This window comes from Papio anubis, chromosome 16, assembly GCF_008728515.1.
Source record: "Papio anubis isolate 15944 chromosome 16, Panubis1.0, whole genome shotgun sequence".
Taxonomy (NCBI): domain Eukaryota; kingdom Metazoa; phylum Chordata; class Mammalia; order Primates; family Cercopithecidae; genus Papio; species Papio anubis.
Genome location: NC_044991.1, coordinates 77,118,697 through 77,189,085, shown reverse-complemented (window position 1 = coordinate 77,189,085; position 70,389 = coordinate 77,118,697). Strand labels below are relative to the sequence as shown.

Sequence of the window (70,389 nt, the reverse complement as noted above, 5' to 3'; positions counted from 1 at the left end):
CCCGCTCCGAGGCCCGCATGGCCTGACCCTGATGCAAGCTGACCTCTCCCTCTGTGACTGTCACCCAACCCTGGGGTGCCTGCTCATGCAGTAACCTCTGCAATCGGGGCTTGGTGGAGCTTTGACCTAGGGCTCTCTCTCTCTTCCTGGAGTCAGAGGCAGAATCCTACTCACCTCCCAAGTCTCCTCCTAAGGGCCCCCTCCTCCAGGCCACCTTCCTGACCCTCCTGCAGGGTTTGGTGAGTGAATAATAAGAAGTTCCTGGATGTGCTTAAGGCTACAGTGAGCTGTGATTGCACCACTGCACTTCCACCTGGGCGACAGCGTGAGACCGCCCCCCCAACCCCACCACCTCCAAATAAATAAATAGACAAGTGCACCTGAATTCATTCCAGGCCCTGAGAAAGACTTGCCAAGCCTTTGGTTGTAGCCACCGGTACACCTGGGGTTGAACTGTAGACCCCAGAGATATGTTCAAGTCAATTCCCAGGACTTGTGAATGTGATCTTATCTGGAAATAGGATCTTCGTGGATGCAATCAAGTAAAGATTAGATCATCCTGGATTAGGGTGGCCCCTACGTCCAATGACTGGTGTCTTAAGAGAAACAGAGACAGCCAACCAGGCGCAGTGGCTCACGCCTGTAATCCCAGCACTTTGGGAGGCTGAGGCGGGCAGATCACCTGAGGTCAGGAGTTCAAGACCAGCCTGGCCAACATGGTGAAACCCTCTCTCTACTAAAATCCAAAGATTAGCCAGGCGTGGTGGCACTCGCCTATAATCCCAGTTGCTCTGTAGGCTGAGGCAGGAGAATTGCTTGAACTAGGAGGCGGAGGTTGCAGTAAGCAGTCTGGGCGAGAGAGTAAGACTCCATCTCAAAAAAAAAAGGAGACACAGAGAAGAGGCAAGGAAGGAGTCTACCCTAGAGTAGGTGGAGGAAGCACAGCCCCGTGGATGCCTTGATGTCCTGCTTCTGGTCTCCAGGACCATGAAGGAATAAACTTCTGCTGTTCCCACAGAGTTCATGGGAATTTGGTGTGGAAACTAATATATAGGAAACTAATATATCACCCAACTGTGGGTTTCACAGAAGAAGGAAGTCTAGCCAAACAAACTCAAAAACAAAAATTCAAAATGGGCCAGGAGCAGTGGTTCATGCCTGTAATCCCAGCACTATGCAAGGCTGAGGTGGGCAGATCACTTGAGGCCAGGAGTTCGAGATCTGCCTGGCCAGCATGGTGAAACCAGTATTTTAAAAATACAAAAAAAGTAGCTGAGCTTGGTGACACACACCTGTAATCCCAGCTACCTGGGAGGCTGAGACATGAGAATCATTTGGACCCAAGAGGCAGAGATTGCAGTGAACTGAGATCGAGCCACTGCACTCCAGCCTGGGTGACAGAGTGAGACTCTGCCTCAAAAAAAAAAAAAAAAAAAAAGCTGGGTGAGGTGGCTCACGCCTGTAATCCCAGCACTTTGGGAGGCTGAGGCAGGTGGATCACCTGAGGTCAGGAGTTCGAGGTCAGCCTGGCCAGCATGGGGAAACCCTATCTCTACTAAAAAGACAAAAAAAAAAAAAAATTAGGTGTGATCGCAGGCACCTGTAATCCCAGCTACCCGGAAGGCTGAGGCAGGAGAATCGCTTGAACCCGGTACACGGAGGTTGCAGTGAGCTGAGATTGCACTACTGCACTCCAGCCTGGGCCACAGAGGGAGATTTCATCTCAAAAAAAAAAAAAAGAAAAAAAGAAAAAGAAAAAAGAATGGTGACCACACAGTGTTTCTGAGAGGCACACGTCAACTCATTCATCATTCCTTCAGCAATGTTTCACTGAGCGTGTGCCTCCCACATGTGAACAGGACTCCAGGGATCACTGCACAGTGAAAAAAGCAGACAAAATTTCCACCTGCATGGAGCTGACGTTCTGGTGAGGAAGACAGTCAGCAGAGAAACTCTGAACAGGGAAATGAGTGTTTGGTCACATGGAGAAAATAACAACAGGGAAAGGGGTTAGAATGAAATGGAGAGGGATGGGAGGTGAGTGGCCATGTGGCTCTCTGGGGCAGTGTTCCTGGCAGAGGGAGTGGCAGTGCAAAGACCCTGAGGGAGCAGTGAGCCTGGTGCACTGGAAGGAGTGAGGGGGGTGGTGAAAGGGATGAGGCAGAGGTGGTGGAGGCCCTTGTGGAACCAGGTAAGTGAGATGGAGCCGTGTATGCATGGGAATGTATTTGCTCATTTTGTTTTTTGGCTGGGTGCAGTGGCTCACACCTATAATCCCAGCACTTTGTGAGGCTGAGGCAGGTGGATCACCTGAGGTCAGGAGTTTAAGACCAGCCTGGCCAACATGGTGAAACCCTGTCTTTACTAAAAATGCAAAAATTAGCGGGGCATGATGGGGGGCATCTGTAATCCCAGCTACTAGGAGGCTGAGGCAGGAGAATCACTTGAACCCGGGAGGCAGAGGTTGCAATGAGCTGAGATCACGCCACTGCACTCCAGCCTGGGCAACAGAGCGAGACTCTGTCTCAAAAAAAATAAAAAATAAAATAAAAAAATAAATAAATAAATAAATAAAAGAAATACAGTTGCTCATCTTTTTAACTAACAAAGATGTAAACCAAGATCTCCATGGTGTCATGCGGGGACAGTAAAGGCATAAGGATAGAGAGTGTTGATCACATGCCACTTGAGCTTCACATGTCACCTTCTCACTCTTTTAAAGGAGGGAATACATTCCTGTAACATTCATGAAACTGGCAATTTGGGCCAGGAGTGGTGGCTCATGACTGTAATCCCAGCATTTTGGGAAGCTGAGGTGAGAGGATAGCTTGAGTCCAGAAGACCAGCCTGGGCAACATGACCAAACTACATCTCTGCAAGAAACACAAAAATTAGGCGGGTGCGATGGCATGTGCGTTTAGTCCCAGCTACTCAGGAGGCCGAACTGGGAGGATCTCTTGAGCCCAGGAGGTTAGACCTGTAGTGAGCCGAGACTGAGCCACTACACTCCAGCCTGGGTGACAGAGTGACACTCTGTCTCAAAAATAATAATCATAATAATAAAGAAGAAGAAAGAAAAGAAAAGAAAACAGAAAAAATAACACTTCGAAAGCAAAGAAGAACAAGGACAGTCCTGATCCCTGTCTACCAGGAGACACTCATCCCAGCTCAGAGGATATTCATAAGTAGCCACCAGGTCACTAATGCAGCCCAGATGTGCCCAGAGATGGCCTTGGCCCCAGACCTGCCTGCCTTGACACTTGCATGGAGACTGGCTTTATAGCCATTTTATTTCCTGGACTCGTTTTAAAGAAAATCCCCAGGGAGGATCTAATGGCCTGGCCAGATCCTGCTGCTCCCGGCCCCATTTCTCCCAACCCGACAGCTCTAAGCCGCTGCCTCGACAGAGGGGAAGTCCTGCAGGAGAAAGCCAGCCAGTAAAATAGAAGGAATGATGGGGTTAGAAAATCACCATTTGGTAACTACCATCGTAACATGTAATTGATTTAGGCAAAAAGAACCTGAAAGGGATGAAACTTGTGGATGGAAGTGTGAGGCATCATAGGATCACATGGTCCTTTCCGTATCTTGTGAGGAGCTACTTGGAGGCATCACATGGTCTCCAAGTATTTCCTCACAAGATACAGATTGAGTGCAAAGGGAAAAAGAGGAACTTCAGCAAGGAGGGACCTGGCGGGTACCACCTTAACCAAGCAGTCAAAGTTGATGTCAGTCTGGGATGAGCTGACCTCAGGTGCTTCATGACACCTTGCACCAAACAAGACACACGCTGCTGCTGTCGTTCTGCCCAAAGTGCATATCTCAAATGTAATTATGAGGAAACATCAGGAAAAAAACTGGAGGGCATTAAACAAAACAGCTGGCCTGTACTCTTCAAAAAACATCAATGTTGTGAAAGACAAAGAAAGGCTGAGGAGCTGCCTTGGGAAAAAAGAGATTAAAGAGTCAGGACAGGCAGGGCGCAGTGGCTCATGCCTGTAATCCCAGCACTTTGGGAGGCCAAGGCAGGCAGATCACCTGAGGTCAGGAGTTCAAGACCAGCCTGACTAACATGGAGAAACCCCATCTCTACTAAAAATACAAAATTAGCCAGGCATGGTGGTACATGCCTGTAATCCCAGCTACTCGGGAGGCTGGAGGGTGCGGTGAGTTAAGATCGTGCCATTGCACTCCAGCCTGGGCAACAAGAGCGAAACTCTGTCTTAAATAAATAAATAAATAAGAGTCAGGACAAGTAACTGGGCACGTCTGTAATCCCAGCACTTTGGGAGATTGAGGCGGGCGGATTGCTTGAACCCACAAGGGTTTGCGACCAGCCTGGGCAACAGAGTGAGACCTTGTCTCTATTAGAAAAAAAAAAAAAAATTAATACATAAAAGAGTCAGGACAAGTGAATGCAGTGTGTGATCCTTGCATTGCATCCTGGTCATTTCCCCTCCAACTACACCCCACAAAATTCTGTGAAAGACATCACTAGGACACATGCAGAAATGTGATCATGACTATGGATTACAGAGTAGCATTGCACCAATGTTAAATTTCCTAATTTTGATCATGAAACTATGGGAGAATGTCCTTATCCTTAGGAAACAGCTTAAATATTTAGCAGTGAAGGGGCATTGTGTCTATAACTTACTCTCTTTTTTTTTTTTTTTTTTGAGACGGAGTCTCGCTCTGTCGCCCAGGCTGGAATGCAGTGGCCGGATCTCAGCTCACTGCAAGCTCCGCCTCCCGGGTTCCCGCCATTCTCCTGCCTCAGCCTCCAGAGTAGCTGGGACTACAGGCGCCCGCCACCTCGCCCGGCTAGTTTTTTGTATATTTTTTAGTAGAGACGGGGTTTCACCGGGTTAGCCAGGATGGTCTCGATCTCCTGACCTTGTGATCCGCCCGTCTCGGCCTCCCAAAGTGCAGGGATTACAGGCTTGAGCCACCGCGCCCGGCCTAACTTACTCTCATATGGTTCAGGCCGGGCATGGTGGCTCACACCTGTAATCCCAGCACTTTGGGAGGCTGAGGTGGGTGGATCACTTGAGACCATAAGTTCGAGATCAGCCTGGCCAACATGGTGAAATCCTGTCTCTACTAAAAACACAAAAATTAGCCGGGCATGGTGGCGCATGCCTGTAATTCCAGTCACTCAGGAGTCTGAGGCACAAGAATCGCTTGAACCCAGGAGGCGGAGGTTGCAGTGAGCCGAGGTTGCGCCATTGCGCTCCAGCCGGGGCGACAGAGTGAGACTCCATCTGAAAAAAAAAAAATTCAAATGGTTCAGAACTAAATAATGTGTGTATGTCTAGGGAGAGAGGGAAGATATATACATGAGAAAATGTTAACATATTGAAGAATCTGAATGAATGATTCCAGTTTACTGTTTCTTGCAATTTCTGTCAGGTTGCAATTATTTCGAAGTAAAACGTCTTAAAAATCTTTAAAAGATGGCTCCTTTCCTCCCTCCCTCCAGTCTTTATCCACCCCAGTCCCACCTCCTGCAACCCCCTAGGGAACCACTTTTGTTAGTATATTGTCCTAACTTCCAGAGTCTCCGCATGCAAATACAAACAAGAATGAACCACGTGTTGATGATTTTCACCCCTCTTCTGCCCACAGAAGGGAGCACATCTGCCGATGATTTCATTTTCGTTTAGTGATTTGGGGTTTGCTCTGGATCAGAATATAGAGGCTCTTCCCATTCTTTTTTCAGCTTCATAGTATCTACCCCTACTAGATCCAACATCCCCTTGGTGGTGCGCTCCACCAAGCCTGGCTTTTTTGTTGTTGTTGTTGTTGTTGTTGAGACGGAGTCTTACTCTGTAGCCCTGGCTGGAGTGCAGTGGCACGATCTCAGCTTACTGCAATCTCTGCCTCCTGAGTTCAAGCGATTCTCATGCTCAGCCTCTCAAGTAGTTGGGATTACAGGTGTGATACCACACCCAGCTAATTTTTGCATTTTTAGTAGAGATGGGGTTTTGCCATGTTGACCAGGCTGGTCTCGAACTCCTGACCTCAAGTGATCTGCCCCACCTTGGCCTCCCAAAGTGCTGGGATTACAGGCGTAAGCCACCTCGCCTGGCCAATTTTAAAATTTTTTTGTAGAGACGATGTCTCACTGCATTGTCCAGGCTGGCTTTGGACTCCTGGGCTCCAGTGATCCTCACCTTTCAGCCTCCAAATAGCTGGGACTACACACATGTGAACCACCATGCCCAGCTTCCCCAGATAATACTACTAAATAACTCTCACCCACTAGGGCTCAGGTGTGCTGCGCCATGGGCTGGGTGGCCACAACTGCCACAAGTTTCTTAAATACAGGCTTCATCTCCAAGGCCACCAACACCCTGAGCCAGGCCACCATCCTCCCTCCCACTCCTCCCTCCCTGCCCTCTGGCCATTTTTTTTTTTTTTGAGACAAGGTCTCGTTCTGTGGCCCAGGCTGGAGTGCAGTGGCGCGATCTCAGCTCACTGCAACCTCAGCCTCCTGACCTCAAGCGATTCTCCTGCCTCAGCTTCCCAAGTAGCTGGGACTACAGGCATATGCCACCACACCCGGCTAATTTTTGTATTTTAGTAGAGACATGTTTTTGCCATGTTAGCCAGGCTGGTCTCGAACTCCTAGCCTCAGGTGAGGCCTGTCTCGGCCTCCCAAATTGCTGGGATTACAGGCATGAGCCAGGGTGTCTGATCCCCTCTGGCTTTCTCATGGTCTCCCTGCCTTTGTCTTTCTTCTCCTGGACCCCTGAGATCCATTCTTCGCAGCAGCCAGGGAGATCTTCGAAGGAAATGTACAGCAGGCCTCAGCACCAGCCTGCTTTAGAGCCCCAGTGGCTGCCCTCGGGGCTTAGACAAAATTCCCACCTGCTTAGCACCACAAGTTCTGCAGAGCTGGGCCCACTCTCCTCTCCCACCCTGTCTTCCCAGTCCCTCCGCCATCCTGGTCTTTCTCATGGGGGCAGCACATTCCAGCAGGCTTGCTATTCCCTCCCCCAGATCCTCCCCTGCCGGCATCTTTCTCCTTCTTCAGGTCCAGGCTGGAATTCAGTTCTTTCAGGGCTCTCACCGCCTTGGCCTGGGGAGCCCCACCCCGTTGTTCTCTAGTGCCTGGCACTCTTTCATTCTGTCCTGGCACCATCGCTGTAGAAAAGCGGCTTGTTTATTTAATCGCTTGTTTGTTTTCTCTCTCCCCAACCAGAACATACGTCCCATGAGCGCAGGGATGGCCTGTCTTGTTCACGGCTGTAACCCCAGGGCCTGGAACAGAGCCTGGCACACATGGTGCCCTTGAAACCCCTGAATGAATGAATGCCTCTGTACAGTCTCCGAGAGGAAGGCCCTACTGTCACCCCGTTTTATAGAGGCAGAAACTGGGGCCTTCAGAGGGAGAGAGCCTTGCTCCAAGTGCCCTGAGAGTGGGGGGCATGAGCCCAGCCTACCTAACTCCCAGGATGACCTGAGGGCTGGGCTTGATGACCTCAGGCAAGCCCACCTCTGTGCCTCATTTTCCAGAGGCCCAACCCCCAGGGATTATGTGAAGTCATGAAATCATTCACTCAGAGTCAGCACCTACTGTGGGTGGATGGAGACGACCTAGAGGGACCCGCAGGGACCCAGGACACAGTAGGCCTTCAGCTCATGGATGCCCAATCCCCATCCCCCCAACTCCCTAACTTCCCTTCAGGGAGGCAGGCCACAATTTGGCGATTGTTAGAGAACGTTTTTTTTTTTTCCTTTTGGGAGGAAAGCTGCAAGTCATTAAGGGCTGCTCCCGGCCTGCGGGTCACCATTTCCTGTTTAGAAGAAAGAATCATCTCTCCTTTGGAACATGAAGCTCCCCCCACCCCCAGCCTGACTCCGGGGCTCCGAAGCTCCGGGACGCCTCAGCTCCTCGCAGGAAACTGGCACCTCCAGCACCTTTTGTGTTCAAAAAGGACACTCATTTTCTCCTGGCCCCAGGAGGCCCCCAGTGGTGAGGTCACCACCGTTGGCCCGGCCGGCGGGGAGTGAATTACCCTAGCCCAGGACGCAAGCTGACCGTCCCGCAGTCCTCGGAGCAGGAAGCTGAGTGACCCCTACCCTTTGGCCTGGCTTCTCACCCTCCTGGCTCCAGCCAGCCAATTTCCTTGCATCAAAGGCCATTTGGTACCCAGCAGCAAGACGGAGGTGTGGGACTGACAAGGAGGCCCGAGGGGGCCGGGAGCCCTTGGAAACAGGAAGGACATCCTCTGTCTCCTTGGTCGCATTCCACTCGCATGTGGGGGAAGCGGCCCCAAAAGACCTGCAGTGCTGGGGCAGCTTTGCAGCCTGCCTAGTTGATAAGACCCAGGAAGCCAGCTTTGTACCCCATGCGCCAAATCGGTTTCAAAATTCAAGAATGAGAAAGTAAACAAGAGCCACAGTGTATAGTGAAGAGCTCGTATGGATGCTGCTGGCTCACCCAGACACCAGCAGACAGAACACCCAGGACTCCAAAGCCCCGTGAGGTTTCCAAGGACAAGATTTAAGGCTGTGTCAGAAATATCTAAGCTTCAGGAATTCCTGTCTCCTCCTCCCCTACCAAAGACCTTTTAAAATACCCACTCCTCTATTACACCAGACTCTTTTCAATATATAAATTAACTGCTTTATTGAATAGCAATAAACTGTACATATAACTATACAAAACGTTTCCTTGATACAAAATGTTTGAAATATAAATACCAGTGTACCTTTAAAAATGTAAACATCTTCCTCCCAGGCCCACCTGTCAGGCCCCCAAAATAGTTCTGGGAGACACATCGGTCAGACCAGAGCACCCCACTTGGGCCCCCGACAAGTGACAGCCATTACTCACAGTCCCTTTTGAGACACTGTTAAATTGCCCGGGAAACAGGTGCCACCCCACCAAACAGGAGGCTGAAATAGCTGCCCGGGCTTGGGGCATCTCAGACTCTAGTCTGCCACCGCCTCCGCAGGGCCCGGGGCTGCACCTGGGGGTGGATTATTGCATAGTTAGTCACACCTCGTGGAGGGTGGCCTGAGGGTTCCTTGTGGGGGTGTGTGTGTGAGGGGAGTGGGGTCCCCTGAGTGGGGTGGGAGCTTCCCAGTGAGTCTGTCGGCCTTTGTCCCGTAGCTCAAAGCAGCTGTATCCAAACAGCTCTGGATACAAAAACCCACGCAGAAAGGCCAGCTCAGGAATCCCCCGGGGGCTGGGGCTGCCAGCTGCCCTCTCTCCACAGAAAAGGCCACGGGAAGGCCTCCTCCAGAGCCCACTGAGGGACCCAGGCAGAGGAAACAGAACCAGAAAATGGTCTTCAAGGTCCTGTGGGGCTGATGCAGCCAGAAGTGGGGCACTCAGGAGGGAATTCCATGGCAGTGAGAAGGACGTGGGGTCGGTCCTTCCTGCTGGATTGGGGGAGGCTGTCGGGCAGGGGGCAGGTATGGAGAGGAAGAGGGAGCCTCAAGGGTCAGCGGGGACATCCTGAGCAGCCAGACTCTTGGTGCTTGTGGAGCAGGGACATTCGGGAGAAGGTCCGAGCACACGCCTGGCATTGGTACTTCTTGACATCCGAGTGGGTCTGGAGGTGGGCCCGCAGGTTGGAGCGGTCAGCGAAGGCGCGACTGCAGTGGGGACAGGAGAAGGGCTTCTCGCCTGGGGAGAGAATGCCAGAAAGGCCGAATGAGCCGTGGGACAACAGCTGGCAGTGATGGGAATCCCTCCCTGCATACCCTAAACCCCGAAAGAATCCCACGATCCCAGGAAAGTCAGGCCTCAAACACGCAGAGTCCAAAGGCTGGGACCTGACGGAGCTCTGCTGCTTCCCACTGTGCAACTCTGGGCAAGTTGTCTGGCTTCTCTGAGCCTCCATTTTTCCACCTGTAAAATCGGGCTATCCATCCCCCACTCATAGGGGTTGGTAAGTGACAGAAGGTAGGGCACAGTACTCATCCACATCCCGCAGAGATGTGCGAAGTGGTCAACGATGACCGAACATCTTTACTGATTCGTCCTACTCACTTATCAGGGCCAAAGCCAGAGTCAGCCTTAAGAGGCCTCCCTACCCCCACCTCCAAGCTGGTTAGGCCACTCCTGGGGCTGGGCCAGCAGCCTGCTTTCCTCACTACCCCACCTCCCGTGCTGTAATCCCAAATCTCCTTGTCTGTTCTCCAATCAGGCTGAGTCCCATAAGGGCAGGGGCCTTCTTTGAGTCCATTCTAAGCCCCAGCCCAGGGCCTGGGCCCCTTTCTAACACCGAAGAGGCTACAGAAACCTGTGCCTCTGACACACCATCTGCCTGGCCAAGGCTGTGTCGGAAAAAGTCTTGCATATGGAGCTGGGTACCCAGTAAGTCCTCAATAAGCCCTCAGAGAATAATTAAGTCTGCTTTAAAAATTAAAAAGGCCTCAGACGAGTCTGCCCCTCACTCATGCCTTGTAATAATCCCTGCTCCAACCAAAAGGCTACAGTTCCAAAAACACCAATAACGCTGTTTGTTTTTTTCTGGGGGATGCAGCATTTTCCACATAAAAGGTCATAACAATAACTCATTAAACAAAAATCTATTGAAGCCGGGTGTGGTGGCTCACGCCAGTAATCCCATCACTCTGGGAGGCCGAGTGAGGCAGGAGGACTGCTTGAAGCCAGGAGTTTGAGACAAGCCTAGGCAATAAAGCCAGACCCTGTCTATAATTTTTTTTTAAATCTATTGATCTCCTACTATGTGCTAGACACTACTCTATAATACTGAATAGTCTCTTTAAAAAATATGCAATTCTCCAATCCCCTCATGCCCAGTCTGACATGCCCGCGAGGCCAGGGCCTGTCTGTGAAATCCCAGCGCTGGATGGAATTTAAGAGCTGAGAGTGAATTCATTCCATCACCTCCTGGGTGCCTAGGGTGCTACACTGAGCTACCAGGGTAGGAGGGAGTCCAGAGAATGATTCCAATGGGACCCATGCATTCCATAGGGACTTATGGAGCGCCTGAGAGCTGGACTCACTTTCATGGGGCAGAAATGGAAACTCGCCACTCCAAAGGGTGGGGGACACAGAGGACTGGGGGAGGGGTGCCTGAGCACTACTCCACTCTGCCATTACTCAGCAGCCTCCCCACGCCAGGCCTGAAGGGTTTGCTGATTGCATTCTAAGTCTTCATGTGAATGAGAAGGGTAAGTTCACCCTTGTGAACTAAGGGCTGACTCTAGAGATCTGGAAAAGGGGCTGGAGTCCATTTGTAAGACTGGCATTACGATGGCACCCCCCTTCCCTTCCCAGGGCTGTTGGTGAAGTCCCGAGCACTACCTCCTGCACAGTAAGTACTCTAAGTGTGATGAGACACAAACCCGAACAAAAGGGGAAGGAGACATTCTAGGACATGATGGGCTGGGGGCGGGAGCTGCACGCATATGCAGGAGGCACAGACCCCCACTCCTCAGATCCCTCGCCCCCCAGACGCCTTCATGGTACTCCTGGCAAGTGTGAAATCGGCACCAGGCCGGCGGGGACAAAGGGCGCCGAGGGGGGCACTGTACATGCGATACCCCCGGATTAAAGGGGCCTGCCACGCAGTGCGCCAGCAGCTGCGACTAGAACAGGTGCTGGGCACCCCTGCCCCATGCACCTGCTCCACCCCTCCCAGCCCCCACCCACTGGGCCCACCATTAAGGCACACAATGGGAGTCAATGAGGACCGAAATGATACATTTCAAGGGGATTTCTGTGCCTCAGCCATGCCTTTACATTAAAATAATGTCCGGATGGGAGGCGAGAGAGGCAGGCAGGAGAGCAGCATCCTGAGGGGTTCAAATCTCCCAAAATAGAGCCCTGTGAGCTGGGCAGGCACGGGGAGGCCAGCAGTTGGACCTTTACATGTTAAAATCAGGGCTACTGGTGCAGGAAGGAAAAGAAATGGGTAGCCTTAGTCGAATAAGATGCCAATAAAGCCCGCGAAATGCCAGTCCTCCCAGATACCTCACTGACCCTCACTGCTCAGAGGTCAGGCGCCGGGCCAGGAATGGTAGAACCTGGCCAGCTTGAACCCTGTGGAATCTTCTCCCTCAACTGTCCCTCTCCAAAGAGCAGCTCCAGGCACAGTGGCTGTCACCGTTCAAGTTCTAAAAAGTTCTACCTTTTCTCCATGTCCAGAAAGTTTTCTACATATTTAGTAAATTTTTGAAAGACGTGATTGTGTTTTCTGCCCTAAAATTGCTGTTTCCTGGTCTGTGTGCTAGGATTGAGTGGGGGTGGGGAAGGCGACCTGAGAACTATTCGGGTATAATAAATTACTATAAAGTGATTAGCCACCTTTACAGCCACTCTCTAAAACATATGCCATCACAATTCTCCCGAGTCTCAGAGAGGTTAAGTTGCTTGCCTAAAGTCACACAGCAGGGAAGCAGAGCAAATGCCAAGGAACCATTTTTGTGACAGTTTAGCAGGTACCCGGCACTTTGCCAGGTGATTCCCATATGCATTCCTGCATTTAGCCTGTACAGAAACCCCACAAGCTGTTCTCATGCCCATCTGAAAGACAGAGAAAATGAGGCTCACAGAAGTGAAACATCAGCCTAAGCTTTGAGAAAGTTCTCAAAGGATTCAGAGCCAGGTGGGGGGTCTGACAACATCCTGTCTAGCTAGGGAGGGGGCGGACCGGGAGAGGGTGGGGCTGGGTGGGCCCCTTCACACCTGTGGCCCCCAGAGCAAGGTGTTGGTTGCACCTTTCCGATATCCAGCTCCAGCCCATTTGGCTGAGAAACAGGCTGCAGGGATTGGGAAGGTGTCTGCTTTGCCCATCTGCTTAGCTGATGAAGGAACGTTTCTGCCAAACATTTCCAGAGAGCAGGCCCCTGAACTTGAGCTAGAAGTTAGGAGACTCGGGGCCTCAGTGTCCACAACTTTGCGAATGAGAACAGCAAGTCCAGATTCACAAAAGCTGCCACAGAAAGCAACGGTGGGGGCGCCTGGAGGGGCACTTACCAGTGTGGGTCCGGACATGGCCTTGTAGCAGCCAGGGCCTGGAGAAAGCCTTCCCGCAGGTTCCGCAGACGCAGGGCAGCGTGTGGCTTCGGATGTGCATCTTGAGGGCACCCAGGCTGAGGTATTCCTTGTTGCAGTATTTGCAGTTGAAGGCCTTTCGAGACTGGAGATCCTTGGCCTCAGAGAGCTGGGCCAGCTGCTTGGGCACTTGGCCCAAGCCTGGGAAGGCAGCATAGGCCTCAGCCTCCAAGGAAGAGGCTGAAGTAGAGGAGAAGGACGAAGTAGCCGGTGAGGGTGGGCTGGGAGGCTGGGAGCCTTTCCCACTGTCCTCGTCCGACAGGGAGGTCAGCTCTGCCGCCCTGGGACTCTCCTGGGGCCGAAGGGAGGCCCAGGCAATTGGCTGGGCTTGGGGCGCCAGGACAGAGTCCCAGATGAGCATTGGCAGCGAGGCGGTGGGGTTGAGGATCTCTGGAGGTGGGATGGCTGCCAGCAGGTGGGCCTGGTCGTAGGGCTGCTGGAAGGTAAACTCTGAGAGAGAAAAAGCAGAGTCAGGCGTTAATTAAATCATTCACTCAATCAACAAACATGAACCCACCGCTGGCCAGGGGCTGGGTAGGGCTGATTCTCAACACATAATTAGATCAAAAAAATGATCCACAGGACAGACCAGGTTCCTGCCCTCCTGGCCCAGGTCACCCAATCTGAGTCTCTCACAGGTAGGACCCCCAGTTGAAGGGGGTCATTTCCAGATCTCCCTCTCCTAAGTCCCAAGTCCCCAGCCTGAGGCCAGAACCCCATCACTCCAGCCCTGGAGCCACCACCCTGCCCCAATCCCCCTCCTCACACACATCTCGTCTCCCCACCCCTCCCCTCAACCCTCTGGACTCCGGACTCTCCCCAGCAGCGTCCAGAGGGCCTTCCTGACACAGGCCTCCTCTCCCACTCTCGCGGAGCTCCTCCGCCTCTCGCCGGCTACACAGGCCACCCAAGCACAAAACCCCTGCTCTCTACACAGCACTCCCCCAACCACCCAGACCGATCCCTGGGACTGGGGACCCACCTGCCCGGTCTCCCGAGCCCGAGCCCGAGGCCGCAATGCTCCACAAAACACCCTGTGACTCGATCCTGGCTCAGACAGGCCGCCTCCCTCAGGTGGCCCCCACGCAGCCTTCGCCTGTCTCCCCCAAACCTCCTGGAGCCCAGCACCCCTCCAACACACCTGGATTAGAGTCCTGCAGCTCGCTGTAGTTAGGCTTCCGATTGGGGTCGGAGGGCTTCCTGACGAGGAAAGAGCGCGGCATGGTGGCCGAGGCACTGGGGTCGCCGAGTCGCGCAGGAGCAGCGCAGAGTTACCACTCACAAGGCCGGTCCGCGGCGCAATGAGTGCAGCCGCGCCGCCAACTCCCTTAAATACTCCAAGGGGGTGGGAGGGGAGGGGCCTCATCTGCCACGCCCCTTTGTCACCTCCGCGCCAATCGGAGGCCCGTCTCCGCCGAAGGCCACTCCCCGAGCAGGTGCGCCGGGGGCTGGCCGGGCTCGCGCCGCGTGGCGCTGGGAGCCCGGGCGGGGGCTCCTCCGAGGCGGAGTTCGCAGGCGCAGCGCCGGTCGTCTGTGGTGCTGGGACTGTCCGGGGCGGGACGTCGAGCGAAGCGAGGCCCCTGCGAGGTGGGACCCCGCCAGAACGCCCCGCGCCCACCTGCTCAGCGCCCCGTGGTCGGAGCGCTTCTGACGCCCCCTGGCGCTGCGCGCGGGCCGGGACACCTGACCTTCCGACGCCCGCCCCCGCCTCGGGCTTGGGAGGGGGCGGAAATTTCCTCCGCCCGGCTGGCGCCTGGAGAGCGTGGCATTGACGAGGGAAATGCACATTGCTGGGGAGGAAGCGAGGAAACGGACACCGCACGTGGCTCCTGGCGGCGTGAAATGCTACGGCCTTTTTGCAAAGCAGCCTGGCCCAGCTATCGAAGAGCGCCCGTTCCTTCCCTTAGCCAGTGTTTGCGGAGGGCCCAGCTGTACCTGGGGCAGGGCACAGCCCCGGACAGGACATTCAGGGCCTCTCCTGAAGGGTAGCTCCCGGTCCAGTGGGGGAGACAGACGAAGTAAACAGACAATTACAATGCAAAGGGAAGTGTGCTTTGGCGGGGGAGAGACGGGACGCAGCGACCGTTAAGAGGCGGGTCACCTGACAGGGGGTCGGGGTGACTTCCCAGAGGACGTGAAGAATTATCAAGGGAAAAGGCCCGAGGGAAGAAGTGGCAACTGCTTCAGAGTAACTCCTAGAGAGCAGCTCCCAGGGATGGCGTGGGGTGGGCAGGCCCGGAGGGGTCAGATGTGTTGTGCCCCAGGGCCTCGTAGGAGGTTGGACTTTGCCTCAAAGGCACTGGGGAGCCACCGAAGGATTTTCAGCTGACGAGGGACCTGGTTAGAGTTTCGTAGAAAAAGATCCTTGTAGGCCGGCAGGAGAAAGAAGGGATGGGCCGGGCGTGTCTCCTCACCCCTGTGAAGATCCTCGATCCTGTGTCTAAAGGCTCTAACACTGCTCTGTAGGGGCCCTGACTGAATGCATGTGGGGTGGGCCCAGGTGAGGGGCAGCTGCACCCCCACCCCAGCTTCCCTGGGAGGCATACCAGGCCCGGGGGTAGCGCTGAAATAAACCTCACAGGTCTCACCGTTCTTGTTTCCACCTGTGAAGGAAGACTAGAAAAACCTATAAGCACCCCACACCACCACCAGCAACATGAAGGGCAGAACTACTGTCTGTTTTGGTCACTTGGTGCCGGATGTAACAGCCGTGAACAAAATCGTCTTCCCCTGTTTCTAGCTGGAGAGTGGGGAGTAGGGTGGAGGACAGAGGCAGGAAGCAGTTATTAGGCGGAATACTCTCCCTCCCGTGTCAATTTAGCTCCAATCAGGATCCTCTGCTCGAAGCCAGAGTGAGGCCAGAGCACCCCCTCCTCTGCTCAAACCCTCCCATGCGCCTGTCTCAGAGTAAAAGCCAAAGTCCTTTCCTCGGCCAACTCGGCCCCGCTGCTCTGACCCCGGTTGACCTTGGCTTGAGCCTCTCTCCCTCCCCCATGAACAAGGATCCCTCCCCCACCCTTCCTTCTGTTCCTCCGACATCCCAGACCTTTCCCACCTTGGCACCTGCTGCTCCTCCTCTCCCCTACGTCTTTTGCTCCTAGATCTTCACGCTGGCTTCCTTTCATTCTTGTTTCAGCAGCAACTTTACCAACTGCTCAGCCTCATTTAGTAAAGAGAGAAATGGCAATTTCAAGCCACAGTGAGCTGCCATTTCACGCCCATCCGAAGGACAACAAGGAAAAATTTGGTCACAATCAAGAGTTGATGAGGAGGTGAGAGCTGGCGAGAGTGTCGGTGGGCAGAGTCACTTTGGGAAAGTTTGGCATCAGCTAGCAACAGGTGACTCCTCTCCCTGTCTGTCCTCAAGCCAACTGCATCCCAGGGGCTGCAGTTGACAAGTCTGTCCTCAAACCAACTGCATCCCAGGGGTTCTCAGCTCTGGCAGCACATTAGGTCCCCACAGGGAAGGATTAAAACACCTAAGCCTCGGCCCACCCCACCCCCACCCACATATTGATTTAATTAGTCTGGGTGGGGCCTCTGGCATCAGCATTTTAAAAAACTCCCTTGGGGATTATAATGAGCAACCAAGCAAGGTAAAGAACTGTTGTCCAGCCCAAACCCTGCCCCCCCAAAAAAGGATATTCATTGCACCCTCTTTCCTAATAGCAAAAAAAGCAAAAGCAAAAACAAAACTGGATACAGCACAAATGTTTATAAACAGTAGACTGGATTAATGAACCATGGTGCGATCCTGTAATAGAATACTATGCAGCAATAAAAATGAACTACAACTCCATGCAGCAACAGGGATAAATCTCAAAAAAACAATGTCCAGCAGAGGTCACAAACAAATGCATAGTTATTTGGATTTATATGAGGTTCTAAAGCAGGCAAATGAAACCCTATATTATTTAGGGATGTATGTGGGGGTTGTAGAATTCGAAAGAAAAGCAAGGAAGTTTTTTTTTTTGTTCTGTTTTTGAGACAGGGTCTTGCTCTGTCACCCATGCTGGAGTGCAGTGGCACGATCATGGCTCACTGCAGCATGAAACTCCTGGACTCAGCCTGCCAAAGTACTGGGATTACAGAGGTGAGCCACTATGCTGGCTGCAAGGAAATGTTTGATACAAAAATCTGAAGTGTGTCTGGTGAGGAGGGGAGGCAAGAACAGGCTGCGCATGAAGCTTCTAGAATTTTGGTAATGATCTGTTTCCTAGGCAGGGAGGGATCTTTATTGTTAGTCTTTCTACTGTACATAGACTTTATTTTACCATATCTTCATGACATCCAGTGTACTGAGACAATTTAAACACTTTTAAGTATGAATAATATATTTAACACAAAAAATATAAGTCACTTCCTCAGGGGAGCCTTCCCTGATCACCCTAGCCAAAGTAGGACCCACCCCTGCCCCAGCACCCACCTTCTGTTTTCTTTTTTTCCCCTTTTTCACTGAGACGCGCTACCATGCCTGGGTAATTTATTTTTTGTAGAGATGGGGTCCTGCTATGTTGCCCAGGCTGGTCTCAAACTCTGCGGCTCAATTGATCCTCCCACCTTAGCCTCCAAATTGATGGGATTATAGGAGTGAGCTACGGTGCCCAGCCCACAGTCATTGCCTTATTCTGTTTTCTTCAAAGCACATAGTAGGGGCTCAATCAAGTACTTGCAGGTAGCCACTGCCTGGGCCTCCCGCTTTCCACTTTCCTTCAGTGGTCGGGCACCTGCGTGGGGCATGGGGGTGGGAGGCAACGCAGAGGGGAGGGGCATTGCTCATATCGGATCGAATTGTCCCCGCCGCCCCTTCCAGGCCCACCCTCGTCCCACTCCCTCCTGCAGGCGGCGGAGACCACGAGGTAAGAGGAGGCTTCAGGCCAGGCCTCTCGGCCGCGGATCAGCTCCCTTTGCAGGGGAAGGCGAGGTGACACTTTTGATACTGTGGTGTCAGGTCCTCCCGGAAATGGGCGACATCTGCGGCCCAGGTGGCCTCGGACCCGGCAGGGCCAGGCCCTCCCCAGCTCCCTGCACAAGGGGTCCCGCCCCAGGCCCGGGACGCGGTCCTCTGGCGCCCTCTGCTGTCCAACGCGCTCCCCTGCAATCGTCGCGGGGTGCAGGGGGCACGCGCCTTTCACGGAGATGAAGGCTGATACGACTGCCGGGGGGCAATCTGGGAATACCTAGTGTGCCCACGAAAGGCTTCTGGAAGGAAGATATATTTGAATAGACGCTTCCATTTTCTGCAGGTGCCAATCTCCCACTAGAAGTAAAACCAATAGCTAAATAATGTGATTTACAATTACCCAACTAAAAGAAGAGTCTCCCTCCATTCCAGACCTCCTTTTCCCTCCCCAAAGCAACCTTTTTTTTAAAAAAACCAGTGTCTTGTATGACCTTCCAGGGATGGCCTATGTATATATTAATATGTGCAGGGGCAGTGCGTGGTGGCTCACACGTGTAATCCCAGCGCTTTGGGAGGGCAAGGTGGGAGGATCACTTGAGCCCAGAAGTTTGAGACAAGCCCGGGCAACGTAGCAAGACCCTGTCTCAAAAAAAAACAACAAAAACAAACAAACAAACAACCAGGCAGATTACGTGCCTGTCGTCCCAGCTACTCGGGAGGCTGAGGTGGGAGGATCACTTGAGCCCAGGAGGTAGAGGCGGCCATGAGCCAAGAAAGCACCACTGCACTCCAGCCTGGGCAACAAAGCGAGATCCAGTATTTTTAAAAATATATAGACGGGCGTGGTGGCGGGCACCTGTAGTCCTAGATACTCGGGAGGCTGAGGCAGGAGAATGGCGTGAACCTGGGAGGCGGAGCTTGCAACGAGCTGAGATCGCTGCACTCCAGCCTGGGAGACAGAGCGAGACTCGTCTCAACAACAACAACAACAACAACAAAAATAAAATAAATATATATGTACAACCCTTTATGTATTACAGATAGGAACCTCCACACTAACCTACACCTTGCTATAATATTTTTTTTCTTTTGAATCGTCATTACACGGGTAATGCTATAACAATATTCATTGTTTTGAAAATCATTCCATATCATTACACGCAGCTCCCTTAATTTTCTGCAGGGGTGCAGACTATTCATTGTATGGATTATACCACAATCACAATTTACCTAATGAGAAGACTCATGATGGGCATTTAGGTTAGATTGCAATGTATTGGCTACTACCAATAATGTGGCAATTTCAATGAATGCCCTCTACACACAGCGTTGCACTCCAGATCAAATGGTGTGTTATATAAAATGTTGATACATTTGTCTAAATGTCATCCAAAAAGATTAAACTAAATTATACTCCCACTAGCAGGGAGTTGAGGGCCCCTTTTCAAAAGTTGCCCAACACAGAGTATTGCCTTTTTGTTTTTCTTTTTTGAGACAGAGTCTCGCTGTGTTGCCCAGGCTGGAGTGCAGTGGCATGATAATAACTCACTGCAGCCTCCATCTCCTGGGCTAAAGTGATTCTCCTACCTCAGCCTCCTGAGCGGCTAGGACTACAGGCCTACAGGCATGAGCCACCACACCTGACCCTGTCTATTTTTTATTTTTTGAGACAGTCTCACTCTGTCACCCAGGCTGGAGTGCCATGGCACAATTCCTATTCACTGCAACCACCGCCTCCTAGGCTCAAGTGATCCTCCCACCTCAGCCTCCAGGGTAGCTGGGACTACAGGTGCGAGGCGTCACATCCGGCTAATTGTCTTTAGCATTTTTTTTTTCTTTTTTTTTTTTTTTGTAGAGCTGAGGTTTTGCCATGTTGTCTAGGCTGGTCTCAAACTCCTTGGCTTAAGTGATTCACCTGCCTCAGCCTCCCAAAGTACTGGGATTACAGTCATGAGCCACCTTGCTGGCCTTTAACTCTTTTATCTTTGCCTGTCTGATAAGGGAGAATGGGATCTCCTGTTGTCATTTGCATTTCACATGACTAGGGTGGAGCTTTTTTTTTTTTTTTTTTTTTTGCGACAGAGTTTCACTGTTGTTGCCCAGGCTGGAGTGCAATGGTGTGATCTCAGCTCACCACAACCACCACCTCCCAGGTTCAAGAGATCCTCCTGTCTCACCCTCCCGTGTAGCTGGATTACAGGCATGTGCCACCACACCCACCTAATTTTGTATTTTTAGTAGAGATGAGGTTTCTCCATGTTGGTCAGGCTGGTCTCGAACTCCCAACCAAGGTGATCCACCCACCTCAGCCTCCCAAAGTGCTGGGATTACAGGCATGAGCCACCATGCTCAGCCATGAGCCACTGTGCCCGGCAGGGTAGAGCATGTTTTACATACTGCAAAGCCATTTCTGTTTCTCTGTGTTCTGAACTATTGCTTCATGTCCTTTGGTCACCAAATTGATGAACTTGATTTCTTTCCTTTTTTTTTTTTTGAGACGGAGTCTGGCTCTGTTGCCCAGGCTGGAGTGCAGTGGCCGGATCTCAGCTCACTGCAAGCCCTGCCTCCCGGGTTCACGCCATTCTCCTGCCTCAGCCTCCCGAGTAGCTGGGAGTACAGGCGCCCGCCACCTCGCCCGGCTAATTTTTTTTGTATTTTAGTAGAGACGGGGTTTCACCGTGTTAGCCAGGATGGTCTCGATCTCCTGAACTCGTGATCCGCCCGTCTCGGCCTCCCAAAGTGCTGGGATTACAGGCTTGAGCCACCGCGCCCGGCCAGATTTCTTTCCTTTTTTTAAATCCTGCATGTCTTTCCAGTGAATGAACTTCTTAATTTCTCTTTTTTTTTTTTTTGAGGCGCAGTCTGGCTCTCTTGCCTAGGCTGGAGTGCAGTGGCCGGATCTCAGCTCACTGCAAGCTCTGCCTCCTGGGTTCACGCCATTCTCCTGCCTCAGCCTCCCGAGTACCTGGGACTACAGGCACCCGCCACCTTGCCCAGCTAGTTTTTTGTATTTTTTAGTAGAGACGGGGTTTCACTGTGTTAGCCAGGATGGTCTCGATCTCCTGACCTCGTGATCCGCCCGTCTCGGCCTCCCAAAGTGCTGAGATTACAGGCTTGAGCCACCGCGCCCAGCTGAACTTCTTAATTTCTAAGAGCTCTTTATTAGGCTGCTGGCCCCTGTTGATTAGATCATTATCAGTGAATGAATTGATCAGGAGTTGGAAAGTTAATCTTGACCAGGAGAAAGACATTGTCTACAGAAAGTTCAATGAACGAGTCAATACTCTACTGCCAACCTCATCCTGGATTTAACCTCTTCCGATGTCTCCCACTTGCCTAAAAACAAATAGTGATTCAGCCGTGGGCCTTACCCAATAAGCCCTCTGTGAAGTCACCATTTCAGAATACAAGTTGCTTCCAAGGGAAGTTTCTGGGTCAAGGTCTAAGTCTGTTGGGCATGACCCACAGGTGGAGGCTCCAAGATAAGCTATACAAGCCTTTTAAAGTTTGTATTTATTTTTTATAATTTTAAAAATTAGAGACGGGGGTCTCACTATGTTGCCCGGGCTAGTCTCAATCTCCAGGGCTGAAGCGAACCTCCCACCTAATCCTCCCAAAGTACTAGGATTACAGCTAGCCTTTTCATTCCTATTACTGAACACCTGCTGGGTGCCAGGCTCGATGCAGGAGGCTCACCTCAGGGATGTCCCTATAGCATCCCACAGTTGTATTCTAGGCTCCTGCACACAGGCTGAGACCATGTGGGGAATACATTACCCATCTGCCCCGAAAAGAAGGAAAAAGCTCTGGATGTAATGAAATCATATCAAGATATTAAGTGCTAAAAAGCAAGGTGCAAGCTGGGCTCGGTGGCTCACGCCTGTAATCCCAGCACTTTGGGAGGATGAGGCAAGTGGATCACCTGAGGTCAGGCATTCAAGACCAGCCTGGCCAACATGGCAAAACCCCGTCACTACTAAAAATAGAAAAAAATTACCCGGGCGCGGTGGTGTGCGCCTGTAATCCCAGCTACTTGGAAGGCTGAGGCAGAATGGCTCGAACCTGAGAGATGGAGGTTGCAGTAATCCGAGATTGCGCCACTGCACTCCAGCCTGGGCAACAACTTTGTCTCAAACAAACAAACAAACAAACAAAAAAACAAGGTGTGAAACACCATTATACAGGTATTTCTTAGAGACATATAAACCATCTCTGGAGAGAGGGTAATGTGCCTGTCTCTGAGGAGTAGCTGGTAGCTGTCAGCAGGGGTGTAAGGAAGATTCTTTACTAAATATCCTTTCCCATGTCTTGATTTTATTTTTTATCATTTACAAGTATTATCGGCATTATTATTATTATTATTATTTAGAGATGGGGTCTCGCTATATTGCCCAGGCTGATCTTGAACTCCTAGGTTCAAGCAATCCTCCCTCCTCAACTGATCCTCCCGCCTTGGCCTCCCAAAGTGCTGGGATTACAGGTGTGAGGCACTGGGCCCAGCCAGTTTTTCTTTGTAAGCATGAATTATTGTTGTTATTATTTCAAGACAGAATCTCTGTTGTCCAGGCTGGAGTTTGATGGCACAATCACTACTCACAGCACCCTTGACCTCCTGGACTCAAGTGATCCTCCCACCTCAGCCTCCCAAGTAGCTGGGACTATAGGTGCCCAGGACTTTTCCTTTTTGGGGCAGATGGGTAATGTATTCACTGGTCCCCACATGGCCTTGGCCTGTGTGCAGGAGCCTAGAATACAAATTTGGGATGCTATAGGGACACCCCTGAGGTGAGCCTCCTGCATCGACACGGTCCTACAGGATTGGCCCCCTGTGGCCATTTGAGCTCCCCACCCTAGCCCCCATACTCACTATCGCCCACAAAGTATTGGAATTCGGGTGTGAGCCATGAATCTGGACAATTGGATTAATTTTTAATAGGGTAGCAAAAAGTCGTCCATGATAGAGGAACTGTTGAGTGTAAAACTGGTCCATCAATGGAATTTTTTACAGCTGTTAAAATGTTGATGCCCGGCTGGGCCTGGTTGCTCATACCTGTAATCTCTGCACTTTGGGAGGCTGAGGTGGGTGGATCATGAGGTCAGGAGATCAAGACCATCCTGGCTAACACGGTGAAACCCCATCTCTACTAAAAAATACCAAAAAAAAAAAAAAAAAAAGAGCCGGGTGTGGTGGCAGGCACCTGTAGTCCCAACTACTCGGGAGGCTGAGGCAGGAGAATGGCGTCAACCCGGGATGTGGAGCTTGCAGTGAGCTGAGATCACACCACTGCACTCCAGCCTGGGCAACAGAGCAAGACTCCGTCTCAAAAAAAAAAAAAAAAAAGATGTTGATGCCTGGCCGGGCATGGTGGCTCACACCTGTAATCCCTACACTTTGGGAGGCCAAGGTGGATGGATCACCTGAGGTTGGGAGTTCAAGACCAGCCTGACCAACATGGAGAAACCCCATCTCTACTAAAAATACAAAATTAGCTGGGCGTGGTTGCGCATGCCTGTAATCCCAGTACTTTGGGAGGCCAAAGTGAATGGATCACTTGAGGTCAGGAGTTTGAGAGCAGCCTGGCCAATGTGGTGAAACCCTGTCTCCACTAAAAATACAAAAAATTAACTGGGCGTGGCAGCAGGCACCTGTAATCCCAGTTACTTGGGAGGCTGAGACAGGAGAATTGCTTGAACCCAGGAGGTAGAGGTTGCACTGAGCCAAGATTGTACCACTGCACTCCAGCCTGGGTGACAGAGCGAGACTCCATCTCAAAAAAAAAAAAAAAAGTTGATGCCCTTCTGTGGGTACATAAACCCTCCCCCATCCCAGATCTCTTGTAGGAAAAGCCAGAGCCTTCACCATGGCCCACAACAAGGTCCTACAAGATTGGCCCCCTGTGACCATTGGAGCTCCCCACCCTAGCCCCCATACTCACTACTGCCCACAAGGCTCCGGCTACAGGGGAACCACATCAGCCATGCTCCTGCTTTGGGGACCTTGCATCTGGTGTTCCCTGTCTTCTCCCAGCTCTTCTCACAGATAGCCACAGGGCTCACCCCCCATCGCAGCAAAGCCTCCCAGGCCACCATTTCATCCCCCTCTCCTCCCTTTCCCTCTGGCACTCCTTACCCTCTTGCTGCTTAGTTTTTCTCCACTTCGCTCACAATTTGGCATGGTGTATGTTTCACTTATTTTGTTGATTTCCCTTTAGACCAGAGGTTGCCAAACTACAGCCCTCAGGCCAAATCTGACCAAGGTTTGTTTCTTATATGGTCCTTGAGCTAAGAGTAGCTTCTACGGATGAACACTGCAACCGATTTAATGATAGATAACACTAACTTGGAACCTCAATTAAGGCAATATGTAAACCTTCAAAATTCCATGCTTGCGGGACCTCGTGGTTCATGCCTGTAATCCCAGCACTTTGGAAGGTGAGGCAGGCAGATTGTTTGAGCCCAGGAATTTGAGACTAGCCTGGGTAAAATGGCAAAGTCTCATCTCTACAAAAAATACGAAACTCAGCCGGGCATGGCGGCGTGCACCTGTAGTCCCAGCTACTTGGGAGGCTGAGGTGGGAGGATCACTTGAGCCCAGGAGGTCAAGGGTGCTATGAGCGGTGATTGTGCCATCGAACTCCAGCCTGGACAACAGAGATTCTGTCTTGAAATAATAATATTAATAATAATTCATGCTTACAAAAAAAAAACTGGCTGGGCCCAGTGCCTCACACCTGTAATCCCAGCACTTTGGGAGGCCAAGGCGGGAGGATCAGTTGAGTCCCGGAGTTCCAGACCAGCCTGGGCAATGTATCAAGACCCTATCTCGATTATTTATATTTTAAAAACAAACAGGTTGGGCATGGTGGCTCACACCTGTAATCCCAGCACTTTGGGAGGCCAAGAAGGGTGGATCGCTTGAGTTCAGAAGTTTGAGATCAACTTGGCCAACATGGCAAAACCCCGCCTTTACCAAAAAATAAATACAAAAATTAGCCAGGTGTAGTGGTGTGTACCTATAGTCCCAGCTGCTCAGGAGGCTGAGGTGGGAGGATTGCTTGAACCTGGGAAATCGAGGCTGCAGTGAGCCAATGTTGCACCACTGCAATCCAGCCTGGGTGACAATGGGAGACCCTGCCTCAAAAAAAAAAAAAAATTAAATAAAAAAAATGAAAAACAAAATTGTACTCAAATATTATCATAATTTAAATATTGTCCATAAAAATTTTGTGGAAATTTGTTTTATCTTGTTATATGAGTACTGACAACATCCTTGCTATTGAAGTCTGCAAAACCTAAACATTCACTCTGTGCTCTAGACAGCTCCGCACAGGCAGGAACTTCGTCTGTCCGCTGCTATGACCTGAGCGCCAGGAACAGGGTCTGCTTCAGTAATTATTAGCTGAATGAAATGAATGAACTCATACATATATATACACACACACACACACACGTGTGTGTATATATATATGTACACACACATATATGTATAATTTTTTTTTTTTTGGAGGCAGAGTCTTGCTCTGTTGCCCAGGCTGGAGTGCAGTGGGATGATCTCGGCTCACTGCAGCCTCTGCTTCCCAGGTTCAAGTGATTCTCCTGCCTCAGCCTCCCGAGTAGCTGGAATTACAGGCGCGAGCCACCACACCAGGGTAATTTTTGTATTTTTAGTAGAGATGGAGTTTCACCATGTTGGCCAGGCTGGTCTTGAACTCCAGTTCGAGAGTTATATATGCCCAGTCTGAACTCATATATTTTTAACTGAAAAAAATATCAGGTGTTGCCGGGCGCGGTGGCTCATGCCTGTAATCCCAGCACTTTTGGGAGGCTGAGGCGGGAGGATCACCTGAGGTCAGGAGTTGGAGACCAGCCTGACCAACATGGAGAAACCTTGTCTCTACTAAAAATACAAAATTAGCTGGGCGTGGTGGCAGGTGCCTGTAATCCCAGCTACTTGGGAGGCCGAGGTAGGAGAATCACTTGAACCCGGGAGGCGGAGGTTGCAGTGAACCAAGATCGCACCATTGCACTCCAGCCTGGGCAACAAGAGCAAAACTCCATCTAAACAAAAACAAAAACAAAAACAAAAACAAAACAGGTGTTTTTAAAAAAAAAAAATCAAGCGGGCTAGGTGCAGTGGCTCATGGCTATAATCCCAGCATTTTGAGAGGCCAAGGCAGGAGGATCAGTTGAGCCCAGGAGTTCAAGACCAGCCTGGGCAAGATGGCAAGACTGTGTCAACAACAACAAAATTAATAATTAGTTGGGCATGGTGGCACACACCTGTAGTCCCAGCTACTTGGGAGGCTGAGGTGGAAGGATCCTTTGAGCCCAGGAGTTGGAGACTGCAGTTAACTATGATCATGCCACTGCACTCCAGCCTGGGTGACAGAGAAGACTCCATCACTTTTTCTTTCTTTTAAATTAAAAATATGGAATGCTTTATGAATTTGTGTGTCATCCTTGCACAAGGGCCATGCTAATGTTCTCTGTATCATTCCAAATTTAGTGTATATGCTGCCAAAGCGAGCGCAGGACTTCATCTCTTTAAAAAAATGTATCAGGTGAACAGCATATGTAATAGGCTGCCTTTTGTGCAGAAGTAAATAAGATAATATCTGTCTCTGAGAGATCCAAGAAGCTGGCTGCTTCAGAGGACAGGAGCAGGGCGGGGAAGAAAGATGGCTTCTTTCTCTATAAGCATTTTTTAAATTTTTATTTATTGAGACGGAGTCTCACTCTGTTACCCAGCCTGGAGTGCAGTGCCATTATCTCGGCTCACTGCAAGCTCCGCCTCCCAGGTTCATGCCATTCTCCTGCCTCAGCCTCCTGAGTAGCTGGGACTATAGGTGCCCACCACCACGCCCAGCTAAATTTTTTATTTTTAGTAGAGATGGGGTTTCACGGTGTTAACCAGGATGGTCTTGATCTCCCGACCTCGTGATCCACCTGCCTCGGCCTCCCAAAGTGCTAGGATTATAGGCGTGAGCCACCTCGCCCGGCACTTTTTTTTTTTTTGAGATGGAGTCTGGCTCTGTTGTCCAGGCTGGAGTGCAGTGGCTCAAGTTCGGCTCACTGCAACTTCCATCTCCCAAGTTCAAGTGATTCTCCTGCCTGGTCTCCTGAGGAGCAGCTGGGACTACAGACACATGCCACTGTGCCCAGCTAATTTTTGTATTTTTATTAGAAACGGGTTTTTGCCATGTTGGCCAGGGTGGTCTTGAACTCCTGACCTCAGGTGATCCACCTGCCTTGGCCTCCCAAAGTGCTGGGATTACAGGCGTGCACCACTGTGCCCGGCCTCTAGAAGTCTTTGTTTGTTTGTTTTTGTTTTTAGATGAAGTCTCCCTCTGTCACCCAGGCTGGAGCGCAGTGGTATGATCTTAGCTCACTGTAACTTCTGCCTCCTGGGTTCAAGCGATTCTCCTGCCTCAGCATCCCCAAGTAGCTGGGACTACAAGTGTGCACCACCATGCCCAACTAATTTTTTTTTTTTTTAGTAGAGACGAGGTTTCACCATGTTGGCCAGGCTGCTCTTGAACTCTTGACCTCAGGTGATCCACCTGCCTCGGCCTCCCAAAGTGCTGGGATTACAGGTGTGAGCCCAGCCTAGAAGCCATTTTAAAGAATATGAATGTTTTATTTCAGAGATATGTGTCACTATTTCAAATAAACTTTTCATGAAAAAAATCCAGCCACAAAAAATGAGGCAGATACTGACAGCCTCTGAGACTCTTCTTCCTCTGTCCAGTGGAGTAATATGTCTGGTGACCAACCAGCCCAGTTTGCCTGGCACTGAGGGTGTTCTGGGGCAATCCCAGACAAAGTGGGAGGAGGTGGTCACCTTGGAAAAAGGAAAGTTGTGGGAGCCTTCAAAGGTGGATGTTAGGGGGCTGAGCTGGGCCCCGAGGCCAGGCCTCTGTGCACCTGCCTGGGTCTGATCACATGTCTGCCACAGCCCAGTTCCACACCTGGGAGATCGATGCCTCTGGAGCTCAAGGCCTGAGATAGGCCACTGGGATGTCCCTATAGTGCAAAGCCCACCTTCCCCAGTGAGTCTCTGGGCACTTGCAGGGTGGGCGGGTCAGGGTCTCATACATGCACACTTGCTCCCACACTTCTCATTCAGACTGTCTCAGACTTGGCCCCTTACCCATCAGACTGCACTGATAGAGCCCTGCTCTCTCCATCTTCCTGGCAGAATCTGCCTCCAGGAAAATCCCAGGGTCTCCGGGCTCCCGTGCCGGCACCTGCCTTGCATACCTGTAGAGCTTTGTGCATCTTTGATCCCCAGCAGGTGAGAGGTATTGGCAAGAAGAGGAAAGTGAGAGCAAACTCTTTTCTTTTTCTTTTTTATTTAGGGACTTGGCTGCCGCGCAGACCACAGTGACCTGGCTCTCGCGGCTGCCCGCAGTCTCCTTTTTCCCCAAGGATGCCTGGAACACCCTTCCCCAGATCCTCCCAGAGCTGGCCTCAGTTCAAATATTACCTTAGTGATGTTAATGCCATTTCCCTTTCCCATCTCTGTCACATTGGTCTTGAGTGGTAGGCAAGATTATCAGCTCCATTTTATAAATGAGGAAACTGAGGCTCAGAGAGATGCTGTACTAACATGCCCAAGGCGTAGTGAGCAAGCTGTGGCGGATACCTGGCTGAATGGGCTAGGATACTGTGATAAACCAGCTGTGCAGACAAGGTTCCTGCACCGCGTAGCTCACAGGCGAGGGGGAAGAGGGGTAACAGCTGGTTCAGTGTTCATGCAACTCTGAGGCACCTAAGGTGACTCAGAGGAGTGAGAGCCAGGCTGACTCCAGCTTGAGGTCACAGGCATGAGCAGGTGAGTGAAGGGGCTGGCGGAGGGTGGGGTAAGAGGACATTCCAGGTGACAGTGATAAAAAAGCCCAGGGGCAGATGAGTGTTCCAGGAAATGAAAGTGTTCAGGGAGGCCCCTTAGAGTTTCTGAGACTGCCAGTTTTTGTTGTTGTTGTTATTTTATTTTGTTTTATTTTTGGTGAAACGGAGTCTCATTGTCACCCAGGCTGGAGTGCAATGGCGTGATCTCGGCTCACTGCAACCTCCACTGCCCAGGTTCAAGCGATTCACCTGTCTCAGCCTCCCAAGTAGCTGGGATTACAGGCGCCTGCCACTGCGTCCGGTTAATTTTTGTATTTTTAGTAGAGATGGGGTTTCACCATCTTGGCCAGGCTGGTCTTGAACTCCTGAACTTGTGATTCTTCCGCCTTGGCCTCCCAAAGTGCTGGGATTACAGGTGTGAGCCACCACACCCAGCTGAGACTGCCAGTATTTTTTTAAATCAGAAATGCTTAAATGGAGTTTAGAAAATTATGGTCTGTTTGTCGTACTTTTATTGAAAACATTAACACTTTTAACACATATATACAAATCACTACAGAGCACGGAGCCTGGGGTGGAGCCTAGCCCTTCAACCTCTGCTTCTGTGACCCCGGGTCAGTCCCTTCCCTTCAACTGTAACCACACCCAGGACAGGAGCTGAAACTGACGGCCACCTCAGCAGCCCACACACACACCCCCCCTCACCAAGAGCAACCCCTCTCCTGACCTCACCTGGCTTTTCTCACTTATCTTAGAGATTAATAGTTTCCAGATAAAATACAGATGCCCAATTACATGTGAAGTTTAGATAAACAACAAATAGGTTTTTAGTGTATAAGGCTGCATGAGACACATGCTTCATTTTAAATTCAAATTTAACTGGGCCTTCTGTGGTTTTATTTGCTATTATCTGCCAACCCTACTTGGAGATGGGCTCCTATCAGCGTTTCCAGCACAATCTATAACCAGTCCCCTGTTGATGGGCAATTAGGTCGTTTCCCATTTTTTGCTTTCCAGGAACAATAGCCCCATGAAGATCCTTGCACAAAGGACTCTGACCTCATCTACGATTGTATCCACTGGGTGTGTTCCTAAAAGTCGCTTAGTCACTTTCCTGACTAGATTCCTGTGGCCATCGAGACCCCATGGATCAGAGGAATTCCTTCTCAGTCTCCATCGAAAGCAACTCCCTGTCACTCTCCCAATCTCACTCTCTATCAACCTTGCTCTTTCTCGTCTCTCTCCATCTCTCTCTTTTTTTTTTTTTTTTTTTTTTGAGACAGAGTCTCGCTCAGTTGGCCAGGCTAGAGTGTAGTGGCCGCGATTTCGGCTCCCTGCAACCTCTGCCTCCCAGGCTCAAGAGATTCTTGTGCCTCAGCCTTCTGAGCAGCTGGGACTACAGTCGTGTGCCACCAAGCCCAGTTAATTTTTGTATTTTTAGTGGAGACAGGGTTTCACCATGTTGGCCGGGCTGGTTTCAAACTCTAGAACTCAAGTGATCTGCCCATTTCAGCCTTCCAAAGTGCTGGGATTACAGGCGTGAGCCACCGCACCCAGCCTCTGTTTCTCTGCATCTGTCTCTTTCCGCCTCTCTCTGCTTCTATAGATCTCTGACTCTCAGTCTTTCTCTCGCAATCTCCCCAGACTGTCAGCCTCTGTCCCTTCTCAGAGACTTTCTCCTTTTGACCCAGCAGCTCTACAAACAAAATAATCTGACAAGTTGGGGAAGATGTATTTTTAAGGATGCTCACTCTAGTACTGTCTGTAGGAGTCAAGCTAGAAACAACCTAAACACCTATTGCTAAACAAAGTATGCTCCGTCCCTACCAGGCAGCATCATGCGGCCACTGGAAATAAAACCACATCAACATGGAAAGATGTTGACAGATATCAGCGTGAAAAACACAAGTTATAGATGGACAGTAAAGCATTCGCGCATTTTCGGTTTCAGTCAAAACTATAATGACCTGGGCCAGGCAAGGTGGCTCACGCCTGTAATCCTAGCACTTTGGGAGGCTGAAGCGGGTGGATTGCCTGAGCTCAGGAGTTCAAGACCAGCCAGGACAATATCGTAAAACCCTGTCTCTACTAAAATACAAAAAATCAGCCTGGCGTGGCAGCGTGTACCTGTAGTCCCAGCTACTTGGGAGGCTGAGACAGGAGAATCACTTGAACCTGGGAGGTGGAGATCGCAGTGAGCCGAGATTGCGCCATTGCACTCCAGCCTGGGCAACCGAGCAAGACACTCTCTCAATAAAAATAAAAATTAAAAAAAAAAAAAATATATATATAATAACGCAAAGACATGTAAGAGTTTCACTACTGATTGAAATAGTCATCCCGGTTGTCTCAGGGACTGGGGCCGGGGGGCCGTAGGAGGAGGAGTGGCTTCCACTTCCTTCTTTATATTTGTCTTCCCTGTAACTTTTTTTTTAAACAAGGGGCATTGTAATTTTTAACACTGTGCATTTGTGCATATTTGCTTTATTATACCCTACCTGTGTGCTCATGTGTGTGTATATGTATATTTTTTATATGCACATACACTATTATTTTCTAAACCATATCAGAGTGGATTAGAGATGTCATGCCCCTTTACCCCATACTCTTTACTGTATGTCTGCTAAGAACAAGGACATTCTATTATGTAACTGTGATATGATTATCAAAATCAGGAAATCTAACAGGGATCAATTACTTATTCCTTATTCCATAGGCCATATTCAGTTGGCCCAATAACATCCTTTATAGCAACCCTCACAACCTCAAGGATTCAATTCAGGATCATGCAGCATTGCAGTTAGTTGTCAGGCATCTTTAGTTTCTGATCTTGACATTTTGAAAGATTTGCGGACTCCCTCAATTGGATTTGCCTGATGCTTCCTTATGATGACACTCAGCCTCTATGTTTTCCTTCCTGGAACCGCAGAAGTGGTGCTGCCTCTTCAGTACATCCCATTGAGTCACCTATGGTCTGTTCCATTATCTGTGACAGTAACTTTCATCGCTTAGTTAAGATGGGATCCGCTAGGTTTCGACACTAGCAGTGATTCTACAAAGTCACTAATTTTCCCTTTCTAAATAATGTATGCAATCATCTGAGACCATGTAAATAGACTAGATGATTTTTTTTGTTTTTTTGGTTTTTTTAAGACAGCGTTATCACTCTGTTGCCCAGCCTGGAGTGCAGTGACGGGATCTCGGCTCACTGCAACCTCCACCTCCTGGACTTAAAAGATCCTCCCACGTCAGCCTCCTAGCTGGGATTACAGGTGTGCGTCACCACACCTGGCTATTTTTTTACATGTTTTTTGTAGAGAGGGGGTTTCACCATGTTGCCCAGGCTGATCTCAAACTCCTGAGCTTAGGCGATCTTCCTACTTAGGCATCCCAAAGTGCTGGGATTACAGGTGTAAGCCACTGCGCCCAGCCCTAGATGATTTTTATAATCAGAAAAGGTAATCATAACTTTAAATTCTTGCAACCTGTAAGGGCTGAGCTAATCCACCTGACTCTAATCACCAGGAGTCTCCACCCCACCCCTGTCACAATGTGTTTAATGTAGCACTATCCCGTCTTTTTTTTTTTTTTCTTTTTTTTGAGACGGAGTCTTGCTCTGTCACCCAGGCTGGAGTGCAGTGGCATGATCTCGGCTCACTGCACCCTCCACCTTCTGGGTTCAAGTGATTACTCCTGCCTCAGCCTCCCGAGTAGCTGGGACTACAGGAGCCTGCTACCACGCCTAGCTAATTTTTATATTTTCAGTAGAGACTGGGTTTCTCTTGACCTCGTGATCCAACTGCCTTGGCCTCTCAAAGTGCTGGGATTACAGGCATGATCCACCACGCCCTGCCTTTCTGGTCTTACATTACATAAGGACTTTTGAAACCAGCCTACAGATGGATTTCACCTGAGGCTTTTTTAAAGATACAGATTCCCAGGCCCCACCAATTAGAATCTCTAAGGCAGGGGCCCAAGAATAGATTTTTGTAGCAAGTGCCCCCCAGGTAATTCATCTCTTCAGGCCAAATTAGGGAATCACTTCACTTCATAGTAATGTTTAGTCATCAAACATTAACAGCTAGCCTGCTGGGGTGGGGTTGGGCCCTGGGAGGTCTCAGGAATGGATGAGACAAACAATAATGACATTGGTAGCTTGCACTGATTAAGCACTTACATTGTGCAATGTTCTGGATTATTTCACTAAATTCCCACAACTCTATGAGAAAGACACTTATTAGCCCCATTTACAGATAAGCACAAACGGATTAGAATAACTTGTTCAAGGTCAAGTTAGTGAGTGGTCACCTGACCCCTAGATTAGCTAGTGTGGACGCTGGGAATAGGAGACTCCACGCAGTCTGTGCTGGGGACTATACATCTAATCGCACCTCTGCACTGGAATATCAAGTCTCACTTCTTGTCCTGGGCAAATGACCTCAGCTTCTCTGGGCTCCATTCCCTCCTCTACAAAGGTAATGCTATTTAGTATCCCTCCACCAACGCTGGCTAAGCTAATTCCATGAGATCCACTTTCCTGGAGAAACTGAATGCTTGGTTTTGATCACCTTTCAGGGCCTAAAGTGGGAAGGATTAAATCAAAATTACTGTCAGGAACCAGGGATGAAAATAATTACCATCATTGTCACTATTCTTGTATTCATGGAGCCCAGCTGAGCCCTGCATGGGACATTCAGCAGAAGACACTGCAGAGAGCCAGGAAATAACAAGGGAGGAATAAAGGGACCACATTGAGGACCTGGGCAGGTACGACCCCACCTGGCAGTAGCCATCTTGCCTGCCCACCTGTCTTGCCTTCTCTGCCTTCCAAGTTCCGACTTCATGTGCTTCCGATTTGAGGCCCCGCCTCCCCCATGGTGACGGACAACGGGAGGCCAGAGCCAGGGGGTGACACTGCCCCCTTCAGGCTCTCCTTACCGCTGCACCAGACTCCTTCCAGGGTGGACAAGCTGCCACGGAAAGAAAGTAACCATTGGAAAAAGTCCCCCTTTTAGCTCTATTTCAATTCTAGAAACACTTATTGAGTCTACCCGGGGTCAGGCATGGAGACCAGTGGTGCGTAAGACAGACACAGCCATTACACTCAAGGGCTTAACTTCTTGTAATTGAACAAATAATTTAATGAGAAGGTGTCGGTCGTCTGGCACAGAGCAGATGTTCAGAACGTTTATTCTGCAAACGTATGTCGAGTAGGGTTGCTAGAGTTAACCAATAAAAATACAGAATGCTCAGTTAACTGAATTTCAGATAAATAGCAAATAATTTTTAGTATGAATATTCCTGGCATTTACTTCCTGGCCTGCTTGTGCAAATTATTCACACTCATATGCAATATTTGGAAAATATTTATACTAAAAAAAATTTGGCCAGGTGCGGTGGCTTGTGCCTATAATCCCAGCACTTTGGGAGGCCAAGGCAGAAAGATCCGTTGAGCCCAGGAGGGAGAGGTCGCAGCGAGCTTGATGGTGCCACTGCACTCCAGCTTGGGAAATGAAGCAAGACCCTATCTGGGGAAAAAAAAAAAAAAAGGCAAAGATGGGCCTGGGGCACCCAATATTTCAGAGGAAAGGGAATGTGTGTACTCCTTGAGGTGGGGAACATGACCCACTTGAGGTGCAGAAAGAAGACTTGTATGGGGACGGGCGCAGTGGCTCACCCCTGTAATCCCAGCACTTTGGGAGGCCGAGGCAGGCGGATCACCTGAGGTTGGGAGTTCGAGACCAGCCTGACCAGCCTGAGAAACTCCATCTCTACTAAAAATACAAAATTAGCTGGGCGTGGTGGCGCATGCCTGTAATCCCAGCTACTCGGGAGGTTGAGGGAGAATTGCTTGAACCTGGAAGGCAGAGGTTGAGGTGAGCCAAGGTTGCACCATTGCACTCCAGCACTCCAGCCTGGGCAACAAGAGCGAAACTCTGTTTAAAAAAAAAAAAAAAAAAAAAAAATTAATAAGGCCCATATGGTTGGAGTAAAAAGAGTGCAGAAGTAGATGTGAAAATATCAACCTAAGTAACAGAAAGAGGCTCTCTAAAAGAGGAAGAGTCCTCAGCCTCCTGAGTAGTTGGGACCACAGGGGTGCATCACCATGTCTGGCTAATTTTTTATAGAGGTGGAGTCTTTCTATATTGCTCAGGCTGGTTTAGAACTCCTGGACTCAAGCTATCCTCCTGCCTCCACCTCCCAAAGTGCTGGGATTACAGGTATGAGCCACTGCACCTGGCCATATACAGGATTTTAAGATAACAACCAGAATCATGACTGACAGAGTCACATAAGGAACATCAGACATTCATAAATTGAATATAATCTGTAGAATATTCACATTAATTGGCCGGGCACGGTGGCTCACGCCTGTAATCCCAGCACTTTAGAAGGCCAAGGTGGGTGGATCACATGGTCAGGAGTTCGAGACCAGCCTGGCCAACATAGTGAAACCCCATGTCTACTAAAAAATACAAAAAATAAGCAAGGTGTGGTGGCGGGTGCGTGTAGTCCCATCTACTTGGGAGGCTGAGGCAGGAGAATGGTGTGAACTCGGGAGGCTGAGGCAGGAGAATGGTGTGAACTCGGGAGGCTGAGGCAGGAGAATGGTGTGAACCCGGGAGGTGGAGCTTCCAGTGAGCCAAGATCATGCCACTGCACTCCAGCCTGGGCAACAGAGCAAGACTCTGTCTCATAAAAAAAAATTCACATTAATAAAATATCCATACACATTTAACTTTAGAAGAGATTAACATAACCAAAATTATGACAGATAACATTAGGAATCTATGGATTTATATAATTTTTGAAATATTTATACCAATAACATATCCATAAATGTAACTGAAAGATCTAGTAATAGAATCACTTATCACTTGACAATGCTTCCTGTACAACTTACCAGATAAATCTAATCGTTTAATATTTCTACAAGTTGAGAAATACATCATTAGAGGCCCTCCATGGGCCCAACTGCAAAATCCCAAAGTTCATTCCAGTTCAAAAAGACTTAATTGGCTGGGCGTGGTGACTCAGGCCTGTTAATCCCAGCACTTTGGGAGGCTGAGACGTGAGGACTACTTGAGGCCCGGAGTTCCGGACCAGCCTGGGTAACATAGCGAGATTCCCATCTCTACAACAACAAATAAATACAAATTTAAAAGAAAAAGAAAACTGCCAGGCATGGTGGCTCACGCCTGTAATCCCAGCACTTTGGGAGGCCGAGGCGGGCGGATCACCTGAGGTCAGGAGTTCGAGACCAGCCTGACTAACATGGTGAAACCCCGTCTCTACTAAAAATACAAAAATTAGCCCGTCATTGTAGCACACACCTGTAATCCCAGTTACTCAGGAGGCTAAGGCAGGAGAATTGCTTGAACCCGGGAGGCAGAGGTTGCAGTGAGCCGAGATCGCGCCACTGCACTCCAGCCTGGGCAACAGAGCAAGACTCCATCTCAACAACAACAACAACAACAACAAAAATTAGCCAGGCGTGGTGGCGTGCCTGTAATCCAGGCTACTCTGGAGGCTGAGACAGGGCGAATTGCTTGAACCCGGGAGGCGGAGGTTTCAGTGAGCCGAGATCGCGACACTGCACCCCAGCCTGGGTGAAAGAGCGAGACTCTGTCGAAGAAGAAAGAAGAAGAAAGGAGGAGGAGGAGGAGGTGGAGGAGGAGGAGGAGGAGGAGGAGAAGAAGAAGAAGAGGAAGAAAAAAAAAACCTGGGCCGGGGGCGGGGGCTCACACCTGTAATCCCAGCACTTTGGGAAGCCGAGTTGGGCGAATCACGAGGTCAGGAGATCAAGACCATCCAGGCTAACATGGTGAAACCCCATCTCCACTAAAAAATAGAAAAAAATAGCCGGGCATGGTGGTGGGGACCTGTAGTCCCAGCTACTCGGGTGGCTGAGGCAGGAGAATGGCGTGAACCCAGGAGGCGGAGCTTGCAGTGAGCCGAGATTGTGCCACTGCACTCCAGCCTGGGCTACAGAGTGAGACTCTGTCTCAACAAAAAAAAAAAAAAAAAAGAAAAAGAAAAAGAAAACCTGGTTAACATAGGGGATATCAGGTTTTTAGTTCTGTAGCAGTGTATTTTTAATATATCTTTAGAAGGACATATAAATAATTCCCTTCTAATTATAGCCAACTTAATCACACACAAAATGCTTTTCATAAATTCTCCCTTCATGAACATCATCATGACTTATTCGGACCACTGAAGATGTGCTTTGACTCTCTGCCCTGTCTTATACTTCCTCTTCGTTAAATACCAATCATTTCACTTTAGAACATAAATTTACCAAAGATTCTTTCCCATACAAAATTATTCTCTTTTCTTAACCTTCCTTATTAAAAATATATCTTCATATCCATAACTTTCTTCATATCTCTCTCAGTTATTGGTACTATTATCTTGTTTCTATTTCCTTCATAAGTCCATTTTTTCTTTTCTGTTTTTGAGATGGAGTCTCGCTCTGTCACCCAGGCTGGAATGCAGTAATGCAATCTCGGCTCACTGCAAGCTCTTCCTTCTGGGTTCAAGCGATTCTCCTGCCTCAGCTTCCCATGTAGCTAGGACTACAGGCATGAGCCATCACGCCCAGCTAATTTTTGTATTTTTAGTAAAGATGGGGTTTTGCCATGTTGGCCAGGCTGGTCTCAAACTCTTGACCTCAGGTCATCTGCCCACCTCAGCCTCCCAAAGTGCTGGGGTTACAGGCGAGAGCCACCGCGCCCAGCCAGTCCATATTTTTTAAAAACTTACATAACCTCCAAATTAAACAAAATTATCCTTTTATTTTCAATAAAGAACACATTTTTTGGTCAGGTGCAGTGGCCCACGCCTGTAATCCCAACACTTTGGGAGTCCAAGGCGGGCGGATCACGAGGTCAGGAGATCAAGACCATCCTGGCTAACACGATGAAACCCTGTCTCTACTAAAAATATAAAAAAAATTAGCCAGGCGTGGTGGCGGGGGCCTGTAGTCCCAGCTACTCGGGAGGCTGAGGCAGGAGAATAGGGTGAACCAGGGAGACAGAGCTTGCAGTGAGCAGAGATGGCGCCACTGCACTCCAGCTTGGCAACACAGCAAGACTCCATCAAAAAAAAAAAAAAAACCCCACAGTTTTGACCGGGCACAGTGGCTCACGACTGTAATCCCAGCACTTTGGGAGGCCAAGGAGGGTGGATCACTTGAGGCCAGGAGTTCAAGACCAGCTTGGGCAACATAGTGAGTCCCTATCTCTACAAAAAAAAAAAAATTAGGTGGGTTGGCTGGGCGCGGTGGCTCATGCCTGTAATCTCAGCACTCTGGGAGGCCGAGGCAGGTGGATCACGGGGTCAGGAGATCGAGACCATCCTGGCTAACACGGTGAATGAAACCCTGTCTCTACGAAAAATACAAAAAAAAAAAAATTAGCCGGGCATGGTGGCGGGCACCTGTGGTCCCAGCTACTCAGGAGGCTGAGGCAGGAGAATGGCGTGAACCCAGGAGGTGGAGCTTACAGTGAGCCGAGATCGCGCAATCGTACTCCAGCCTGGGCAACAGAGCTAGACTCCGTCTCAAAAAAAAAAAAAAATTAGGTGAGTGTGGTGGCACATGTCTATAGTCCCAGCTACTTGGGAGGCTGAGGCAGGAGGATCACTTGAGCCCAGGAGTTCAAGGCTGCAGTGAGCTATGATTGTGCCATTATACTCCAGTCTAGGGGACAGAGTAAGACCCTGTCTCTAAAATAAAACAAAACAAAACAAAAAAGCCTCTACCAAAAAGAGGGAGGCTCACCTGAGAGAAAACTCACCAGCGCAGAAAAGGTGAGCCATGGAAGCAGTGAGCTCAAAGGGCTCTAGTGTATACTGTACACCAATTCCAAGAATCACTGATTTTTTCCAGTACTAATCTTTTTCAGGTCCCATTTCTGACACCATATATGTCAACCTAAATTAACAGAGAGAGGCTCTCTAGAAGAAAAAGATATTTAGTCGGGAATAGAGCATTGCCATGGGTACATGTGCAAACTACTGTATATTCGGGGAGGTAAAGGAAGACAAAGGTTTTTGTTTTGTTTGTTTTTTGAAACAAGGTCCCCCTCTGTTGCCCAGGCTGGAGTGTAGTGACGCAATCATAGCTCAGGGAAGCCTTGGACTCCTGGACTCAAGCGATCTCGCCTCAACCTCCTGAGTAGCTGGGACTGCAGGTGCGTGCCACCACACATGGATAGACAAAGGTTGGTTCTTTTTGATGATCAAGTATCAACCAAGCTATGGAACAGACAAAGGTTTTTAAAGGACAAAATGAGGGTTATGCTTTTTAAAAATTTTATTTTTTATCTTTGAGACAGGGTCCCGTTGCGTCATCCAGGCTGGGGTGCAGTGGTACAATCTTGGCTTATTGCAGTATCAACCTCGTGGGCTCAAGCAATCCTCCTGCCTCAGCCTCCTGAATAGCTGGGACCAGAGGCAGGTGTCACCACACCCAGCTAATTTTTTTTAAGAGGTGGGTCTGGCTTTGGTCTCGAACTCCTGGGCTCCAGTGATCCTTCTATCTCTGCCTCCCAAAGTTCTGGGATTACAGGCATAAGCCACCGTGCCCAGCCTACATAGTTAATTTTTTTTTCAAAGACAAGATCTCACTATGTTGGCCAGACTGGTCTCTAACTCCTGGCCTCAAGCGATCCTCTTGCCTCGGGCCTCCCAAAATGTTGGGATTATAGGTGGGAGCCATTGCGCTGGGCAGGTAATTTTTTTTTAAATTTATCTTTGGCTACAAAGATCATTAACAAGGGTGTCGGCAGTGTGAGGTTGTACAGGCAGTTGCTGAGCGGATGTCCTTGTAGAAGTATTTTTTGTATAAAGTTGCATTCCGGGCTGGGTGCAGTGGGTCATGCCTGTAATCCAAGCACTTTAGGAGGCTGAGGTGGGAAGATCACCTGAGGTCAGGAATTCAAGACCAGCCTGGCCAACATAGTGAAACCCTGTGTCTACTAAAAATACAAAAATTAGCCGGGCACGGTGGTGCGCGCCTGTAATCTCAGCTACTAGAGAGGCTGAGGCAGAAGAATCGCTTGAACCTGGGAGGCAGAGGTTGCAGTGAGCCAAGATCATGCCATTATGCTCCAGCCTGGGCAACAAGAGTGAAACTCTGTCTCAAAAAAAAAAAAAAAAAAAAGTTGCATTGCGACGGCCTTTGTGCAAGGTTGTTTCGTGATGTTTGTGAATCTTTTGTGATAGTTTTTGTTATTAGGCATACAAGCATTCATTGCATAGCCTTCCCTGACTATGTGTCAGGGTTTTTTGGGGTTTTTTTGAGAGGCAGTTTCGCTCTTGGTGTCAGGGTTGTTTTGTTTAACACTAGTGACTACGTTTTGATTCTGAAACGTAGAATCACAAGAAGCCGAGGTTGGAGAGGGAGGCAGTTGGCAAAGGTCACAGGGTCTTGAGGACCCTGTGGGGTGTGGGGCTTTGAGGGTAACTGAAGCCACTGAAGGGTTTTAAAGGATATGGTCACATTTGGATTTTTGGAAGATCCTTCTGGCTGCTTGGTGGCAGGGGATTGGATGTTGGCTGGGCAGCAATGGAGAGAGGTCAAATGGAAAGTTGTGGCAATATTTCAGATGAGATCACAGTGGCTTTTAAGATGTAGGTGCCAGTGGGATGATAAGAAAACACAAATGTGTGTTTTGGTTTTTTTACCTCTGAACTTTTTATCGACCTCCTGTTCCCCAAAGGGTACCCTGCTTCCACTGGCTTAATGTCTCAGAACTTTGGTGTCATTGGTCTCAGACACCATTTTGCCATCCACTATCTGGTGGGTAGTGGTCTTTTGGATGGTTTGCATGGAGTTGCGGCTGTCCAGGGCATCACCAAGATTGAAGTCCTCGCTCTCTTCCAGCAGGCGGCAGTAGGTGGCGATCTCAGCCTCCAGCTTGACCTTATGTTCAGCAGGGCCTCCTACTCCTTGGCCTAGTGCTATCTCTCTGCCTGGGTCTATGCCAGCTCTGACTCCAGGTGCAGCAGTATCCCGCTGAGCTGTTCCATCTGCAGGGCATAGCAGGCCTCCACCTCCCTCAGGCTGTTCTCCAAGCTGGCCTTCAGATTTCTCATGGAGTCCAGATAGATCTCCAAGGAGTGTACATCTCAGTTCTGTGAGAGTCATCTCAGCAGCTCCAACCTTGGTGGACTGCGTGGTGACTACTGTGGTGCTCTCCTCAGTCTACTGAGACCAGTACTTGTCCAGCTCCTCTCGGTTCTTCTGAGTCAGCTCGTCATATTGGGCCCGGATGTCTGTCATGATCTTGCCGAGGTCCTGAGATTTGGGGCATCTACCTCCACGGTCAACCCAGAGCTGGCAATCTGGGCTTGTAGGCCTTTTACTTCCTCTTTGTGGTTCTTCATGAAGAGCAGCTCCTCCTTGAGAGCCTCGATCTCTGTCTCCAGCTGCAACCAAGTGACACTGATGTCATCAGTGACCTTGTGGAGCCCATGGATGTTGCTCTCCACAGACTGGCACATGGCCAGCTCTGTCTCCTACTTGATTCTAAAGTCATCAGCAGCAAGATGGGCACTGTCGACCTGCAGAACGATGCGAGCATTGTCCACGGTATTTGTGAAGATCTGAGCCCTCAGGTCCTCGATGGTTTTGAAGTAATGGCTCCAGTCTCTGACCTGGGTCCCTTCTTCTCCAGGTGCTCCCGGATTTTGCTCTCCAGCTTCTGGTTCTTGGTCTCCAGGCCTCTCATTCTGTCCAGGTAGGAGGCCAGAAGGTCGTTCAGGCTTTGCATGGTCTCCTTCTCATTCTGGATGCCTCCCATTCCTGCCAGATCCCTAGCCATCCCCACGGACAGGTCCCCGGACCCCATGCCACCCCGGAAGCTGGTGGAGCAGGATTTGGAGATCCAGGAACCAGAGCCTCTGGTGCCTGCATAGATGCTGACTGGGCTGCTGACCAGCAAGGTGCCATAGCTAGGCGTCTGGACAGAGCCCAGGGACCGGTAGGGTAGTTGGTGGAGAAGGTGGAGTGGTGAAGCTCATGCTGTCCGGGGGGGAGAGTGAGAGGACAGGACTCAGGCTTTGCTGACATTCTTTCTTTTTTATTATTTTTTTGAGACAGTGCCTCACTCTGTCACCTAGGCTGGAGTGGTGCAACTGCGGCTCACTGCAACCTCTGTGTCCAGGGTTCTGTGATTCTCCTGCCTCAGCCTACCGAGTAGCTGGGACTACAGGCACCCACTACCACGCCCAGCTAATTTTTGTATTTTTAGTAGAGACGGGGTTTCATCATGTTGGCCAGGCTGGTCTCAAACGCCTGACCTCAAGTGATCTGCCCGCCTAGGCTTCCCAAAGTGCTGGGATTACAGGTGTGAGCCCCCACACCTGGCCCAAATGTGTTATTTAAGAGCTAAAATTAACCTGAGACAACAGAGCGAGACTCCGTCTCAAAAAAATAAAAATAAATAAAATTAACTTGATTTGGTAATATGGGGCATGGAGGTGGACAAGGAGTTAAAGATGAGGTGTGGGTTAATTCTTGAGCAGTTACAAGGATGGTGGTTATGTCTGCTGGGAAAAAGAAGCCGAGCAGACAGCGTGGGGTGGTAGCAAGGTGGTGGATGAGTTCAGTTTGAGTCATGCAGAACTTAGAATGCGTTTATTTATTTATTTATTTAGAGACAGAGTTTCACTCTTGTTGTCCAGGCTGGACTGCAATGGCGCAATCTTGGCTCACCACAACCTCTCCCTCCCGGGTTCAAGTGATTCTCCTGCCTCAGCCTCCAGAGTAGCTGGGATTACAGGCATGTGCCACCACACCTGGCTAATTTTGTATTTTTAGTAGAGATGGGTTTTCTCCATGTTGGTCAGTCTGGTCTCGAACTCCTGCCTCGGCCTCCCAAAGAGCTGGGATTACAGGCGTGAGCCACCACACCCAGCCTAGGATGCCTTTAAATCACACAGCTGAGCAGGTCTACGAGGAAGCTGGCCAGAGAGCTGTCAGGCCTAGGATCATCGTTCTGGGCGCACCGACACAAGAATGGTAATGAAGACCAACGGCAGAGGGGTGAGTGGGTGAATCTGCCCAGGAAGGGAACACAGGGTGAGTGGGAGCAGAGCCTGAGGAATCCCACTAGCGAGGAGAAGGGAACCAGGAGGAGCAGGCTGCCGAGGAAACAGAATAGGAATATGGCAGAGAACTGAGAAGAGAAACCAGGAGGGCCTCCCAGCTGAAAAGTCAACAGAAGCAACTTCTGTGAAAAGAGGGAGGGATCAAGAGCGCCTTGAAGAGGGAGCTGGACAAGGACTAATGTCTCAGTTCAAATGTCATTTTCTCGACCTGTTTTGGCATGACATAGGATTTCATTTCCAGAGGATGTCAGACCTCAAAGAAACAGGCACAAATTGCAGTTCTCAGAGGTAACTGGAGTCCAGGACTCAACCGATACTTAGACAAAGGTGGCCTGCATGGATATGGAGGCGGAAGAGGCCTCCCAGGTATCTGGCTGGGGTAGTTACCACTGCAAGATGGAATAATACAAAAGAGGGCATGGGTGAAGATTGGAGATGCTGGCTGTATTAAATATGAGGTTTCAGGGCCAGGTGCAGTGGCTCACACCTGTAATACCAGCACTTTCAGAGGCCGAGGCAGTCGGATCACATGAGGTCAGGAGACAAGCCTGACCAACATGATGAAACACCATCTCTACTAAAAATACAAAATTAGCTGGGTATGGTGGTGGGCGCCTGTAATCCCAGCTACTCGGGAGACTGAGGCACGAAAATCACTTGAACCTGGGAGGCAGAGGTTGCAGTGAGCCAAGACTGCACCACTGCACTCCAGCCTGGGCAAAAAGAGTGGAACCCCAACTCAAAAAAGCAAAACAAAACAGGTTCCAGGCCAGGCTCGGCGGCTGACACCTGTAATCCCAGCACTTTGGGAGGCCAAGGTGGACCACCTGAGCCCAGGGGTTCAAGCCCAGCTCAGGCAACATAGTGAGACCCTGTCTCTTTTTTTTTTTTTTTGAGACGGAGTCTCGCTCTGTTGCCCGGGCTGGAGTGCAGTGGCCGGATCTCAGCTCACTGCAAGCTCCGCCTCCCGGGTTCACGCCATTCTCCTGCCTCAGCCTCCCGAGTAGCTGGGACTACAGGTGCCCGCCACCTCGCCCGGCTAGTTTTTTGTATTTTTTAGTAGAGACGGGGTTTCACCATGTTAGCCAGGATGGTCTCGATCTCCTGACCTCGTGATCCGCCCGTCTCGGCCTCCCAAAGTGCTGGGATTACAGGCTTGAGCCACCGCGCCCGGCGACCCTGTCTCTTACTAAAAAAACAAAAAACAAAAAACTAAGGTTTCTATGGGATTGGAATGAAGCTCAAGCAGCCAAACACTACAGTGGGCACCTACGATGCTGTGCAGGGAGAGCTCTGTATACTTTGCTCCTTGGATCCTAGCATCCTTAAGAGGCAGATAAAATTATCTCCACTTCATAGGAGACAGGTTCAGAAAATATTCACTAGATGCCCCACAGCTCACAGCAGAGTATGAACTTAAACACATCCAGGACCTGAAACTTGACCCTGCAGAGTCCCTTTACTACAAGCCCTCAGCACTGCTGCTGTTATGCACACGCAGCGGAAGCCGCATGTCTAAAACCTTGCTATATGGAGCACTGTCACTTCTCACCTCCCAGAGCCTCCCAACTGTAACAAGTGTTCTTTTTACAGAGGACAGGCACCATGAGGCCCAGCTGATGGCGTCAGAGATTAGACGCCAAATAGGACTCAGCAACAAGCAAGAACTTCCCTTCTAGAAAGGGTTAACAATCTCCTGGAGGTTCCCCAAGCCCATGGTGTGGCAAATGGTGTTGAATGAAAACAAGAACCATAGCTTCCCAGTTACATTAAGTTATGAAATTTATTTATATTTGACCTTTAAAAGCCAGAACATAACAAATCTCACTTTCTGGAAAGTCATCTTACTAGAAATACAAGAAGTGCACTTAATACAAGGAAATAAGTTTCTTGGTGCCACCAGTGAGGTGGACATACACTCATATCAGTTCCCTCAAATGAAGGTTTCGTCAGATTTCCCTCCAGACTTCTGAGATGATCTGAATTCAGGAAGGTCTGAGAGAACTTTTTCCAGAAATTACAGTGAACAAGCTGATCTTAACTTTTGGGTCCTCCCGAGAAATACTAATGAAAGAACTATTTTTTCCAGTAGGCCCTGTCTTTGCTGGCTTCTTGGCATCTGCAGCTCTTCACCGGCAGGCACGGAGCCCCACAGCAGCAGTGTACAAGCACAAGGTCACTTGCAGCCCCATTAGAGACATATCACATCAAAGAACCAACCTAAACCCATATGCCTTTTGGTCAGAGGTTCTGCTCCTACAGATTAGGCTGACAGCTCTTGGACTTATATTTATTAATATTTGTGAAATATGAACTCCAAGCTTCTTGAGCTGTTACTAAAGCAAGTTTCCAGCAACAGCTTTTATTAACAACTGTTCATCATGCGATGTGCTGTGCCTTATGAACAATGTCTCGTCACAACAGACCAGGGGGCGGTACTGGGTTTCCTACAGCTTCTCTCTGCATCTACAAAGCAGGTTTTCAAACACATTTTACATGTCGAAACCAGTGTCATAAGGGAAACATATGTGATAGAAAAACAATGCTCAGTTTAATCTAAGTTACCAAGCAGAAGGTAAAAGAACTAGTATCCGCTGAGTCCCCAAACTTCTTTCTTCTAATTCATCTGAGGATTCTTTTTTTGTGCTTCTAGAGTAAGAATTAGGCAGGCTCCCAAATGGAGAGGTAAACATGACCTCGTTGTTTGAAACTACTTCATTAATTTGTAAATCAGAACCAAAAAGCTCTGGCCCTCCCACTTCTCTTCGCTGACCCTCCTCCCCACTTATGGATAAACAGACTTTAACTTCCCTAACCCAGAAACACTTCCACCAAAAATATATGGTTATACCTTATCCTAAAAAGGCACCATGCAGGCATTTAAGACTGAACCAGTGAACTCTAAGGATATGTAGTATTAGGAAAATATCACTAATCAAAACATCCAGCATCAGATGGTGCAAAACCCCAAGAGGACTGGTGACATGTACCCCGGGATGGCAACCCCAGCTTCTGGCAACCCCACAGCCCAGCGGAAGCTTCAGCTCTGGTCAGGTGCACGGCTGCCAGAGTCTGCATACCTCGGGGACAAGGAAAGGAGATGCTTGCTTCATTGTGCTATTCATGACCCAGAAAAGGTCCTGGCTGGCTTGCAGGACTCGAGAGACAAACACTGGATGGGAGGAATGAGTGTGAAACAAGAGGTGGAGAAGCTAGATTCTCTTCCACAGGAGGCGGCAGAAGCTCCAGAAAGTAGCCGAGAACCAACACAAACTCAACCATGTGACAAACAAGGTTAACAGTAGGGGAAGACAGCTTTGGCAAGAGCCCAAAGGGAAGAGGAGGGCTGACCTGGGGACCCATTTCCCCTGTCAGAAGTGACCCTGTCCCAATGCCATGGCTCATTTTCAGGTCTGTTGAACAGGTAAGGTACAGGAGTCATAGGTTTCACGTTTAATATGTAATGGAAGCTCTGGAACATGAGACAGACAGCAAGCACAGACTCTGCTCACTGGTCGATGATGGAGCGCTGCAACACCTGATTCATCATGTCCTCTTCATCAACATCATAATCCTAAGGGCAAAAACAGACATGCAGCCTCAGCAACTGTTCCCAGATGCAAAGACTGGCTTTCAGTAGAAGCAGGACAGCCTAGCAACTGGATCTGGAGCAGGCTGCCAGGAACTGGATCCCTGATTCAACTGTCTGTGATGCTAGCTATGTAACTTTGGGAAAATTAATCTGTCTCTGTTGCCTTATTCTTTTTTTTTTTTTTTTTTTTGATGGAGTCTCGCTCTGTTGCCAGGCTGGAGTACGGTGGCACAATGTCAGCTCACTGCAACCTCTGCCTCCCAGGTTCAAGCGATTCTCCTGCCTCAGCCTCCCAAGTAGCTGGGACTACAGGCGTGTGCCACCATGCCCAGCTAACTTTTGTATTTTTAGTAGAGATAGGGTTTCACCATGTTGGCCAGGATGGTCTCAATCTCTTGATCTCGTGATCTACCCGCCTCGGCCTCCCAAAGTGCTGAGATTACAGGTGTGAGCCACTGCACCTGGCCAGTCTGCTGCCTTATTCTTAAATGAAGATAAGGATGCCTCCCTTAAATGGAGATTGAGAGACCCAGACAGCACATGAATGGAGCCTGGCACAGACCAAGTGCTCAGAACGTTTATAAGTTTGTTGGAACAGAGCACGCAGATGCACTGAGCTGAAGAGTTGTTTCTGAGAGGTGGAATCAGTGCCCAGTACAGAATCAGTTTTTTAGAGCCATACAGTACAGCAGAAACTATAGTGCAACCAGCCCTCTTTAATGAGGCATTTTTAGGAATTACATTCATCTGTGTCACATTAACAAAAAGGGAGTTATTCTGAAGTCTGAGTTTCAGACACTGTTCAGACTGAGAATAAATATTATGATAATTTAGGAAAGAGCTTTCTTTCTTAGATACTGAAATTCAGCCATTAAGACCGAACACCACTCTAAAATCCTAACCTGACATCTATATACGTAGGAGGTTTACCTGATATAGTTGGCCAAATTTACCTATTACTATAATGCCAAGACAACAGTGTGCCCCTTTGAAACCACCCAGCTCTAGGGAAAGAATATAAACCTGACAGCCGTATTTGGCTAGTGGATATATGCTATTTGACCTGAAGTACTTTTGAAGATAATTAAAACCTGTGAAACTTCCTGTGAAATTTTCCTGTCCTGCTTTGGGCATGGGGTGGGGGAATGGAGAAGCTAGGCAATGCTGCGCCTGCATTTCCACAGGAAAACAAGGGGTGGAGGTGATGGCAGCATAGAGTCGGACACAACCCGGCTTGGAAATCCTCAGGAGGATCATTTCAATTATGGTCCCCATGGACATGTGAGCTTGAGCCTCTCAAGTCCAAATTTTTTTTTTTTTTTTTTTTTTGAGACAGGGTCTCATTCTGTTGCCCAGGCTGCAGTACAGTGGCATGATCTCAGCTCACTGCAACCTCTGCCTCCTGGGCTCAAGAGATCCTTCTGTCCCAGCTCCCTCAAAGTAGCTGGGACTACAGGCAGGAACCACCAACAACTGGTTAATTTTTGTATTTTTTTGCAGAGACAAGGTTTTACCATGTTGCCCAGGCTGGTCTGAAACTCCTGAGCTCAAGCGATCCACCTGCCTCAGCCTCCCAAAGTGCTAGGATTATAGGTATGAACCACCGCACCTGGCCCCAAACCAAGTTCTATAACAGGCAGAAGTTATATAAACCACAAGAAAAGTAGACAAAACTTTGGGGGCAGGGCTAGGAGATGGAAAGAGCAAGCATCACTGTCTCTGTCTCAAGACTGACCAAATCATCTTCGTGTTTTTTTTTTTTTTTTTTTTTTTTTTTGAGACGGAGTCTCGCGCTGTGTCACCCAGGCTGGAGTGCAGTGGCGCGATCTCGGCTCACTGCAAGCTCCGCCTCCCAGGTTCAGGCCATTCTCCTGCCTCAGCCTCCGAGTAGCTGGGACTACAGGCGCCCGCCACCACGCCCGGCTAGTTTTTTGTATTTTTAGTAGAGACGGGGTTTCACCATGTTAGCCAGGATGGTCTCGATCTCCTGACCTCGTGATCCGCCCGCCTCGGCCTCCCAAAGTGCTGGGATTACAGGCTTGAGCCACCGCGCCCGGCCGTTTTGTTTTGTTTTGAGACAGAGTCTCGCTCTGTTGCCCAGGCTGGAGTGCAGTGGCGCAATCTTGGCTCACTGCAACCTCGCCTCCCAGGTTCAAGCGATTCTCCTGCCTCAGCCTCCCAAGTAGCTAGGATTACAGGCACCCGCCACCACACCCGACTAATTTTTTGTATTTTTAGTAGAGACAGGGTTTCACTATGTCGGCCAGGCTGGTCTCGAACCCCGACCTCGTGATCCGCCCACCTTGGCCTCCCAAAGTGCTGGGGTTACAGGCGTGAGCCACTGCGCTTGGCCCAGATCATCTTCTTAAATGTCACTCTGGGTGGGGCGTGGTGGCTCACGCCTGTAATCCCAACACTCTGGGAGGCCAAGGTGGGTGGATCACGAGGTCAGGAGTTCAAGACCAGCCTGGCCAACATAGTGAAACCCTGTCTCTACTAAAAGTACAAAAATCAACAGGGCATGGTGGCATGCGCCTGTAGTCCCAGCTACTCAGGAGGCTGAGGCAGAAGAATCACTTGAACCCAGGAGGTGGAGATTGCAGTGAGCTGAGATCATGCCATTGCACTTCAGCCTGCGTGATGGAGTGAGACTCCATCTCACATAAACAAATAAATGTCACTCTGGCCACCTGCCTGGCCCATGAATAGAAACTGTATAGTAGCTACAGTATACATACTGGAAGCCCATCTAGCTCCCCAGCTACAGCTGCCTGCTCACCTCTTTCACTCAGTCTTCTACCATCCCAGATTTCTCTCTTGACAATCCCCTTTATCATTGTATCCAGTATACAGACTGGAAGCCCATCACAACAGTGACAAAGTTCAACACTGGGGGGGCCCCACTTCCCCTTTTGAGAAGAGTGAAGCAGCCGTGCCATTCCCCCAGGGGAGGGATCAGAGCCTAGGCTCCAGACTTACCACGAAAGTGTCGTAAGAAAACCGGTGCCGGCGTTGGATGTGCTCTCTGAAGTTGGCGCTGCGGTAGTTGGGGTCTCCCCAGGGCATTGAGGCACATATCGGACAAACCTTTCAACACAAAAGCAAGGTCTTAGGCACCCAACTTCCAAGCTTGCACCAGCCCTCTGTAGCCTGTGTCTGGCCTCCTTTCTTCCAGGACAGCTTTCCTGACATACTGTCCAGGGCCTGTAACTCCTTCCTGTGCACATCAGCAGCCCAGAAAACACTGCAAATTTCCTACTCAAGTCAAATGACACGTGGGAGTGGGTAAAGTTCAAATCATGATACCACCCTTTCTCATTCCCTACTGTAGGCAGAGAAGTGAGTCAGCCTGGTGGGGGGCCTAGACTGGCCTTCCAATCCAGCACAGAAGACAATCCAAAAGCACGAGGAAAACTAAGAAAATAAGCCAATGAGCGATGTCCCAGGGAAGTAAAACACAGCCTCACATGCATCTTAACAAAGGAAATACTCAGGTAAGGGGGATGGGGCCAAAAAGCCCTCACGCAACAGGTTGATTTGGGTTTTGAAGATTGGGAGGTATTTGGAAAGGCAAAGAGAACATGATAGGGTGCTCCAGGCCAGGCACAGTGGCTCACACCTGTAATCCCAGCACTTTGGGAGGCCAAAAGCGGTAGATCACCTGAGGTCAGGAGTTTGAGACCAGCCTGGCCAACATGGTGAAACACTTTCTCTACTAAACTTACAAAAATTAGCTGGGCATGGTGGCACACACCTGTAGTCCCAGCTGCTTGGGAGGCTGAGGCATGAGAATTGCCTGAACCCTGGAAGTGGAGGTTGCAGTGAGCTGAGATTGTGCCATTGCACTCCAGCCTCCAGCCTGGGTAACAGAGTGAGACTCTGTCTCAAAAAAAAAATGCTGCTCCAGAAGAGCTAGCAGCACGGAGAAAAGGCCAGAAGGCGGCGGTTACTGTCAACACACGCAAACGACCAGACCAGTGAGCATGGAAAACTCATGCCAGGGAGAGAGATGACCTAAGTGCCCCCACTTAAAGGTGCAACCCTACCCTACAGCAAAGAGGATACAGTGATAAAGGGGACTGACATGAGAGAAATCTGGGATGGTAGAAGACTGAGTGGAAGAGGTGGACAGGCAGCTGTAGCTGGGGAGCTAGAACATAGGACGGGACTAGAGACTGAAAAGGAGATGGCTTCCAAAGGGAAGGGAGAAACGCAGAGTTAAGAACTTGCAGAGGAAGAGGAAGACAGAACAGAGGGCCAAAGGCTGAAGAGAAAGCCTCAACATAGACAACATAATCAGAGGGATTTCAGAAGCCAAAGGAGGGGAAAAAGACAGAAAATTAGGCTGCCATACCAGAAAAGTTCAGCAATAATAGTATCCAACAAAATTATGAGTGCAAGTAACATTTAACCAAGTCAATCTGTATCTAAGAATTTAGCTTATAAACATACATAGATACAGGCAAAGATATGTTTCTCAAAATGGCCAGTTCTATCTTAAGATGAGCACTGATAGCTGCCCTAGTACTCTCACAAAAGCTCATTAAAATTCTAAAATCTCTGCACCACTGTTTACAGCAATGGAGCTGAAGGCTGCCCATACAACAGAGTATGTAGTTCAAGAGAAGCAGTATGAGATAAATGGAAAAATTAAAACAAAACTATAGAGGAAGTATACACCTAACTATAAAAAAAGACCTAGTCTGTCAATCACATTGAGAGAAAGGTAACGCATTGCTGAGATGGAACAAATACCTTTTTTTTTTTTTTTTTTTTTGGGAGTTTCGTTCTGTTGCCCAGGCTGGAGTGCAGTGGCATGATCTCAGTTCACTGCAACCTCTGCCTCCCGGGTTCAAGCAATTCTCATGCCTCAGCCTCCCAAGTAGCTGGGATTAAAGGCGCGTACCACCATGCCTGGCTAATTTTTGTATTTTTAGTAGAGATGGGGTTTCACTATGTTAGCCAGGCTGATCTGGAACTCCTGACCTCAAGTGATCCACCCGCCTTGGCCTCCCAAAGTGCTGGGATTACAGGTGTGAGCCACCGTACCCGGCCTATGTTTTTTGTTTTTTTTTTCTAAAAGGAGACTACACATGCCAGTCAGTGATATCTGAGTAAAATGTCCAAGGATTGATAAGCCTTTTCCTAATAATTTCACCTAAATCCTCTTTCCCCACAAACACGAAGAAGTTACTTCCAAAAGCTTCATGGAGAAATCTGGTGGATACCAAGGGATCCAAGTTAATGTTAGCAACAATAGACATCACATGACTTAATGTAGCACCCAGAGAACTCATGTACCATCCCTGCCTCTGCTTTGGGGGGAGGGGAAAATTGCTATGAAGGACATTACCATTGTTAAAATTAAAACATGAATTTTATGTTAGATATTAGATTGTATCAATGTTAAATTTCTTGAATATGATTATACACACAAAAATATAATTTTCCAGGAAAACACTCTTGTTCTTAAGACATACACACTCCTGTATCAGGGTGCAAACTATTCAGGGTGCAAAAAAGTCATGGTATCTGTAGCTTATTCCCAAGTGGTCAGCAAAAAGTGTGTATCATAGAGCATGGTTAAGCAAATATGGTAAAATGTTAACAATCTGTGAATCTAGGTGTAGGGCACACAGGAGTTCATTTTACTAATCCCATCATTTTTCTCCAAGCTTGATCCTTTCCCATAATAAAGTTTAAGAGAAAAAAAAAAAAAAGGTTACTCTTACCACAGATTTGGTATCCGTGCTATGGAATAATTTGCAGTGTTCCACAAGTCCTTCCTGATCAAAGTTCTTCTCAGGACAGTAAGGACAAGGAAAGGTATAACGGTTTGGAACATTCCTGGAAGGTGAAAGACAGGAAAAAAGAAAATTTTTCTGTGAGTACCTTTCCATTCAACTTCAACCACAGTACACTCCCAAAAGGAGCAAAGCTCACCGAATGTGTAACGACAAGGACGCTGATGATCACTTTAGACTCAGATCAAGTGTTTTGAAGACAATAGCTCAGCTGGCCGGACATGGTGATTCACACCTGTAATCCCAACAGGCCAAGGCAGGAGGATCACCTGAGGTCAGGAGTTCAAGACTAGCCTGGCCAACATGGCGAAACCCTGTCTCTACTAAAAAATATAAAATTTAGTCAGGATTACTGGCAGGTGCCTGTAATCCCAGCTACTCGGGAGACTGAGGCAGGAGAATCTCTTGAACCCAGGAGGCAGAGGTTGCAGTGAGCTGAGATAGCGCGACTGCACTCCAGCCCAGACAACAGAGCGAGACTCCATCTCAAAAAAGAAAAAAAGAATAGCTCAGCTAACATCTGAAGTGAACACCAGAGTCCTCCCTTGCATACTCCTCCCAAAATACTTGTATCAGCTTTAGCCAGCATAACAATTCATACAACTAAACCCCTGACCATGCAAGGTGTCCAACCTCTTTGTATTAACAGCAAGAGATGACCTCCACCTAAGGGGAGACTGAGTCATTTACCTTGGCTGAAGAGATGCATCCTTAATGGTGGCCTTCACACCTTCCATGATGTAATTCTGGTATTTGGAACAAGTAGCCACGTGGGACCGGATCTTGGATAGGAAGAACTCAAATAGGAAGAATCAGAGCCCACAAGTTAGTGAGGACCTTGTAACAGGCCAAATGTAGTCCCAAACAAGGGCGCAAAGAAAACTAGACCTACAGCACCCTGGCAAATAATCTCACCAGACTCCTGAGTATGCTGATGGGGCTGAAACCCTGATTATTGCAGATTTCCCATTAATAACAAGGCTGCTATTTTATTTGACTAAATCAGGATATCCGCTTCCACTCTAAAATAACTCTTCTAGAGGTTTGCTCCTATTCATGACAGGCTGTGTGCTCACAGACAAGTTCCAAATCTAGGATGTTGTTAACAGTTTTCTATACTAGCATTTAAACTAGTCTCCTTATAGCAAGCCAAAAGCCACATTCTGTTATGTGCAGCAGAGAAAAGTGATCATTTTGGTAAAACGTATAAAAGCCACCAACCCTGATTAAAGTATCAATCACCAGACTCTGAGAAATAATCTTTAAAATCTAAATTCTTTTTTTTTTTTTGAGACGGAGTCTCACTCACTCTGTTGTCCAGACTGAAGTGCAGTGGCACCATCTTGGCTCACTGCAACCTCTGCCTCCCGGGTTCAAGTGATTCTCCCACCTCAGCCTCCTGAGTAGCTGGGGTTACAGGCGTGTGCCATCATGCCCAGCTAATTTCCATATTTTTAGTAGAGATGGAGTTTCACCGTGTTAGCCAGGATGGTCTCGAACTCCTGACCTCAAGTGATATGCCTGCCTTGGCCTCCCAAAGTGCTGGGCTAACAGGTGTGAGCTACCATGCCCGGCCCAACCTTTCACATAAAATCTAGGCTGTGCAATAGTAAAATAGAAAGAGAAGAAAACCCAGAGAATAGTGCTTCATTACAGGTTTTCTAAAAAGAAAGAAAGTTTTAAGAATTGAAGAAAAGAGGGAAGGAAAGAAAAACATTTTTAGAGGCATGCCAACCATACAATAACTAATCTTGAAAATGGAGAAAAGCAAAAGCACACAGTAAAACAAACAAAAAGCCCATCATGGGTGGAGCGTGGTGGCTCTCACCTGTAATCCTGAGGGAGGCTGAGGTGGACCATCACTTTGCACTCCCAAGTTTCAGATCAGCATGGGCAACATGAAAACTCTGTCTCTACTAAAAATACAAAAAAAATTAGGTGGGCGTGGTGACACATGCCTGTAGTGCCAGCTACTGCAGAGGCTGAGGTGGGAGGATGGTTTGAGCCAGGGAGGCAGAGGTTGCAGTGAGCCGAGACCACACCATTGCACTCCAGCCCGGGCAACAAAGCCAGACTCCGTCTCAAAAAAAAAACAAAAAAAAACAAAACCAAAAACCACATTATGCATGCATAAATAAAGATGAAGAGACCGGGTGCAGTGGCTGACACCTGTAATCCCAGCACTTTGGGAGGCCGAGGTGGGCGGATCACAAGGTCAGGAGATCGAGACCATCCTGGCTAACACGGTGAAACCCCGCCTCTACTAAAAATACAAAACAAAACAAGAGATATATACATATATATATATGTATACATATATATATATCCGCACGTGGTGGCAGGCACCTGTAGTCCCAGCTACTCCAGAGGCTGAGGCAGGAGAATGGCGTGAACCCAACAGGCGGAGTTTGCAGTGAGCCAAGATCATGCCACTGCACTCCAGCCTGGGCGACAGAGTGAGACTCCGTCTCAAAAAAAAAAAAAAAAAGGCCCAGTAGGAAACTGTAATTCAGTATCTTGAGTTTCTAAAAGTAAACTTCAAAGGGGGAAAAATGCTCCAAGATTGGAGCTCCAGCTTACCATGATGATTGTCTCACCTCCAGCTAAAGAACTTGACTTTAAGCTACAAACTGAGGAATCCCCAATTTTTTTTTTTGTAGAAACTGGGTCCACTATATTCCCCAGGCTGCTCTCAAACTCCTGGGCTCAAGCAATCTTCCCACCTCAGCCTCCCAAGGAGCTGGGACTACATGCAGACACCACTACACACAGCTAGTTTTGTTTGTTGGCTTGTTTTGGTATATACAGTGTCCCACTATGCTGCCCAGACTGATTTCGAACTCCTGGGCTCGAGTGATTCTCTTACCTTGGCCTCTCCAAGTGATAGGATTACAGGCATAAGCCACCATGCCCAGCCTCAATAGTGAAGCCCCCAATTAAGATATAGAAAATAGCCCTATTCAGCATTAAAATGGTCCTACTATGCATCGCTAATACTAAATCACTCTGAAAAGGAGATGGTAAGGTATATTCATACTATGGGCATCCATACCGAAGTGTTAAAAATAATGAAACTGACATGCAAGGCTGTCCAATATGTAAGAGAAAAAAAAAACTGAAAGTGAAAAAAAAGTTGGGAATGAATGTACATTTAAACAAGTGAAAAAAGTTGAAGAAACATATATATTATAGTGTGATCTCATTTTGCAAAAATTCTACAACTGGGTTGGTAAACATTCTACAGTTTTTACCAACTTTTGGTAAAAAATTGTCAAAGGGCAGAAAATGTTATGTAGCTTTCGAAACTGAATCACTTTTTTTTTCTTGAGACAAAAAAAAAGTCCAGCTCTATCGCCCAGGTTGGAGTGCAGTGGTGAGAACTCAGCTCACTGCAATGTCTGCCCCCTGGGCTCAAGCCATCCTCTCACCTGAGCCTCCCGAATAGCTGAGACTACAGGCACACACCATCATGCCCTGCTAGTTTTTTGTATTTTCAGTAGAGCTGAGGTTTCACCATGTTATCCAGGTTGGTCCAGAACTCCTGGACTCAAGCAATCCACCCACCTCGGCCTCCCAAATTGTTGGGATTACAGGCATGAACTACCTTGCCAGGCCTTAAATTGAACCATTTTTGAAATAATCTCTGGAATGAGGAACAAGCCTACATTATTGTGTATTTTTGTATGGTCTGCAATTTTAAAAATTTTAATGATTCTAAAATCAACAAGGCTGTGTATATCTCTTGGAAAATAAGACAACAGTATTTCTCCTTTCCAGTAGCAGTTATAACACGTATGAAAATAAATATACTTGACTTTGATTATACAAAAGCATTTCAAATGTTAGCTATTGTTACTATAATCCAATGATTTCATATTGACTTTTTTTTAAGAGACAGGGTCTTGCTGTCAGCCAGGCTGGAGTGCAGTGGCATGATCATAGATCACTGTAATCCCAAACTCCTGGGCTCAAGTGATCCCTCCCGGCCTCTGCCTGCTGAGTAGCTGGGCCTACAGGTACATACCACCACATCCGGCTACTTTTATTTTTTGTAAAGATGAGGTCTCACTATGTTGCCCAGTCTGGTCTCTTAACTCCTAGCCTCAAGCTCTTGTCTTGGACTCCCAAAGAGCTGGGGTTACAGGCATGACCCACCACGCCCGGCCAAAATTGATCTTTTATAGGAAAAAACTGGGATAACTCATTTCTATGGCTTTCAAAGCTAAAATATATACTTAACCAACTCTTAAAAAAAGAAACAAAAACCAGTAGGTTATGAAAACAAACCAGCCCAGCCATCATCACCACAGGTAACTGGCATGCACGCGTGCTGTTAGTCACCTAGTCATGCTCTAACTTCAGAAACAACATGGTAGCTGTACGTTTTACCCCATCTTATCATGGAAAGACATGGACTCTTCCACATTACTTCCACATACATTCTTACGGCAGCCATGGCAAGAAGTCTCTGTGCTCTCAATCTGCCGCTCGAGCTCCATGGCTCGGACGCCAGGTGCCAGAGCGCTGCGACACACCCCACAGACAGGCTTCTTCGGCTTCAGACATTCCTGCAGGCATGCAGAGCAAAAGCTAGAACAAGACATACGGAGAACCTCTGTCACGCATCATGGAGACAAGAAAACAAATATGGATCAACTTTTAAAAAGACATCAATGGATAATGGAGTAAAAAACAACTTGCTCTCTCCTCCCAATTCAAATACTAAGTCCTTCCAGGCCAGAAGAATTGAGGGATAGGAGTGGACTACAAAGAACACACAACTACAGAAACAAATGCAAACTCCTGTGATATGCAGTGAAGGTGTTAAGGTTGAGGGTTCAAGCCTTAGGCCCTGCCACTGAGGGATCTCAGTGGGGTTTCTTTTTTTTTTTTTTGAGGCGGAGTCTTGCTCTGCCACCCAGGCTGGAGTGCAGTGGCCGGATCTCAGCTCACTGCAAGCTCCGCCTCCCGGGTTCACGCCATTCTCCTGCCTCAGCCTCCCGAGTAGCTGGGACTACAGGCGCCCGCCACCTCGCCCAGCTAGTTTTTTGTATTTTTTAGTAGAGACGGGGTTTCACCGTGTTTCTCGATCTCCTGACCTCGTGATCCGCCCGTCTCGGCCTCCCAAAGTGCTGGGATTACAGGCTTGAGCCACCGCGCCCGGCTTCAGTGGGGTTTCTTGAATCTTATTCTTTACTTTGTGAAATAGAGAGTAGTACCTACCTCTAGGATTGCTGGGAGGATACAGTTTGTATAGCAGACCCCTGGCAGAGTATCCAGCATGTACGAAACACACCATAAAGGGGAGCTGCTATCATTAGAGGTGAAGGCAAAGCTCTACAGGAACATAAAGGGAAAAGCAACTAGTTGTGACCTGAGAAGGAAAGGGCTGGAAAGACTGCAGAGACGGCTGGGCGCTGTGGCTCATGCCTGTAATCCCAGCACTTTGGGAGGCCAAGGTGGGCAGATCACGAGGTCAGGAGTTGGAGACCAGCCTGGCCAACATGGTGAAACCTGTCTCTACTAAAAATACCAAAATTAGCCAGGCAAGGTGGCAGATGCCTATAACCCCAGCTAATTGGGAGGCTGAGGCAGAAGACTTGCTTGAACCTGGGAGGCAGAGGTGGTTGTGCACTACAGCCTGGGCAACAGAGCGCGACTCTGTCTCAAGGGGGAAAAAAAAAAACAACACTGCAGAGACAGCGTCTCTGATCAGCCTTAAAACCGTTCAGCTGGATCCTTTTGTAGTTCATGGACGTGAGGACTGGGTGTTCATGTGCATGTGTGAGATGTGCCACCCTCGAACCTTGTTACAGATGTTGGCCCATTACCCATCTGACATTTAAAAAAAGAGGTCAGCTAGCAGAGGAAGGGAAGACTATTCTAGGCCTAATTTAGGCTTAAAATTCGTATGTATCTGAGGAAATAAAAATCTAACAGACTTTTCCTCATAAGCACTAGGGAGCCAGAAGTTTAAAGCAAGGTATTAACAAAACAAGACCAAATCCAGGTTTCAGAAAAATATTTCTGTACTATCATGGAAAACAAAGTTTTGTTGTTGTTGTTTTTGAGACAGAGTTGTGCTCTGTTGCCCAGGTTGAAGTGCAATGGTGCGATCTTGGCTCACTGCAAAATCCGCCTCCCGGGTTCAAGCGATTCTCCTGCTTCAGCCTCCCAAGTGGCTGGGGTTACAGGCACGTGCGACCACACCCAGCTATTTTGTATTTTTAGTAGAGACGGGGTTTCACCACGTTAGCCAGGCTAGTCTCGAACTCCTGACCTCTGGTGATCCACCTGTCTTGGCCTCCCAAAATGCTGGGATTACAGGCATGAACCACTGCACCCAGTCCTATACTTCTTTTTTTTTTTTTTAGGTGAGAAGGTGAGAAGAGACAACGTAGAAACCAAACAGATGGCTAAAGGCAGAGGATTGTGAGGGTCTGACTGAAGCAGTAGGGGATGAATTCAGGAAACCATTCATGGAGAGGCAGAATCAGGAGGACTTGATAACTTACTGACTTTGAAGAAAAGAAGTCAAAGATGACCGAGTTTCTATCCTAAAGCCTAGGCAGATGGTAATGCTGAGATAAGGCATACAGAAAGAATGGAGAAGACACCCTGGGCTACTTACCCAACCTGATAGATTAAGACAGTATAACCAAATCTGCCAGAAAGAACTAAGGAAATATAATGAAAGGCAATCTTCTGAACACTTGACCATTTTCTATTGCCTCTAAGAATCTCCTTCCTCCTTGTCACTAAGTTAGATGTTAATGCTGTTAGGCAAAATTCCAGACCAGGTACAGAGAAGGTAAGGGAGTCTATTCATTCACCACTAAGGGCAATGGAAACTTGACAAAGCCCTGTTCTCATGATGCTTACATTCTAGAGTGAAGGGAAACACAAATGTTAATTTCAGATAGTGATTAAATATATGAAGGAAATATGGCAAACAGACCAGCTGGAGGGATCACAGAAAGCTGCTTCTGAGGAGTTGGCATTTGAGCTGAGTGGGACCTGATTACTAGGACAGCCACACAGATCTGGGTGCAGAGCTCCACACCAAGATGATGCCACACACAAATGAGGACTGGGAAGGCAGGCAGGCAGACCTTGGGGGCCACAATGCGGTAGACCATGGTGAGAAGGGCAAGCGATAAGGCAGTAGACACAGGCAGGGCCTGTGGCCATCACTTCTGTTGCCTGTTCACAAATGCAGATGACAACAGGAACCCAAGAGAGCACAGAGGGTCCAGTGCGTATAATGCAACCAAACCCAGCATGCAGATAAAAGCAGCTCGAAGTCTCTTTGCAAGCACACACACAGAGGTTCAGCTCATCTATCAAATGTTCATGAGTCACTTTGTGCCTGAGACATACCCAAACTACCAGACTGCTTTTGAACTGCTCAAATATCCTGGGCTGGCTTTTCAGTTTCTATTTCCTATTTATGGGCCCTTTCCCAGTTCAGCCTTCTGACGCTCCACTCCGTCACAGTGCTAGGAAGAAATTCTCCTCTCTTGGGCACCCAGCCAGCTGCCTTTCTCCAGCTGTATTCTACTGGATTGGAGAACGCAGTCATTCAGGGCTTGAAATAAAGTTTTATAAAAATCCAGTGCCCCAGCCAGAGTTGTAGTGATGCTCAACTTTCCAAGCACAAAAGGTAAAAATCAAGTAGGCACAGGAGAAAGCATTCAGTTGGAGCTAAGGGGGACTCAGGCTGCCCTCACAGAGGTGCTTCCATCTGTCTTCAATTTGCACTGAACTGCTGAGCACGTGGGGCTAGGACAGCGAGGATAGAGAAGAGCCAAGGTTTGAATACCAGTAGTTCCTTGCCCTCTGACCTAGGAAAGGTTCACCCAGCTCAAGAAAATCTCAAATTTTGCTGCTCTTCATTTAGCAAACTGTGCTGGGTCTAGCCTTTTTACAAATGTTAATAGTAAATGAAATCCACTGAATTAATCCAAAATCAGGTAAACCTGATCCAAGGATAAGCGGATTCAATGAAAAAGCTAAAGACCACTTCAACTCTCATGAAGCTTGCTTACACGACTTATTAGTTCATTCAACCATTACCTGATCATTCACCCCACGCACAGAGGTGTGATCCCTGAAATACCCTCCCACTTGCAGAATGAATTTTTACAATAGTTTGACGAGTCATTGGTACTTATTTGTAAACTCTGAAGGCAGAGTCTACCCCAAGATCTGGCACATAGAGGCCATTCCAGTCAGTTGAGGGGCAAAAAAGATAAGGCCACTCCATCATGAGCTGTAAGTTTTGCTCTGTGCAAGCAAGGAGAAGGAAGTTAAGTCCCAGAAAGGAAGTGGGGGAAGTAATTTAGATGGGGATGGGTGTTTGGTGAGGTAACCTAACCAGGGACTTGAATCCCGAAGCGGGGGAGGGGGGTGGGGGGGGTGGGTAGGGGAGGAGTTCCAGGCTAACTGAATTGCAAAGAGGAATAGCCTAAAGCTACATGATGAGGCAAAAAGCAGCCAGTTAGGTGCCAAGCACTGTTCTCTAGACTATTAAAACGTCACCTGCAGTATATCTGGGAAGAGTTAGGCCACGGCGACCCTTCGACAGGCAAGCGTCGGACCCTCGGTGTATTCACCTGTAAAATGGCTGCCAACCCTCCCCCTCTGCAGGGTGGCTATAGAATAATGCCCATGGAGTGCAATGGCTACTGTGCCTGCTGACTAGTGAAGGGGTGCCAAGACCAATGCCAAGGTGATCCCACGGTAAGCACTGAGAGAGACGAGAGGAAAAGCCAATTCTGAGGCAAGAAGCAGGTGGCCACGTTGTCTACAATTCTTTCAACTCAGGTGTGTCTGTGCGTCTGATGGAACAAGGCTTAGATTCAAATCGACCAACCTCGAAAGCCCCGGCCACAGCCCAGGACTGGACATCTTTACACATATCTGCTTTAATCATTATAACCAGTCTATTCACAGTATTCAGGTCATGAAGGCTTAATTGAAAACTGAAAGAAACAAACCTCCTACACAGGAAGTAGAATGCTAACAATCCCATCTGCCAACTCCCACCCCCTTTCACAGCTAAGGGCAACCTGGCCAGATCCCCATAAAGACTTCCCTTTTGTTGTTTTAGTCTAGTTCAGCGTTTCTCCCAACTTTGGTTCATATTAGAATAACTCGCCACAGCTAGACTCAATGCCAAATGTCCTATGCTTTAAGAGCGACGCGGTCTAGAAAGGAAACGTCGGCTCTCCAAGGGCGGACTTTCGAGCCTAAAGTCCCCGCAGGGCACGAGTCCACTATCACGTGTGGGAAGGAGACTGACAGGCGGCCTGGAACATCGCAGGCGCTCAACGGACAGCAGCTGCCCCGCTAAGACGGGCGGAGGGACGGGATACTTAGAAGTAAGCGGGGCGGGACAGAAGAGCGCCCCGGCAGCTTTCACGGCCCTTAGGAGCCCCGGGGGACACCCCCGGGAGGCCCCTCTGGGTGGGTCCTCTGGCTCCCGCCCTGAGACGCATCTCGCTCCTCGGCTCCATTTCCTTCCCAGTCAGTTAAGTGCCTCCCGACCAGGCCCGGGCTCGCCGCTTACACGTGTCCGCAGGGCACCTGTACCGGCTTCTCGTACACCTCTAAGCACACGGGACACGTGAAGCGGCCTAGGGGATCAGCCTCCGCCGCCGGCCCCGCCAGCTGCGCAGCTCCCCCGCCGTCTTGCTGTTGCGCCGCCATCTTGCTGCCGCTCTGCGCCGCGCAACGGCGGCCGATGAGGAGTAGGCCAAGGGGGCGGGGCTCGCGGGGCGGTGAGCGGTTGGGGGCGGGGCTCGTGGGTGGGCCGCCCCTCGCGGCCCCTGGGGCCCCTCTGACCCAAGCGAGCTGGAGGCCGAGGGAAATCTGGAAAACGTGGAAGCCAAATCCAAAGGCTGCCAGAATTGGGACGGGCTCTGCGCGTGGGCCGCTGTTTTCCAAATTTAAGTCGTTAGTTCGGCACCACTTGCACTTATCACTATTTATTTTCGAATCAAATTGCTTTTTCCTTAAATTTATTTATTTATTTATTTAATCTATTTTGGGAAAAGGTCTTGTTTTGTCGCCCAGGCTGGTGTTCAGTGGAGCGATCATGGCTCCCTGCGGCCTCGACCTCCGGGGTTCAAGCGATCCTCCCACCTCAGCCTCCTGCGTAGCTGGACCACAGGCAGTCACCACTATGCCGGACTAATTTATTTATTTTTGGGTTTTTTTTTGTAGAGATGGGGAAAGGAGGTGGGGAAGGGGCGGTGCCGAGAGCGGGCGGGTCTCACTGTTGCCGAGGCTGGCCTCGAACTCTTCGAGGTATTTAAGAAATACCCAGCCATTTCTTAAATTTAAGCAAATTTAATAACATCTAATTCCTGAGCTGCAAGAAGAAAGTCAGTATCATTTATTTATACAAAGGAGCTGGGTACGGTGGCTTACGTCTGTAATCCCAGCACTTTGGAAGGCCGAGGCGGGTGGATCGCTTGAGCCTATGAATACGAGAGCAGCCTGACCAACAAGGTGAAACCCTGTCTTTACTAACAATACAAAAATTAGCCAGGCGTGGTTGCCCATGCCTGTAGCCTCAGCTACTCAGGAAGCTGAGGCAGGAGAAGCCTTTCACCTGGGAGGCGGAGGTTGCCGTGGGCGAAGATCGTTCACTCACTCCAACAGTCACTGAACTTCAGCCTAGGCAACAAGAACAAAACTCCATCTGAAAAAAAAAAAACCCAACAATAAAGCAACATTCCTTTCAAATTGTGCAATAATCACCATCAGCTATCTCTAGAATTCTGGTCGTCTTGCTAAACTGAAACTGAAACTCTGTCCCCATTAAACAATAACTTCCTGTTCCCTCCTCCCATCCCCGTACTCCCAGACCCTGGCAATTTTGTCTATGCTTTTGAAGCACTTACAGCTATAAAATTTCCCCTGAGCACTGCTTTCACTGTGTCCAATAAATTTTGGCATGCTGTGTTTTTGTTTTCATTTGTTTTTCAATATTTTCTCTCTTTATTTATTTTATTTATTTATTTATTTTGAGATGGAGTCTCACTCTGTCGCCCAGGCTGGAGTGCATTGGTGCGATCTCTGCTCACTGCAGCCTCCACCTCCTGGAGTCAAGCAATTCCCCTGCCTCAGCCTCCCAAGTAGCTGGGATTACAGGTGCCTGCCACCACTCCTGGTTAATTTTTGTATTTTTAGTAGAGACAGGGCTTCACAATGTTGGCCAGGCTGTTCTCAAACTCCTGACCTCAAGTGATCCACCAACCTCGGCCTCCCAAAGTGCTGGAATTACAGGCATGAGCCACTGTGCCTGGCCTGTTTCTGAGTATTTTCTAATTTCCCTTGTGATTTCTTCTTTGATCCATTGGTTCTTTAAGAGTGTGTAAATTTCCACAAATTTGTGAATTTTCCAGTTTTTCTTTGATATTGATTTCTTCTTTTTCATCCCCCCTCCCCATATTGATGTCTAGCCTTATCCAGTTGTGCTTGGAGAAGACATTTGGTATGATCTCTTCTTTTATTTCTTGTTTCTTTCCTGGTTTGTTTGTTTGTTTGTTTGAGACGGAGTCTTGCTCTGTCGCCCAGGCTGGAGTGCAGTGGCACGATCTCGGCCCACTGCAAGCTCCACCTCCCGGGTTCACGCCATTCTCCTGCCTCAGCCTCCCGAGTAGCTGGGACTACAGGTGCCCGCCACCATGCCCGGCTAATTTCTTTTTGTATTTTTGGTAGAGACGGGGTTTCACCGTGTTAGGCAGGATGGTCTCGATCTCCTGACCTTGTGATCTGCCCGCCTTGGCCTCCCAAAATGCTGGGATTACAGGCGTGAGCCACCCCCGCCCCCTGGCCCTTTCTTTCCTTCTTATCTTTCCCTCTCTCTCTTTCTTCTTTTCTTCTTTCTCTTTTTGTAGAGATAAAGTCTTGCTGTGTTGCCCAGGCTGGTCTCAAAGTCCTGGGCACAAGCAATCCTCCTGCCTCAGCCTCCCAAAGTGCTGGGATTACAGGCCTGAGCCACCACGGCTGGCTGATGTCTACCTTTTAAAATCTCTTGAGGCTTAATTTGTGGCCTAACATATGGTCCATCCTGTAGGCTATCCCATGTGTGCCTGAGAAGAATGTGTATGCTGTTGTTGGGTAGTGTCTGTATATGTGTTAGATCTGGTTGTCTTACTGTGTCGCTCAAGTCCTTTATTTCCTTACTTATCTCCTATTTGTTCTATTTATTCTTGGGAGTGGGGCATTGAAGTCTCGACCTATTATTGTGGAATTGTCTATTTCTTCCTTCAATTCTACCAATTTTTGTTTCATATGTTCTGATGGTCTGTTATTAGGTACATAAATGTTTATAATTGTTATATCTTCTGGCTGCATTGAACTTGTTATTAATATACAATGCCTTCTTTATCTATTGTAATCTTTTGGACAAGTAATTTTTCTTTTTTCTTTTTTTGAGATGGAGTCTTGCTCTATCGTCCAGACTGGAGTGCAGTGGTGTGATCTTGGCTCACTGCAACCTCTGCCTTCTGGGTTCAGGTGATTCTCCTGTCTCAGCCTCCTGTGTAGCTGAGACTACAGGCATGCACGACCACGCCTGGCTAATTTTTGTATTTTTAGTCGAGACAGGATTTCACCATATTAGTTAGGCTGGTCTCGAACTCCTGCCACCGTGCTCGGCCTGGACAAGTAATTTTTCTGATATTAGTATTGCCAGCCCTCCTGTTCTTTGGTCACTATTTGCATGAAATATCTTTTTCCATCCTTTCAGAGCCAGTCTATAAAGTGAGTTTCTTGTAGACAGCAATACAGTCGAATCATGTTCTTTAAAAAAAAAAAAAAAAAAAAGCTGGGTATGGTGGCTCATGCCTGTAATCTCAGCACTTTGGGAGACCGAGGTGGGTGGATCACCTGAGATCAGGAGTTTAAGACCAGCCTGACCAACATGGTGAAACCCTGTCTCTACTAAAAATACAAAAATTAACTGGGTCTGGTGGTGCACGCCTGTAGTCCCAGCTACTCAGGAGGCTGAGGCAGGAGAATTGCTTGAACCTAGGAGGCAAAGGTTGCAGTGAGTGGAGAACGAGCCACTGCACTCCAGCCTGGGCAACAAGAGTGAAACTCAGTCTCAAAAAAAAAAAAAATTCTTTTCCTTTCCTTCCTTCCCTTCCTTCCTTCCCTCCTTCCCTTCCTTCCTTCCTTCCTTCCTTCCTTCCTTCCTTCCTTCCTTCCTTCCTTCCCTCCCTCCCTCCCTCCCTCCCACCCTCCCTTTCTTTCTTCCTCTGTTTCTTTTTTTTTTTTTTTTTTTGAGACAGGGTCTCTGTCATCCAGGATGGAGTGCAGTGGCATGATCACAGCTCACTGCAACCTTGACTTCCCAAGGTCAAGTGAGCCTCCTGCCTCAGCCTCCTGAATAGCTGAGACTACAGGCATGTGCCATTTACACCTAGCTATCTTTTCTATTTTTTGTAGTGACAGGGTCTCTCTATGTTGCCTAGGCGTTTTTTTTTTTCTTTTTTGAGACAGGATCTGGCTCTGTTGCCCAAGCTGGAGGGCAATGGCACAATTTTGGCTCACTGCAACCTCCGCCTCATGGGTGCAAGCCATCCTCCCACCCCAGCCTCCCAAGTAGCTGGGACTATAGGCGTGCACACCACAGCCAGCTAATTTTTAAATTTTTTGTAGAGACAGGGTTTCACCATGTTGCCCAGGCTGGTCTCAAACTCTTGAGCTCAAATGGTCCTCCTGTCCTGGTCTTCCAAAATGCTGGGATTACAGGCGTCAGGCATCATTATTAAAATTTGTTTGCTTAAATTTAAGAAGGGGCTGGGAATGGCCGCTCACGCCTGTAATCCCAGCACTTTGGGTTGCTGAGGCGGGTGGATCGCTTTTGTCCAGGGTTTTGAGACCATCCTGGGTAACATAGTGAGACACCCCATTGCCCCCAACTCCCTTCCCTGTCTCTACAAAAAATACAAAAGTAAGTGGATCACTTGAGGCCAGGAGTTCAAGATCAACCTGGGCAACGTACCAAGACCCCACTGTCTACAAACAAACAAACATAAAATTAGCCGAGTGCAGTGGCATGGATGTGCCTGTAGCCTTAGCTACTCGGAGGAGGGCTGCTTAAGCCCAGGAGTTCAAAGTGTCAGTAAGCTGTGATCTTGCCACTGCACTCCAGCCTGGGCAAGAGCAAGACCCTGTCTCAAAAAAAAAAAAAAAAAAAAAATTAATGTCAGGTGCAGTGGCTCACGCCTGTAATCCCAGCACTTTGGGAAGTCAACATGGGAGGATCACTTGAGGCCAGGAGTTCGAGACCAGCCTAATCAACATAGCAAGACCCCACCCCCCCGCCCACCATCTCTACATTAAAAAAAACTAGCTACATGTGGTGGTGCACACTTGTGGTCCCAGCTACTCAGGAGGCTAAAGTGGGAGGATTGCTTAAGCTCTAGAGGTCGAGGCTGCAGTGAGACATGATTGTGCCACTGCATTCCAGCCTGACTGACAGTGACCCTTTCTCAAAAAAAAAAAAAAAAAAAAAAAAGGCCAGGTGCGGTGGCTCACACCTGTAACTCCAACACTTTTGGAAGGCCGAGGCGGGTGGATCACAAGGTCAGGAGATTGAGACCATCCTGGCTAACATGGTGAAACCCCGTCTCTACTAAAAAATTACAAAAAAATTAGCCGGGCGTGGTGGTGGGTGCCTGTAGTCCCAGTTACGCGGGAGGCTGAGGCAGGAGAATGGCGTGAACCTGGGAGGAGGAGCTTGCAGTGAGCCAAGACCGCGCCACTGCACTCCAGCCTGGGCAACATAGCGAGACTTCATCTCAAGAAAAACAAAAAACAAAAAACAAAAACAAAATAAATAAAATTTAAAATTCTATTCCTCAGTCTTACCAGCCATATATCTAGTGCTCAATAGCCACATGTGACTCGTGGCTACACATTGAAAAGAGCAGACATAGAACATTTCCATCGTTGTGGGAAGACCTATTGGACAGCGCTGCTATAGATACCCTCATGCATGTGAGACAGCTACATGCACACAGATATCCAGGACAGTGTTGTCACAGTAGGAAGATACTGGAAGCAACCAAAATGATGATTGGGGGTTGATTAAATAAATGCAATAGATATAATTACTAGTATGTCAATTCCATGAGGTCACGGGGTTTTGTCGATTTCATTTACTGTTGGATCTTCAGCTTCCAAAATAATGCCTGGTGCATGCTAGGTAACTACATAAATATTTGTTAAATATGAAGCTGATATTGAATCATCTCATATATATATATTTTGTTTTGTTTTGTTTTGTTTTTTTCAGATGGAGTCTCGCTCTGTCACCGAGACTGGAGTGCAGTGGCACAATCTGGGCTCCCCGCAACCTCGCCTCCTTGTTTCAAGTGATTCTCCTACCTCAGTCTCCCGAGTAGCTGGGATTACAGGCACGCACCACTGCTCCTGGCTAACTTTTGTATTTTTAGTAGAGATGGGGTTTTGCCATGTTGGCCAGGCTGGTCTTGAACTTCCAACCTCAGGTGATCTGCCCACCTCGGCCTCCCAAAGTGCTGGGATTACAGGCATGAGCCACCGCACCGGGCCCAAAATATATTTTTTAACTAAAACAACATCAAGATGCCAAGTAATGCAACTAATATATGTGTATGTTTGTATATGATAAATAGATGCCTTTGGAAAGTAGGGTGACCAAGTGTCCAGGTTTGCCTGGGAGCGAGGGGTTTCCCAAGATGTGGGACTTTTTTTTCCCAGTTTTGGGACTTTCCCAAAAGTGGGAAAGTCCCGGGCAAAACAGGATGAGTCAATTGCCCTACTGGAAATATATATATATATTTTTTTGAGATAGAGTCTCACTGTGTCACCCAGGCTGGAGTGCAGTGGGACCATGTTGGCTCACTGCAACCTCCATCTCCTGGGTTCAAGCAATTCTCCTGCCTCAGCCTCCTGAGTAGCTAGGATTACAGGCGTCCACTACCACGCCTGACTAATTTTTTTTTTTTTTTTTTTTGAGACGGAGTCTCACTCTGTCGCCCAGGCTGGAGTGCAGTGGCCGGATCTCAGCTCACTGCAAGCTCCGCCTCCCAGGCTTACACCATTCTCCTGCCTCAGCCTCCCGAGTAGCTGGGACTACAGGCGCCCGCCACCTCGCCCGGCTAGTTTTTGTATTTTTTTTTAGTAGAGATGGGGTTTCACTATGTTAGCCACGATGGTCTCAATCTCCTGACCTCGTGATCCGCCCTTCTCGGCCTCCCAAAGTGCTGGGATTGCAGGCTTGAGCCACCGCGCCCGGCCCCGGCTAATTTTTTAATATTTTTAGTAGAGATGGGGTTTCATCATGTTGGCCAGGCTGGTCTCGAACTCCTGACCTCTGGTGATCCACCTGCTTTGGCCTCCCAAAGTACTGGGATTACAGGCATAAGCCACCGCGTCCAGCTTCCTGGGAAGATTTCTGAGAATCTGGTACCAGTGGTTCCTATTAGAAAGGGAAACTGGCCTGGGCGTGGTGGGTCGCGCCTGTAATCCCAGCACTTTGGGAGGCTAAGGCAGGTGGATCACTTGAGCCTGGCGGTTCAAGACCAGCCTGGGCAACATGGCAAGACCCTGTCTCTATTTTATATGAAAAGAAAACAACAACAAAAGGGCATCTAGGGAACTGGGTCTTAGGTTCTGGGCCTGGAGAAAGACTCATCCTTCTGTTACCTTTTGTGTTGTCTGAATATTTATATCAACTTCATGTACCACTTTTTAATTTAAAATTCGGGACCAGGTGAGGTGGCTCACATCTGTAATCCCAGCACTTTGAGAGGCTAAGGCACTTTCCTGGAGCCCAGGAGTTCGAGACCAGCCTGGGCGACATAGCAAGATCCCATCTCTACAAAAAATACAAAAATTATCTGGGCATGGTGGCATGCACATGTAGGCTCAGCACTTTGGGAGGCTGAGGAGGTCTGCTTGATGCCAGGACATTGAGGCTGCAATGAGCCATGATTGTGCTATTGCACTCCAGCCTGGGTGACTTTTTTCTCTTAAAAAAAGAAAAAAATAAACAAACAATGATGCTTTAAGAACAGTTAAGATGAATCAGAAATAACTCCAGCCCTCAAATCCTGTAACTCTCAGGCGTCAGAGTTCTATCAGCCTCAGGCCACATGTAAAATTTATCACTATACTTATCTAAGTTAGGCATAATTTACCCCATCATGTATTGCTACATATTTAAACCTGTGGGCAGATAATTTCATCTTGATTTCAGCTGATTCTTCAAGATTGCCAAATTGCTGAGAGCCAGGAGGAATTCCTACTGACACCACCAGGGGGCGTGTGAGCATCTCACAGACTTACCTGGCTCTGCAGAGAACACGGGCTCCTTTATTCTTTCCAGTTCTCTAAGTATTTCCTGCCTCTGCCCATCATGGCTTACTGTACATTGCCTGAAAACAAAAATAAAAAAAAAGACAGAGTCTAGGCCTAAAAGGAATCTTAACAGAGGAGACACTGGCAGGTAAATATTCATTCAACCAATAACCCTGTGTGCTAAGTATCCTGCTAAGTGTTGGAAATGTAACAGTGAATGATTCCATCTCAAACAAGAAAGCCACGCGGGAATGATCACATAAAAATGCGGCTCCTGGCAGGGCGCGGAGGCTCACGCCTGTAATCCCAACACTTTGGGAGGCAGAGGCTGGCGTATCACTTGAGGTCAGGAATTTGAGACCAGCCTGGACAATATGGTGAAACCCCCGTCTCTACCAAAAAAAATGCAAACATTAGCCGAGTGTGGTGGCACATGCCTGTAATCCCAGCTACTCGGGAGGCTAAGGCAGGAGAATCGCTTGAACCCAGGAAGCAGAGGTTGCAGTGAGCCGAGACCGCTCCACTGCACTCCAGCTTGGGCGACAGAGTGACAGCCTGTCTCAAAAAAACAAAACAAAACAAAAAAAACTGCCTCTAGAAGAAAATTGCATTCATTCGTTATCCCACCAGCTCATAGCATTTTATAGTTTCTATTATATCAAGGGTCAGCCACGTAATGGTAAAAACATAACGATCTCATAATATCTGA

The 70,389-nt window shown here is 48.7% G+C and overlaps 2 protein-coding genes, 2 non-coding genes and 1 pseudogene across 4 annotated transcripts; 1 reads left to right on the top strand and 4 right to left on the bottom strand.

The window, feature by feature from the left end:
• Positions 1–8,612: 8,612 nt before the first annotated feature.
• Positions 8,613–14,372, bottom strand: SNAI1 (snail family transcriptional repressor 1). Its single transcript, XM_003904624.3, has 3 exons — positions 14,187–14,372; positions 12,968–13,495; positions 8,613–9,643 (listed from the first exon to the last, which is right to left on the bottom strand). Exons 1-3 carry the CDS (start codon positions 14,266–14,268, stop codon positions 9,459–9,461), a joined length of 795 nt encoding a protein of 264 aa, XP_003904673.1. The 5' UTR covers positions 14,269–14,372; the 3' UTR covers positions 8,613–9,458.
• An 11,999-nt stretch (positions 14,373–26,371) lies between these two features.
• On the bottom strand, positions 26,372–26,478 carry LOC116270943. The gene has a single exon (XR_004179238.1). It is a non-coding gene; the product is annotated as a U6 spliceosomal RNA (small nuclear RNA).
• Positions 26,479–39,935: 13,457 nt separating this feature from the next.
• LOC101014195 lies at positions 39,936–41,969 on the bottom strand (annotated as a pseudogene).
• Positions 41,970–44,681: 2,712 nt separating this feature from the next.
• On the bottom strand, positions 44,682–62,083 carry RNF114 (ring finger protein 114). The gene is made up of 6 exons (XM_003904625.3): positions 61,885–62,083; positions 56,753–56,903; positions 53,004–53,110; positions 52,242–52,356; positions 49,489–49,596; positions 44,682–46,491 (listed from the first exon to the last, which is right to left on the bottom strand). The coding sequence occupies exons 1-6, from the start codon at positions 62,022–62,024 to the stop codon at positions 46,426–46,428; spliced, it is 687 nt and encodes a 228-aa protein (XP_003904674.1). The 5' UTR covers positions 62,025–62,083; the 3' UTR covers positions 44,682–46,425.
• Positions 58,050–58,154, top strand: LOC116270907. The gene has a single exon (XR_004179211.1). It is a non-coding gene; the product is annotated as a small nucleolar RNA U13 (small nucleolar RNA).
• Positions 62,084–70,389: the final 8,306 nt, after the last annotated feature.

Bases quoted from the DNA above. Each gene is read 5' to 3' on its own strand.
- RNF114 (XM_003904625.3), bottom strand. From the start codon at position 62,024: ATGGCGGCGCAACAGCAAGACGGCGGGGGAGCTGCGCAGCTGGCGGGG. The intron at 56,904-61,884 runs GTAAGCGGCGAG...GTCTTGTTCTAG, and splicing joins CAGGTGCCCTGCGGACACGT to CTTTTGCTCTGCATGCCTGC. The intron at 46,492-49,488 runs GTAAGTCTGGAG...TTTTGCCCTTAG, and splicing joins TTTCTTACGACACTTTCGTG to GATTATGATGTTGATGAAGA.
- SNAI1 (XM_003904624.3), bottom strand. From the start codon at position 14,268: ATGCCGCGCTCTTTCCTCGTCAGGAAGCCCTCCGACCCCAATCGGAAG. The intron at 13,496-14,186 runs GTGTGTTGGAGG...TTTCTCTCTCAG, and splicing joins GCTGCAGGACTCTAATCCAG to AGTTTACCTTCCAGCAGCCC. The intron at 9,644-12,967 runs GTAAGTGCCCCT...TTCTCTCCCCAG, and splicing joins CCATGTCCGGACCCACACTG to GCGAGAAGCCCTTCTCCTGT.